Here is a 72,089-nt window from a genome sequence, read left to right as displayed (position 1 = left end):
CAGGATGCTTGGGTTCGATTGCTGCTAGGACCTTGACATATATGCTTTGCTTTTAGTTCGGTCAACGCTGCCGATGTCAGGTTTTTCTTAACGTTCACGCGTTAAAATTACCCGCGTGTGTTCTCGTCGTTCGTGCGTATAGACATTCTCATTCACTTGTGGCACATACCAGTGCCACATACCCGCCCTCGGGTATGTGCTACTGTCTGGCGTAATTTGTTTGATGACGTACGGGATGGGATATTGACATCATTCGTGTCTTGACTAGTGCGTCATATTCGTCAGACCATCTCGCCATCTTATCCCATTTTGGCTCATGCGAAGTTCAGAGGATGATCGGGAGAGTACTCAGACGTAAGTGGATAGATAGATAGATAGATAGATAGATAGATAGATAGATAGATAGGCCAATACGCAGATAGACCCCAAAAGATCTTCCAGTACGCAGAGGAATGCTTCTCACTTAAGCGCTCATTCTAAACTAACCGCCTCTTGCGTCGACTCACTCGGAGTCTCAGATTGAGCCGTTCGTCTGAGTGAGTCCAGGAGAGTTATATTTTTGTGTGTTTAAGCCCGAGTGAGTTTGGTTGAAGCAAATTTCTGTGAGTGTGAGTCCGGCTCAATAAAATTTTGTGACTCGGAGACCGAGTGAGCACTAACCGCAAAATATTTCGTGGGTGAGCTCGCCAATTTTTCCCTACCTATGCGACAGCTGATCATCCTAAATTTGGTGCGGTGGCCATTTGGAGTCGGACATGCAAAATTGAACGTGACGTAGGCAAATTAGCACCTTAAAACACTGGTGCTACTACATGGCGACTACAATGACATCAACGCAGCCTAATCACTGATGCCCAAAACTTCCTTCCATATGATCAGGAAGTAGCTAGACAGTAATTCACATCTACGCCAGAATAAGTTATGAATGCACTTGTGCGTTCCATGTACTGAAAACTAGGGACTCAGTAAATTACTTAGGAGTGGGAGGGAGGGTCATACACTCTTCATGTGTAGTCACAGCTGCGAATTTTTGTGCCAAATTCACAATACGATTATGAGGCGTGCCTTAGCGGAGAGCTTCAGAAATTTAGACCACGTGGTGTTGTTAAACAGTGCACTTTCATTGCATGTAACCCGGGTCTCTAGCATGCTGCCTCCACCGAAATGCGACCGCCGCGGGCGAGGTCGAGCCTGCGGCCTTCATTCAAGTCAGCAGCCGGGCACTGCGACCTATACGTCACTGCGCCGGACTTCATATATATTCGTTCGTGTGGTTGTTTGTAAGCGAATACGCAAAATGACCGCACGCCTGTAAAATACAAGAGAGGGGTTTTGTGTTATCTACGGATATTTGTAATATAGAACTCAATCAACAGGCCTTTCATTTGGCAAACAACCAGAGGTTTGCAGGGAGGTTAATAATTTTTGCAATGCAGTGGCGATACATCTCACGTGTCGTGGCCCGTTCGAAATTCTGGTGTAATAATTACATATATTATTACATAAACAATTGGCAGATCACACGTACAGTGAGAATCCATATTATGCGAAGCACGAATGAGGATGATTGATATATCGCTTTCAAATAAGCACAACGTTACGAGGAAGACGTAAATTATGCCGTACATCACTTCCGTGTCATGGTTTTTATGTTTGGACATGTCATTTACCTTGGTCGTCTACTCACGTCATGCGATACCAAATTTGGTATTTGTGGAGCTAGCGAAACGGCCGCGAGCACGATATGAGCGTAGCATGTAATCATGCTATGCTTGATACGCATTTCATGATTATCATGTTTGGACGTCCCATTTACCTTCGTCGTCTATTTACGTCACGCCAAACCAAACTTGGTATTGGGATATGATTTAGACTCCAACCAAAATTTTTGAAGGAACCCGACGTTTCGAAACTGAATTGGTTCCTTTTGTTAGGGCTGACTGCTGGACTACGTAGCAGTGGCGTCTACGTAGTCCCGCAGTCAACCCTGAGGAAGGTACCAAGTCGGTTTCGAAACGTCGGGTTTCTTCGAAACTTCGTGGGTTGGAGTCTGAATCATCTCCCAGTTTCATACCCAACCGGACAGACTTCTGTCGAATGTTCACATTCAAGTCGAATTTGGTATATGTGGAGCTCGCCGAGGCGCTGCCACTCGCCAGCTATGGCAAACCACAGTTCGTCAGCACTGGCGTCTCCAAGATTCATGCGAGACATGGTTTGCTTCAATTTTCCCCACACGTTTTCGAATATGTTAAAGTCAGCGCCTTTTGAAGGCCAGGTAAGTGTGAGAACAGCACGTTCCTCCAGGAGATTCCGAACAGCTCTGGTAGTTCGAACTGGGCTGAGGACTTGTTGAAACCAGGACCACCCGTCTTTAAATAGCCCATCCAGAGCATACGGAAGCAGATGAATGTCGAGGATTTCTCAGTAGGCCCCAGCTGTGAAAGATCGTGGCAGCCGCACTACGGGGCCGAGGCCATCTTTGCTTACTGCTCCCCAGACGGTTACAGCACACCAGCCGCTGCTGTGGACCTCAGAAATATAGCCAGGGTCGTATCTGCAAAAATAAAGAAAAAAACACGTGTGCCTCTACGTAGGAAACACCTGGAATAAATATGGCCACACAATCAAAAGACACACACCTGCAATTGTATGGCCTTCAAACGTGGAGCTCCTGGTCCCACCTTGAACAAAATGTGCTCTCATCTGAGAAGATCACCTCCTTCCAATCTTCCACTCTCCAATGCTCATGCACTCTAGCAAATTCAAGGCGCCCACGTCTTTGCCGCTCCGCCAAGTGTGGTTTTTGGGCGGCGATAAACCCGTGAAGTCCGGCTTCTCGCAGGTGCCTTATTGTTTCTACGCCTACCTGAAGGTCGAGAGCGGTCTTAATTTGCTGGGCGCTTTGAAAAGGGTCCGCAACTGCTGCAGCAACGATGAGGCGGTCGGACTCTTCCGATGTGCATCGGCTGCGTCATGGTCGAGCAGCATCTTTCAGTCGGCCATCTTCAGACCTATAGGCCTGAATAATTCTGTAGACGGCACTGATGGACCTCCGTGTGGGGTGGCATATCTCGCGTTGAGAAACACCTTGAATGGATAGGTGAACTATTCTTCTCGGCTCGTGGATTGGCACTCTTTTCGGCATGCTGCCTCGACAGGAAAAGGGCTTAATTTCGCGACAGTTCAATGGTTTTTATATCTTCACATCTTCTTATCAATTGGGCGCGCAAACTGCTCACAAATACGTGCGATGAAAGTGCACCTTTGCTACGCTACACACAGGTACGCATGGGAAATTTATAGTAACGTATCATGCAGGCGTATCTGAAGAGACAGACGTGCCATCGTAAAAAAGAACAAAAGAAAAAAACCTATATATGCCCTTTTATCCATTCTCAAAACGACTTTGACGACAAGAACGTTACGCGTCAATGTCATTCTGTTTCCAATTGCTTCATTCTGGTTAATATGTTGTGACTATTGATTGACCGTCATATCGTTGAATTTACGGACTCGCTGTTGCAGAGCCTGGAATTGATTGTAATTAGTAGAACTCGTGATATGTTTTAATATGGCGTGGCCAGTATTAGCACACAGTATAAAATTTATGCTTCATTCTTTGTATTATCGTGCAGGTGTCAAGAACATTTATTATTTACATTTACTTGCCTAGTAAAACATATCAGCTAGCTGTAATAAACGTATCGTGTGGGGTCTGTGTTGTGGTCTTCCTAATTACCCAAATTACTTAACACTAGCCTTAAGAATTTTGAATTACTCGAAGGTACTTGGTGCTTAATACACTTTTACGTGCTTTATTGAATGGTTGAGGTGCAGTATGCTGCTTTCTGATTTTCACTACCGCAGGTGTTGTCGAAAATTACCGGCGGAATGGTCACATTCCGCAACTATTGAGGCAGCTGAACTATTGACTTTCAAAAGCACTGATGCCCATTAACACGCATGCACGCACACGTGTGCTCCATGGCATGCTACGTGCGCACAGAGCGTTGAGACCGCTTTTCCATCCGCGCCCCGCCACGGTGGTCTAGTGGCTAAGGTACTCGGCTGCTGACCCGCAGGACGCGGGTTCGAATCCCGGCTGCGGCGGCTGCATTTCCGATGGAGGCGGAAATGTTGTAGGCCCATGTGCTCAGATTTGGGTGCACGTTAAAGAACCCCAGGTGGTCTAAATTTCCGGAACCCTCCACTACAGCGTCTCTCATAATCATATAGTGGTTTTGGGACGTTAAACCCCACATATCAATCAATCAATTTCTATCAACAAAACGCCAAAAGCAACCAGTTCTATTCTTCTGGAGCAAAGCAACACCTATTTAGATGCTTTGGGGAACGAGGTGTCCTTGAAACCACGCATGCGCAGGCACCGGCACTACTTTTCCTCCGGCGCGCTCCGCAAACGAGCGGCCACCACTCTGGCGCCCCAAATTATTTTAGGAGCACCTGTACACGACAGCGTACTTGCATTTAAAGTGGCGTTGTTCTCAGTATCAGTATTGGACGCATCGGAGTAACTGCTGGCAGTGGTTTTTGTTTTCTTTTTTTTTCTGGGCGCGTGCTTAAGGTAGTATCCAGTTTAGCAAAATATTTCGAATACGCTCGCTCGAGAATACCGCCGCAGCTGTTGCATTTTCTTGTGTGTAGTTGCTGATTTGTTATTATGTTATTTAGCTTCATGCTTTGGTGAATAATTTCGGCGCTCTGTTTCACTAGAAAAAGAAGTTAAAGGCAGTTGCAGAAACTGTAACTGATTTCAGACATTGTCTACGTGCAACATCATAGCAACTGTGGTGTGACGCTTTTTACATAGCCACCTGATGAGTAAATTTTTCCCACGGTTGATTATTTTAGAACAGCATCAATCTGTATATGAACATGACGTGCGAGACCAATCGTTGCTTCACTGATAATATCCAGCTTTTCCGGACACATAACAGCCAGTGCCCTTAGCGGTCCCGGCTCGAAGCTAGCGCGTTTTCAATGAGATCAGTGAGTTTTCCTGCAATAATTAATTAAAGAGGGTAAATTTTGAAAAGCGCAGACAACAGAGTCCCTCTGGGAACCTAAACGAACGAGAAGGCTGCAGTGATCATGTTGGGGTAAGCTTCAATTTTGTTCCCAGAGCAGTTACAAATCGTACAATGGGAGTCTATGGTAACGGAAAAAAAAGTAACCTGTTTTTTGAGACAAAAACGATCACTGCAGTAAAAATAAGCAGGTTCTATTATTGGTAAGTTCACCGTATGTAGTCCTGACACACAGCTATCGTTTGAAGCAATTTTCAACGTGCCGAAAGTGACATAACATTGTTCCCTAACGCGTTTTTTTGTGACGCAGTCCTTGAAAAGCTTGTGGCATATTGATAAACTTTTACTGATCGCCAACGCTCAGTGGTATTCGTGGTCGAGTGCGTTAATCGCATAGTTGGGGGCGCAACATCAGCGCGCCGTCATAAGTTCGATGCCGTTGCGTCGGAGCCTTTATTTTTCACCCCGTGAATTAGTTTTACAGAATCCCACAAAATGTCACCATCGAAACAAATGAAACAAGTTTCTGTTTCCGTTTTGATTTGTCACTGTGATCTCAAGGAGTCTTGTTTTTCAGCATTTTATTACTTTTAGTGTATTTTCAAATACTTCACGCATATCACAGTCTTAAGATGTACATTTGTAGTTCTTACTTTATTCTTTTACACAACCTAAGGAATTAACGCTCGATCAAGCTAGGTGAACACAGCTTCATTTTTTTCCTGCGCTTTTTTATAGTAATAATTAGGTGAAAAAGCTACTTCGTTTTTTTTCTATACGTATTATTGTGTAAACTTTCTTTCCGTTTTCATAATTTCATTATGCTTTTCTCAGGCCCCTACAATTCACCGATGGAAAAAACAAGAACTAAAGGTACAGAAACAAGGCATAGTAAATGGGAAATTATGTGTTTTGCCATTGCTTTTTGAATGCGAAGCGCTTCTTTGCGTAGTATCTATCTATCTATCTATCTATCTATCTATCTATCTATCTATCTATCTATCTATCTATCTATCTATCTATCTATCTATCTATCTATCTATCTATCTATCTATCTATCTATCTATCTATCTATCTATCTATCTATCTATCTATCTATCTATCTATCTATCTATCTATCTATCTATCTATCTATCTATCTATCTATCTATCTATCTATCTATCTATCTATCTATCTATCTATCTATCTATCTATCTATCTATCTATCTATCTATCTATCTATCTATCTATCTATCTAGCCACCCACATGTGTATATATCACCGTGTATCCGATACTAATATTTGTCTGCTAGGTTAAGAGGCGATACACGTAGTATATATCGCCGTTTATCATATATCCCAATATATACTACGTTTATGGCCCGCTTATCTTGGGGTAAACTAGAATTTGTATTCAAGAGTAAGAAAGCTTGTCGCATAAGTTTGATGGGTCGTGACATTATTAACTTGCAAATCCCGTCGCGTACCTACGTCGAGAAACCTTTTGCTCCACAGATTTGTGGCACATGCCTACATGCCCCTTGTGGCGGTATGCTGGTATACGACATAGGGGACTGACAGTTTGTGGACCCTGGAGCGGTGGGAACAGACATTTGTAATTTAAGTGCAATAGTGTCAAGAGAAACTGAAACTAGGAGACCGATGAATGCAAAAGGTAATTATTAGGGTCCCAGCAGGAATTTAAACCAAGCATTCTGCGCGGTATTCATGTGCAGTACCACAATGCCACGTTAGGTCTCAAAACTGCTTTTGAAAACACCATATTGCTTCGATTGATTGATTGATATGTGGGGCCTAACGTCCCGAAACCGCCATATAATTATGAGAGACGCCGTAGTGGAGGGCTCCGGAAATTTTGGCCCTCTGGGGTTCTTTAACGTGCACCGAAATCTGAGCATATGGGCCTACAGCATTTTCACCTCCATCGAAAATGCAGCCGCCGCAGCCGAGATTTGACCATGCGACCTGCGGGTGAGCCGCTGAGTACCTTAGCCACAAGACCATGGTGGTGTGGCAACGCCATATTGCTGGCGAAATGGCAATAGTGGTTGCGTTGCTGGCTGCTGGCCTTTGAAATTCATAAACATTACATATGTGCTCCTATGACACGAGATTCACGTCGACTCAGCGTTAGTTATGCACTTCATCGACATCCGCTGAAGTTGGTCTAAGCACCACTAACCAGAGTTACTATCCTCGCAAGCACAAGCGTTACACATCCGCTTACTTCTTCAATGTTGGTAAGAACCAATTTGCTGTTGGCATCGTGGCTCAACTGTAAACATCTGGTTACATAAAGCATGCACTACTGTGTAACATATGTCTGTGCGACTAGATTTGTACATGTATTTAGTATAATTTTCCAATGTTTGGCTTTAGTAAAAACTACAACAAGGTCATACTCCTTGCGAATGCTTCGCATTACATTGATCCCCGTGTAATGTGGGATCTTCCAACCAATATGACGAAATGTTACTCCTGTCTATGGGATCGGAACATATGTTAATCTCTTGGGCTTCTTCGGAGAGGCTAAAAATAGCATTCCTGTAAAGCTATAATTTCGTGTTTTATCTCAACTGTATGTTATGGCGATATCAACCATATGGACACTATCGATAGGTTCTCGCCATCAACGTTGCCATCGCTATTATGTTCCTTAAAAAGTCCCCATTGACGTCATTCCCCTGTGTACCATATGTGATGAAGTGCGCGGAATTGAAAGTGGCTGGAGAGCGCGGAACTTGAAACGGATTGAGTGAGCAGAATTTGAAGTGCCCGCTGTGACACGAATTGGCACTCGTCAACGAGGAAGAAGCTGGCATGGATGTGTACCAACAAACGATAAATCTCACGTTCTCTTGACTGGTTCTTCTCGGTTAGACTTCCATTGATTACACACCAATATTCATAGCTGAATTATTTGCCAGTGTACTGGCACTACGGAAACTTCCTTTGGGCGAATCAGAAGCAGTCGTGATTACGGATTATTTTTCAGTATGTGCTGCTCTTTCTTTGGGAGCCAACTTAACACTTATGCATATTTTTCGACAACTCATGTCTACTAACTTGCAAACTTCAGCTGTTATGGGTACCAGGCCATCATGGCATATATCTCAATGAGACAGCGGATGCACTAGTCACAGTATCGCTTAGCGGGCCCGTTATCCCGATTTTGCATACGGTTTACGCGACAGCAATAGGGTTGAAAAACCTCCGTTTCGACAAATTCAACTCCTCCTCATTGAATAAATTTCGAGATTTCGCACATTGAAGGTGCTAATGGAATAGACAGTGGTGTCCGTTTACTGCGCAAGTTTTTCCGACACCGCTGCACTCCTCTCGCCATCTCATCGTGTTTTAACCAGAAAAGGCTTGCTGGTTTCTTTCGCGACCGTGCAAGTCACTCACAGCAGCTCCACTAACCGCTATTTTTATTCTGAACTCGTCTCCGTACAGTGTTATGTTGGTATGAGGGAAAGGTCGCGGCAGCGTGGAATCCATCGAAGATGCACAAGTCATAGATCAACGCGATGACATGCACTGCCCAAGTTCCGGTACGCTTAGTGCTGTTTCTACATCTGCTTCATCATCCGCTGATGTATTCGGTCCCTCCATTCCTGACAACCTCACGCCGGTCCAGCGTTCCCAGCTTCTGGGCCTGTCGGAAGAATTCCACTCTTCTTTCGATGTCGCTCAACCCTCTCTCAGCCGTACATCCACTGTTACACATCGCATCGACATTCGAAACTTCGCGACTGTTATATCGCCGCTGACAAAGCTCCTCGGAAGTAACGGGCCTCTCCATTCGTGGTCATCCACAGTGCGACGACGCTTTCACAATGCTCTGTCATTTGTTGATGGCGCCTCGCATACTCCGCCACTATAATCCTGCGGCCCCTACAGAGGTACACACGGACGGCAGTGGTGTCGGCCTCGGCGCTGTCCTTGCGAAATACAAACCAGGGTTTCCGGAAAATGTCGTGGCGTATGCAAGCCGTACGCTTACTAAAACCAAGATTGATTACACTGTCACTGAGAAAGAATGTCTGGCAATCATCTGGGCCCTTACAAAGTTCCGACCTTATTTGTATGGTCGCCCATTGGATGTCGTCACCAACCATCACGCACTATGCTGGTTGTCGTCATTGAAAGATCCCTCACGTTGTCTCGCCGGTGGGCGCTTCACCTGCAAGATTACGGCATCCGCATGCTGTACCGCATCGGAAGGCAGCACGCTGACGCCGACGCCCTGTCGCGCTCTCCATTGCCTGTCGACAATGCCCACAACTCAGCGTCTCACCTTGCCATTTCTTCCATTAGCATTCATGCCGTTGCTACTGAACAGCGCAAGGATCAATATATTGCCTCACTGATAGACTTGCTGACTGATGCATCCACTCCACCCACTCACGCGTTGTATCGTCAAGCCCACCAATTCGCCGTTCACGAAGACCTCCTCCACCAACACAATTACAACGGTGACGGCCGCCAGTGGCTAGTAGTCATACCCCGCAATCTGCGCTCTGACATATGTGAATTCTTTCATTTTGATCCGCAATGTGCGCACTCCGGGGTATCGAAGATTTACCACCGCGTTTGCCAACAGTACTTTTGGCGCGGCATGTACCGCTACGTGATATTCGTTCGCTCCTGCATAGATTGTCAGGGCCACAAAACTTCAACGCACTAGTCGCTGGTAGTTCTGCAACCTATTATTTGCCTTGCCAGGCCGTTTTGGCGCGTTGGCATCGATTTGTATGGGCCACTTCTACTAACGTCGGCTGGTAACCGCTTAGCCATTGTCGCTGTCGACCACCTTACGAGATACGCCGAAACTGCCGCTCTCCCCACGGCTACAGCGAGCGATGTGGCCTCCTTCCTGCTGCAACGATTCATGCTGCGACGCGGTCCTCCTCAGGAACTGCTCAGTTATCGAGGCCGCGTCTTCCTGTATGAAGTAGTCGAAGCCATTCTCATAGAGTGCAACGTTGTTCACCGCAAAACTGCTGCTTACCACCCGCAGACGAATGATCTCACCGGACGCTTCAACCGTACGCTTGGTGACATGCTCTCTAAGTACGTCGCCGCCGATCACACAAACTGGGATGCCACTCTACCCTTCGTCACCTACTCGTCAAATACCGCCCCTCAGAGCACTGCTGGCTGTTCACCTTTCTTTTTATTATATGGAGGCACTCGTCGCACACCATCGACACGATGCTTCCGTACAAGCCAGATCCGTCCGAGTGGGTGCCTATTTCTGCTACAGCCAAGCTTGCTGGAGAGTGTCGAGAGCTTGCAAAGACCTTTACTGCGCATTATCAAGAGCAATAAAAAGCATTCGCGCGGACACCAGAACTTCCGCGCCCACGTTCCTCCTTGGAGCACTCATCTGGCTCTCGATTCCTACCACTGCAACTGGCCTATCTTCAAAACGATTGCCCAAATACGAAGGTTCTACAATGTCGTCGAATGCACTTCCCCTGTAAACTACTTGATGGAACCCATCGAACCTTCTTCGGACATGTGCTGTCGAGGGCACGACATTTTCAACGTGGAGCACCTCAAGGCCTACTACGACCCGCTCATAGTAACCAACTGTTAGGTCGCAAGGCGGCTCCATTTTCGTACCCGGGGTAGTTGTGGGCAAGTCTTCGAACAGCGGATCGTCCTCTCTAGCGCCTTCTAGTGGGTCACCCTTTTCGTAAAAAGAAGAGCAGCTCGTGGAGATAGTCGGTCCCAGCATTGACTGTCGCTGTCGTGCGTCATCGCCGAGTGTCCACCAATAAACGTCTTAATAAAGGAAACAATACGCCGCATTAGTTTGGTCATAGGAATGTCCGCTGGATGGCGGTACTTCTATATAATGAATATATGATGAAAAGATGCGAGATAGTGGTACTTGGAGTGTTCACTAGATGGACGGACGGAGAGACTGACAGATGCATGGATGAACGAGCCCACGAATGGATGAATGGACGGTATCATGAATGAACGGATGCACGGAAGGACGGAAGAATGGACAGAAGGAGGGATGTACGGACGGATGGATGCGTGGACGGAGTGACGCACGGACGGATGCTCGAACGGACGGGCGGATGGTCGCACAGTTGGATGCACGGATGAACAGAAGCAAGAACGAACAGATGGACGGCAGCGCAGACGGACTGGCGGATGCTTTGCCCCACTCATCATCATGCACTCCATGGAAATGCTGTGTTTCTTTTTTAATCGAGAGGCGACCCTCACTCCCGCCATAGGGGGCGACAATGGTGGGTGGCAGTCCTTGTCCTTGCACAGAGCTAAACGGAGCACAATATACACATTAGACCAGCATAGAGCTTTTGAAGTTATTCCTTATCCAAAATATTATTACCACGCCCAATAGCAACCTTTCTTCTACGCATGCCGTTTTCGGCACAATGTACATGCGCTGTTATGCCACCTATTTGAAATTCTATACCCCACCTTTGCTGCGATTGCCTCATTGCTAACAAAGCCGCTGTAAGACAGTATATACCTCCGCTGCTTTATATATTTTTTATTTGCCTGGCATCTCTGTTTACGTGTGACAGTGAACGTTCTCGTTCAGACCATTTCTCATCGAAGCTGAGGTTTCATGGCACGGTTGTCGAAACGCGAATTTTATGTACGAGACTCACCATCTACTGAAGAAGAAGTTGGACGTGCGTTTTGATCTGCATGTGCTCAACATGTGCTCGTTAAATTCATCGTTAAAAATATCAAAATCAAGCATAGTCTATAAAAAATTAACATTAGAAATTATGAACACTTCCTTTTAAATAGCCAGAAACCGATCGTTTCATGCCCGATCCCCCTTGGTGGGTTGCCCCAGGATAAAAAAAAGGGACAAACAAACAAACAATCGTTCAGAAAATGGACACCACCATGGTAAGGCACCGTTTCTTTCTGTTAAAGCTCGTCTGGGCTATGGTTTTTCTTAACTTCACTGCTCATTCATGAAGTGTTCTATGTCTGGCAACCTTCCATCAAGCGGTCACTCATATTGAAACATGTCGAGGACCCTAAACCATCCAGTTTAATTATGAAACGGTTTATGAGACTTAGTGTCTTCAGATACTAGTTCCCTTTCTGACCAGTTAACCAGGACCCATGGGAGTCCCAGCTGGTATTAGTGGTGAGGTAATATTTGAACGCTTTCAAGCAGGCGGTTTGGTTTTGTGGTATCTGACAATGAGACGAACAGCGTTGAGAAGATGCAGTACGTGGATGCACAGCCTGTGCGCACCAATGTGCTTTTTTTGCATGTAACCCAGTTCACAGTATGGCATGACTTCTTTCTAAAATGTTGATGTATGCTTCAGTTTGTATCAATGCAGGATGTATTAAAGAGTGTAGATGATGCATTTCTGCACCTAGCTGCTGAATAGAAGGTACAGAATTATCACAGCAGCAAAAGCAACAAAGAGGTATGTGTTTATTTGGGACTAACAATTCGGTTTCTTTCTGTCATTGTTTCAACCTGACTTGATAATTTGTGGATCAACGAAGAATATCTTGAGTACTCAGACAGTGTACTCTCTTAATGAATTTGTGATACTTTCTTTCCTGCTTATAAAAAAGGGGTAATGGTTTATTATGTGCCGCTTTTAGGCATGTGGTTATGAACATGGCTATCAACAATGGTAAACTAAATGAGTTCAGTGGCATCACGCTTTAGAACTCCTTTTAACCTTTTAGAACTTCTTGTCCATTACCAGTGATATAATGAAGATCTTGCAGCCTTTCGAAATCACTGTCAACCAGAGCTTTATATTTATTCAGCCATTCTTCAGAGAGGCCTGTATATTGGATAGGGACTACACCCTTCTGGGCATATACAAAAAAACTTCAATTGGCAAAGTGGCTAAGAGAATTACAAGCTTACACTGTGATTTTTATATCTACATACCTACCTACTAAATCTTGAAGACTTAGACCATTTCATACGATTGTACAGTTGGCAAGAGATACTTGCGGCAAAATTTCAGTGCGTTATCTGGCCAGATTATTTGAAGTCGAACCTAACCTAGTCCAAGCTTCTTGCAAACCCATCGGGCATGCAGGGGTGCAACAGCGTCGCCATTTGCGCCATTGTGCACCAAACGCATTATTATTATTAGACCAGTTACTACCTCACTAGTTACCACCGCTGGTAACGCACTCCCTCACCAGACAAGGATTGGCCACTCTGGCGCAGTATCTGGCCACTACCTCCCACATGCATGCGTTCATCAACTCACGGCTCTCAGTCCCCAGCGGCTGCGAAACAACTGACCATGGCGATGGTGAGATGTGCAACGTAGCAGAGGGTGCCAAGAATCTCTGGGTCCGGACAGGTCGCCATTTAAACCAGAACTTGGCAACGTTTACCGATAGAAGCTTATGCACTCAGGCAAGTCTAGCAGTACTATTCGGGGAGCTAGAGGGTGTTAAATGGAATGTAGTAGAGCTCAGTGAGGTAAGAAGGACAAATGAGGCCTATGCACTGCCACAGAATGGGCACGTCCTTGGCTATGGTGGGCTGGCTGACAGAAGAAAACTGGGTGTGGGGTTCCTTATCCACAGAAATATAGCCGAAAACATAAAGGAATACTATAGAATTAATGAAAGGGTGGTAGGTATCGTAATCAAACTCAATAAGAGATACAAGATAAAAGTGGTACAGGCTTACACGCCTACATCTTGCCATTATGACGCGTAAGTTCAGAGCTTCTGTGAATACGTGAAATCGGCAATGAATAAAATAAAAACAGAGTATACTATAGTGTTCGGTGACTTCAGTGTGAAGGTAGGGAAGAAGTAGGGTGGATGGATACCAGGCAGTAGGAATTTCTGGCATCGGTACTGGAAATTCTAGAGGGGAGCTAGTAGTGGAATTCGCAAAACATAATAATTTACTGGTCTTGAATACTTTTTACCGAAAACGAGGGAACCGTAAGTGGACATGAAGGAGCTCTAATGTCGAAAGTAAGAATGAAATAGACTCTATACTGAGTGCACACTAAGGCAACGTGCAGCATGTGGAAGTGTTTGGCAAGATACGGTGCGGTGATCACAGAATTTTACGGTCTCAAATTTGACTAGACTACATGAAGAAACGAGAGCAACTGATATGCAAGAAGCTAATCAATGAGATAGTACTGAGAGGGAAAGTACAAGAATTGAGAGTCTCGCTATAGAACAGGTACTCGGCTCTATCGAGGACACTAGCTATGATTATCATTCATAGCGTTGACGCAATGAATGATAATATGACGTGTATTATTACGGAGTGTCCAGCGAAAGTTGGAAGTCCAATAGTTAAACAAGACACAGGTAAGCTGTCCCAGGAGACGAACAACCTCATTAAGAAGCGTCAAAGCATGAAAACCTCAAATGCAACAGACAAAATAGAATCCGCAGGGCTTACGAAGTTGACTAATAAACGCAAGGTATCTGATGTAAGAAGGTATAAAATATAAAAAAAAAATTGAACACACTCTGAAGAACGGAGGACGCGTCAAAGCAGTGAAGATGAAACACAGGATAGGCAAAAACCACATGTATGCACTAAGAGACAAGGTAGGCAAAGTAACCACCTATATAGATAGGGTAGTTAAATAGCGGAGGAGTCTGTACAGTAGCCGGCACAACCACGGCCTTAATATAAGAACTAGCAGCATTCCTGATGGCATCCCACCAGTAATGATAAAAGAAGTCAGGAAAGCTTTGGAGGGAGTGCAAAGAGGCAAAGCTTCTGGTGAGGACGAGGAAACATCAGATCTTCTGAAAGACGGAAGACAGATTGTGCTAGAAAAACTAGCCACCCTGTTTATGAAGTGTCTCCTGACGGTTAGGGTACCATAATATAGGAAGAATGCTAACATCATCTTATTACATAAAAAATGAGATGACAAGGATTTGAAGAATTACAGGCTTATCAGCTTACTCGCCGTCGTATAGAAGGTATTTACAAAAGTATTCGCAGACAGAATTAAGGCAACGTTACAAATCAATCAACACACGAAGCAAGCAGGATTTTGAGCAGACTACTCAACAATCGAGCACATTTATAGTATCAATCAGGTAATGAAAAAAATTCTCAGAATATAGCCAAGCACTATACATAGCCTTCATAGATTACGAGAAGCCGTTTGATTCAGCAAAAATATCAGCATTCATGCAGCCGCTGTGGAACCAGGCATTGACGAAGCATATATAGACGTCCTGGAATAAATCTACAGGGGACCAACTGCCACCATTGTGCTCCATAAGGAAAGCAACAAATTACCAATGAAGAAGGGTGTAAGGCAGGGGGACACAATCTAGCCAGTGCTATTTACCGTGTGCTAACAGGAGGTTTTGAGAGGCGTGGAGTGGGAAGAGTTAGAAATAAGAGTTAATGAAGAGTACCTTTGTAACCTGCGCTTTGCCGGTGACAATGCATTGCTGAGTAACTCAGGGGACGAATTGCAACTGATGATTACGGAGTTAGACAAGAAGAGAAGAAAAGTAGGTCTCAAAATTAATCAGCCGAAAACGAAAGCAATGTGCAACAACCACGGAAGGAAACTGCGCTTCAACATAGGTAATAGTGCACTTTAAGTTGTAGAAGGCAACTTCTAATTAGGACATGTAATAATCGTGGAGCCGAAGCACGAGATTGAAGTAACTAGAAGAACTATAATTGGGTGGATCACACTTGGCAAGCACTCTAGAAACATGACTGGTAGATTGCCACTATCCATCAAGAGGAAGCTGCTTCTTCCCGGTACCTATAGCTATAGAGCAGAAACACAGAGACTTACAAAGAGCGTTCAGCTTAAATTGAGGATGACGCAGCAAGCGATGGAATGGTGATTGATATGTGTAATCTTAAGAAATGAGAAGAAAGTAGTGTGGATCAGGGAACAAACCAGGATTAAGGATATCATAGTCGGAATCAAGAAAAAGAAATGGACATGGGCCGGGAGTGTAGCACGTAGATAGGATAATCACTGGACATTACGGATAACTAACTGGATTCCCAGAGATGGCAAGCAGGTAAGACAAGACAGAAAGTAAGGTGGGCTGAGGAGATTAGGAATTTCGCGGGTTTAAAGTGGTAGCAGCAAGCACAGGACCGAGTTGACTGGCGCAACATGTGAGGTGCCTTTGTCCTGCAGTGGACGTAATCAGGCTGCTGCTGCTGCTGCTGATGATGATAATGATGACCTTTTGATGAAAGCACTATGTTGGAAGAGTCGCTTGATATGCCACTTTCCATGAGACACAGAACAAGAGCTTGATCTGGGCAAGCTTGTGCATCATCGTTATATATTGCCACATGGTTTTGCTTGGCTGAGATCGAAGAGTGAAAGAGGACAAAGACGATCTTTCTGAGCCGCTGCTTGACTAGTCGACTCAACGAGCCCATTACATCAAGTTGTCGTGAGAAACGTGACAAGACTGGTGGAGTTGCTGGGTACAACGTCTCACGATCGACCCGATGCCCAAGACCCCGTCCAGCAGCCGGAACACAAGCCCTGCACCCGTGGACACCCCTGTTTATAGAGTAAGCCGCCGCCAACGAGTCCTACTGCCTGAGACACCAACCACTGACGCAGCGACTATGATTTCAACAGAAGATCCCGTGCAAGCTCCGACACCTTCCACGCCGATCTACTGCACCGTCCAGAACCCGCTCATGCCTAGCCCCTTTCACGGAGAGCAGTATAAAGATGTTGACGACTGGCTGAGTGAGTTCGAACGTGTCGCAGCGATCAATTACTGGGATGATGCCGCGAAGCTCCGGAACGTGTACACTTGTCTAAAAGACGGTGCCAAGACGTGGTTTTTGAACAGGGTTGATGTTCTGACATCTTGGCGCGAGTTCCAGCGTCGCCTCCTGGAGACCTACAGGAGTCCCGACCGCCACAAACGGGTGGAGCGTGCACTGCAATCACGCATCCAGATGCCCAACGAGACCGTCTCGATGTACGTCGAGGACATGACACGGCTTTTCAAGCGAGCGGATCCTGCTATGGCAAAAGAAAAAAAGTTGCGCCACCTCATGCGATGTGTGAAGGAACAACTTTTTGCTGGTTTGGTGCGTAGTCCCCCCAAAAGCGTTGCTGAGTTCCTTACTGAAGCGGCAACAATGGAGCAAGTACTGCACCAACGGTCTGCCCTGTTTGACCTTCAAGTGAATGCTGCCTCAACTCCCGAAACTTTTGCCACCCCTGGGAGCAAGAGCCCCGAATGGATTCGCGAGATCATCCGATCTGTCGTCCGGGAAGAAATTGAAAAGATGTACGCGACAAGGCAAATCGATGTTTGTTCTATCACCAGTGTTATCCGTGACGAGGTCCAGCAGGTGCTGCACGCCCATCGTTTTTCGCCCACGTCGGTTGATCCGGAAACGGCTCCTGTGTCTACTGACAGTTGTCGTCGTACGTACGCGGAAGCCTTGCGATCTGCCACTCCTCTTTCTGGTCAAGTAGTTCCGACCCAGCCAGTGACGCACGTCCTGATCCAGACAGTGCCGCACGTCCCGATCCAGACAATGCCATACGTCCCGACCCAGACAATCATGCCGTCAGTCGCGATTCAGTCAGCGCACGCTGATTTGGACATCGATAGTCGTCGTGCACCGACGCTCAAGTCTGATCTCTGGCGTACGCCAGACAGACGACCCCACTGCTATCATTGCGGTGAGGCTGGTCACATTTACCGCGAATGCCCATACCGGCAACTTGGACTGCGCGGATTTTCCGTCAGTTCCCCTCGTCCCCGAATAGGTCAAAGGCCAAGGGATATCGAAGAGTATCTCGCGCAACAGCGTGCACCTTTTACACGACGGCAATCGCGGTCACCATCTCCGAGGAGACCCGCAGCCACTGGGCCACGTTTCGGGGTGACAACACGGGAACGCTCCCCGAGCCCTCGTCGGCAAAACTGAAGGCAGCGGCCTTCGGGGGCAAGGTCGCTGGGACTCAAAGTGCGGCAGATATCCCATCGACGCTTGCACGCAATGCCGAAGGCATTTCGTCAGAGAATCGCAGTACCGAAGAAACGCCGACACCCACATTTGAACCTAGTGACCGCGTGTCACTCGACATACCTGTGCTGATTGACGGTCTTCAGGTCAGTGCATTGGTAGACACTGGTGCAGACTATTCGATCATCAGCGGGAGGCTAGCGAAAGATCTCAGGAAAGTGATCAGACCGTGGAATGGAACGCGAATTCCAACAGCTGGAGGGCACGTTGTAACACCGCTGGGTCGCTGTACCGCAAGAGTGAAAATTCGTGCGTCAACGTTTGTGCTCAGCTGCCTCGTTCTTTGCGACTGTTTGCGTCAGCTGATTATCGGCATGGACTTCCTTCCGGAATACGGTGCCGTCATAAATCTCCGTGAGCGCATCGTGACCTTCTCGACTCAGGGAGCAACATATCGAGACGCTGACAACTGCCGTAGACCTGCGCTGCGTGTTGCTGACGACAGTGTGACGCTGCCACCTCGAGCAACTGTTCCCATCGAAGTCACTTGTGAAGACTTCCAAGACGGCGACGTGGTGGCTGAAAGCAACCTATCACTTCTGCTGCTCCAAGGTGTATGCGCCACCCGAAGTGTTGTGCGCGTCTATGAGAGACAGTCAACGATACTAGTTACGAACTTCAATTACGAGCACCGGCATCTTTTTCGCGGTACCACCCTAGCTTATGGAGACCCCGTTGCCGACGTCACGGAGTGTTTCGCGTCCGAGGAAACGCATGAGGATGAGGAATTTCTAGACCGCATCGACATTAATTCGACGCTGTCAGACGAGAGAAAGGCTGCACTTCATGACCTTTTAAGGGATTTTCGATGTTGCTTCGCCTCTTCTTCTAAAGTCCGTCAAACACACCTCACAAAGCATCGAATTATTACCGACGATGACGTCCGCCCCATCCGGCAGCAGCCTTATCGCGTTTCTGCCAAAGAACTCGAGGCTATTCAGACACAAGTAAAAGAGATGCACAATGACGGGGTTATTCAACCATCCAGCAGCGCTTGGTCCTCGCCAGTCGTTCTAGTAAAGAAAAAAGACGGAACGCTGCGATTCTGTATCGACTACAGGAAGCTTAATAGCGTCACAAAAAAGGACGTCTACCCGCTTCCACGGGTCGACGACTCCCTCGACAGGTTACGACGCGCGAAGTATTTTTCGTCCATCGATCTAAAGAATGGCTATTGGCAAATTGAAGTGGATGAACGAGACCGAGAAAAAAACTGCGTTTGTGACTCCAGGTGGACTTTACGAATTCCGAGTTCTTCCCTTGGGCCTCTGTTCTGCACCAGCTACTTTTCAGAGGATGATGGACACAGTTCTCGCTGGCTTGAAGTGGCAAAGTTGCCTTGTCTACCTCGATGATGTGGTCATTTTTTCCAAGAGCTTCGAAGAACATCTGAAGCATCTGAGAAGGGTTCTGGAAGCCATTCGCACAGCTGAACTCACACTGAAACCTCAGAAATGCCATTTCGGCTATGAAGAGCTCAAATTTCTGGGACATGTCATTAGTGCGGATGGAGTGCGAACTGATCCAGACAAAACTGCTGCTGTCGCCGCCTTCCCTGTTCCATCAGATAAAAGAGCAGTACGCCTTTTCCTCGGCTTGTGCGCGTATTATCGCCGATTTATCGCCAACTTCTCGAAGATAGCTTAACCTCTTACGCGGCTGACCCGAGATGACGTGCCCTTTACTTGGGGTGCAGAACAAGATACAGCGTTCACAGAGTTACGGCAGAGAATGCAAACAGCCGCTGTTCTTGCCCATTTTGATGAGGACGCTGCTACAGAAATTCCTACAGATTCCAGCAACGTCGGACTTGGCGCTATCCTTGTACAACGACACGGCGGCGTTGAGCATGTGATAGCTTACGCCAGTCGTACTCTTTCTCGAGCCGAGACCAACTATTCTACGTCAGAAAAAGAATGTCTCGCAGTCGTGTGGGCGACGACCAAATTTCGGCCTTACCTCTACGGTCGTCCCTTCAATGTGGTGACTGACCACCACTCGCTCTGCTGGCTGGCAAATCTCAGAGATCCATCCGGCCGTCTCGCACGGTGGAGTTCGCGTTTGCAGGAGTTCGATATTACGATTGTGTACAGGTCAGGGCGCAAACACGAAGACGCCGACGCGCTTTCTCAAGCACCTGTGGGGAACGCTGTCAGGGGCTCCGAAGATGAAGATGCCTTTCTCGCCACCTATTCTACGTCAGAAAAAGAATGCCTCGCAGTCGTGTGGGCGACGACCAAATTTCGGCCTTACCTCTACGGTCGTCCCTTCAATGTGGTGACTGACCACCACTCGCTCTGCTGGCTGGCAAATCTCAGAGATCCATCCGGCCGTCTCGCACGGTGGAGTTTGCGTTTGCAGGAGTTCGATATTACGATTGTTTACAGGTCAGGGCGCAAACACGAAGACGCCGACGCGCTTTCTCGAGCACCTGTGGGGAACGCTGTCAGGGGCTCCGAAGATGAAGATGCCTTTCTCGGAGCAGTTAGCCACTCCGAATTTATGTCAAAGCAGCGGGCAGACGACGAATTACGCCCAGTCATTGATTTCCTGGAAGGCCGCACCTCTCAGGTCCCTCAACACATTGCTCGCGAACTGTCCTCTTTGTGTCTAAGAAGAGGCATTCTTTACAAGAAAAATTGCCCGCAGCTTCCCTCGGGGGAACACTGAGGAGGATGCGGAGCATATAATTGGTTAACGGGGTGTTAAAGTGCGACTTAGTTGGGTCGATGGCTAAATTGGTTAACGTGGTTGTGAAATGGGGTGTTAAATTGCGACTTACTTGGGTCGATGGCTAAATTGGTTAACGTGGTTGTAGGAGGGGGTGTTAAATGAGTGAACACGTACACACGTATGCGAAAGGGCGGCGCTGGTCGAAGGGACGTCGATCATTGTGTTTGTGGATTCGTTGGAATTCATTTCACCGCGACCTTGGACGTCGACGCGCCGTACAAACCAACCGACGAGCGGCAACTGAGCGAGCGAGCGCCGACCTTGAGTATATATACAGCGCGACGGTGCATGCACTTTCAGCTGTTGAATGTTCTCGAAGCGCGACGCCACATGCGCGTCCACTGGAGAATCAGGAGAATTGTAGATGTCGAACGCGGTGTGTAGAGGAGGAAGGGTGCACAGATGGTGGAGGAGTGAAGCGCGCGCGGTGTGTAGAGGAGGAAGGGATGCACAGATGGTGGAAGAGTGGGCGACGGCGCGACGGCGCATGCGCGCGCGTCAGCTGTCGAATGTTTGAGAAGTGGTGCGGACGGCGCGGACGGCGCACTACAAGGCGCGAGTATAAGATGCTTCCGCATCTAAAACGCCCGTGGTAGCGACAAAGCCTTCCTACTCGTTGTTCCTACCAACATGCGGGATGAGATCCTCCTTGCGTGCCACGACGAGCCCACGTCAGGACATTTGGGCTATTCGCGAACTCTCGCCAGAGTACGCCAACAGTACTACTGGCCGCGACTATCAACTAGTGTACATCGATATGTGAAAGGCTGCCGTGAGTGCCAGCGCCGCAAGACTCCGCCTGGGGGACCCGCGGGCCTGCTCCAGCCGATCGCACCACCACGGACACCGTTTGACCTCGTGGGAATGGACCTTCTTGGGCCCTTCCCTTTGTCGTCCTCTGGGAACTAATGGATTATAGTTGCGACGGATTATCTTACTCGCTATGCTGAAACAAAAGCGTTACCCCGTGGCACGGCCTCTGAAGTCGCGCAGTTCTTCGTGCACAAAATCGTCCTACGGCATGGTGCCCCGTCATGCGTGATTACGGACAGAGGGACGTCGTTTACAGCACGAATGATGGAGGACATTTTAAAACTGGGCTGCACAAGTCATCGAAAAACAACGGCTTATCACCCGCAATCCAGTGGACTGACAGAGAGGCTTAACAAGACCATAGCGGACATGCTGTCAATGTACGTGGACGTACAACACAAAACCTGGGACGAGATTCTTCCATACATCACGTTTGCTTACAATACGGCAACGCAAGAAACAACGCGATTTCCGCCTTTCCGACTTGTTTACGGACGCAACGTGCGAACCATGCTCGATGCTATGCTTCCGTGCGACCAAAGCAATGAACTTGCTCAAGACGCTGAGCAAACACTAAATACGCCGAAGAAGCTCGTCAGCTAGCTCGCATAAACACCGGTCACCAACAAGATGCAGACGCACGACGTTACAACCTCCGCCATCGAAATGTCACCTACCACTCTGGGGACCAAGTGTGGGTGTGGATCCCTGTCCGGCGACCAAGCTTATTCGAAAAACTATTAAGCCGTTATTTTGGACCGTACAAGGTTCTTAGACGAGTCACAGATGTCACCTACGAGGTATTTCCGGACGGCGCAGCGTCTTCTTGTCGACAGCTTCGGCCCGAAAGCGCGCATGTCGTTCGGCTGAAGCCATACTTCACACAGTAGCCCTTGTGGTTTCACGTGCTACGACATGCCGTGACTCTGCGTTGCTGCGGCTGTTTGTGTCCTCCTGTGTTTTTATGCCTTTTCTTTTTGCACTTGGCGCAAGCGTTGACGAAACTTCCTCATTCGCGCTGCGACTACTTGCACTCTCCCTCTTTTGGTTCTCTATACCTGCGTGTGTATACCTCTATTTTTTTATTTAAGAGCATCGAGTCGATGCTTTCAAAAGGGGGGGGGGGAGGGACTATTGCCACATGGTTTTGCTTGGCTGAGATCGAAGAGTGAAAGAGGAGAAAGACGATATCTCTGAGCCGCTGCTTGGCTAGTTGACTCAACAAGCTCATTACATCAAGTTGTCGTGAGAAACGTGACAATATATTGTAGCTGAAGCCCGACAATAGTATGACGAAACAATATGAACAGGATAGGTGCTGACACTCAATTGAGTTGATAGAAGACACTCCCACCACCTTTTTTAGGGCGGGGAATATGAATGCGCACGCACGGCAACACGTGTGTAACTTTGCGTAACTTTAACTCAAAAATAAAAGCCATTTCTCGCAGAATTGCAGTGATGGTGCACTGATGCATCGATCAGTGGCCTTCCCGATAAAAGTTGCTGATGTAATCTTTCATTCTTCGTTCTCACTTTATTCATATAAGTGGAGCCATCCGTTCTGCCAAACAAGGTCTTAAACAATAGGGTGACATATGTTTTCATGCGAAGTAAATGCTGGTTGGAACAAAATGTTTAGATAAGACTGTAACCTCATATGCACTTATTCAGCAAAAATTATGGTGATACTCTTTGTTTTTGAAAAAGTACTTTTATTTTGTACGTTACCTATAAGCTGTGTTGTCAGATTTCAAGAAAGTAAGGAAAGTGGCAGTGAGAAAAATTTTGACGATTGTACACATTAAGCAAAAGTTGAGTATTTGCACAATCTTTCTGGCACCAACTATAACCGCTTTCTACATCGCGTCATTTCCTCACAATATCACCGTGATTTTTGCACATCCTGTCAATGAGTAATGAGTACTATATTAGCGAGAAATGGCATTCTTGATTGAAATGGTACAAAAACTGGCATTAAAAAAAAAATTAAAAAAAGCACGAGCAAGTCATGCGATGGTCATGTTTATCTGGCAGAAATGCTTCCTCAGGTACTTTATCGTGAGATTCTAAAATTTAAGACGAAGCACCTAGAGATCGAAATTAAGATTCTTATTTAGTTCGAAACATTTCGCTATAACATATGAAATATATGTTCATATTTTTGCGGGAATGAAATTGTCACTCAGTGTGCAGAAATAACACCTTACCGGAGACGGCAACGTTGGCGCTGTTGGGCGCAGTCTGGAACCCATGTAAAACAGTAACCGAAGTGGTTAATTTACTCTAACATCAGTTGTCTGAGAATGTCTTCCGACTTATCTACTGTTGGCTATCCACTAATGGAGAATCATCCTCATCATTCACTATCCAATACAAAGCATGTTTTTTTTTACGGAATTGACCTTATTTTATTTTCCTGCAATGCACTCACAACAGTTGCCTTGTGTACAGGCTCTCCCCGTGGTACGCGCTGATTTCTCCAGTCACCATCTTAATTCGTCGAGGCTGCCCTCGTCGCCTTCACCTCGTTCGCGCCGCGAGAAGTTCGTGGGCCGTGAAGACGCCGGGTATCTGACCACTCGTCGACGCCGATGCCGAGGACGAAAACGTCCAGGCCTGTCACAGTATCTTCGAGATCACCCTGGGCGCCAGACCAACAGGGCCTGGCAGGTGCTGCAGCTGGCACGTTGAAGAATTTTACATGTACACTACATACTTTATTTTTCAAAATATTTTGTTTCTTGGGTACTTTAGTGCTTTAAAAATTAGTATTTGACAATCAAATAGATGTTCTATTGAAATGAACTGCAGTGTTTTACTATCAACCGCAGCGTTAGAACTCATTTTAAACTAAAATAATTGCTCTTGGCTTGCAAGTGTCATGTACTTGAGGAATTCAACTCTCGCACACGTTCTATGAAGCCTTACATGCATATATTCTTTCACGCATGGGCGTACATCATGACAGCAAAAGCAAAGAACTAGTATACTGATAGATTTAGCAGAAGACTTCAGCCGTTACCAGCCTGCGGGGACTTGGTCCTGCTGTAACTACGTGGTAAAAAAACATAGATGGCAAGTCAATACGCCGAAAAATCTGTACTTCGCAGAATGGTGAGGCACCCATTGAGAAGCGAAGCCGGGTAGCGAAATATACTCAGACATTCTATCCGCTCATTTTGCTTTGTGTTGCAAGGTTGGTCTTCAGGTGCAACACGTAAATGTTCCTATCCAAGTATGCAGCATACTCGAATAAGAAGTTCGAATCGGCGCCATATCTGATAACCGTAATCAAACCCCATGTTTCATCTGATGACCGTATTGCCGAGCCCCACCCTCTTCGTAAACCGTTTTTTTGTCTTTCGGGAAGCCTTCATTCTTCCGAGTTCGTTCAATAAACCTCAGTTGATAGTTTGCGCTTGTACTGTCCACTTCTTTTTCGTCCTTTCCCTAACCTCGTTTTCCGCAGCAATTGCAGCCCGATTTTGTGAGTCATGAAGAAGCAACTAGCCCAACCCCTCTCTTTGCTAAGGAAATTGATATGTCACGCCAAGCAGTCAATGAATAGTAGCCAGCCTATGCGAATTTTGTTTGCTTTGAGCCAAGTGGTACGAGGTAGTTAAACGTCATCGTGTAAATTGAGTTGTCGTGGGCGTATAGTTCACTCATTCGGTAAGACGGCTGCATGCGCCAATAGAGCGTACTTCATTCTAGGAATTCACTCGAGTTACTTCAGTGTGATCGCCACGAAAAGCACGGTACGGGACGATGATGCGCATAACGTATACGTAGCGGTCGTAACAGTGTTACGTACGAGTTTCCTTTGGGGAATAATATGTATTGTTTATTCCTTTGAAGTAATAGTTGATGACTCGCACTATTACCACAATCGCTGTTGCCCTCATATGACGCTTTTGTTGGATCTTTTTTCCGGAAGAGGTCAGAGCCCTAGGGTGGCTTTGAGCTAGAAATGGTACCATGACAAATGCTTGGGTTCTGTTCCGGGAGCCGGAATTTTATTATTGTTTGCTGCCATTGCAGCATTTATTGAATCGGCAACGCCACCGACAAAGACACCCATCTTTCACTCAGTCTCCTTGGCACTCTGGAGTCTGTCAGCCGTAGTGCAAACCACCACGGTCACCACGGTAGTCTAGTGGCTAAGGCACTCGGCTGGTGACCCACAGGTCACGGGATGGCAACCCGGCCGCGAGGGACTCTTCAGGGCGCCTGTGACATAGCCGGAAATCAAAAAAAAAGAAAGCTTGGCAAGGGTGCACGTACAGAGTATGCCGACCCGGTGGACTCGTTCATCGAGGTTGACTCGCACAGAAAGTGGACAGAGGTGAGTCCAGTAAATATAGTCAACGCGAGACCGACTATCGAAGCCTTACAGTCTATGTTTAGTAGATATGGCCTGCCCGAATGGTGTTTTCCGATAATGGAACAAAGTTCACTAGTGCGCTGGTTCCGTCGTCCGTGAATGAAACCTGAATACGACACTTTCACATTACGCCTTGTCATCCGCATTTCTACGGTAAAGCAGAAAGAGAAATGTGAATGACTTAACTGGGACTGCGCAAGAACGCTAGTGGCACACCGAAAAAGCGATAAGACTGAATTCAGTTGCAGTATCACCACACACAACTGCCAAGCAGGAAAACACCTTTCAGGCTCCTTGATTTACATTCTCGTTGCAATAGATGCTGTCTTTTTACGTCGTTCATTTTCTGACAGAGATACCGAACAACTGGGATATTCTAATACAGTAACTACAAGACAGAATTCAGGTGTATGGCTTGCGCTATACAGCTGCTTGACGGCCACCGTATGCTAACCATCAAGGCCACAGACGCGATCATCATCGTTGGCAAGTGGTAACTTGCTGAGAGCAAGGAAAACATACAGTGCGGGACTTCCTGCTGTTGAAGCAGACGTCAAGCAAGCGCCGGGCGCTAATGCACCACAGACGGAAGCTGGCGAGACCGGGGCACTAGTGGCCTTAAGAGAGTGACCCCAGAACCAACGAGGTAATTGTTGGGGTTTAATGTCCGAAACTCTCTTGATGTTGAGAGACGCCGTTGAGGAGGACGTCGAGAATTTGATCCACCGGGGGTACTTCAACACGCCCCTACATCGAACTACATGGACCTCAGGACGTTTTGTTTTATCGAAAATGCGACAGCCGGCACCGGGATTCTCAATGACGACCAGAGGGTCAGAGGCCCCGCACCACACACATAAGACTACCGTAGTGGGTTACAAGGTTTTGCTAATCGAAACTATTGACACCACCCTCTACAGCAATGTTGGTAGCCTTCAGAGTATAATAAGTTGCCCTGTTACCGCCATCGATTAAACTTTTATACCACACTTCTATTGCATTGTTTCATTGTGAAACACCGCCGTAGGAGTCGAAACCTTCGCTATTTCATATGTTTCTTTTAATATTTGGCCTGTATCTCTGCGTAACTTATACCATGAATATTCCCGAATAGACAAGTTTTCACCGAGCTCAAGATTTTAAGACAAGGTCGTCGAAACGTGCGTTTCACCCGCGCGAATCACAATCGACTGAAGAAGTTGCACGTGCGTTGCACTCCTCGCGATCTGCTCATTCTAGAAAAGCGCGCTACTGCCATTCTCTTTTACGGATCGTGTCAACATTTCCCTGATGTATCGTACCGAGCTCTTTCCCCAGGTCGATTTCCTGAAATACCTAGGCATCGTATATAATAGGGCGCTAAATTGGGAAAGCCATATAGACGAGGTTGGCTGTAAAGCGTCACGTGACTTGTGGTGGTTACGCAAATTGGGAAACAGAAAAATAGGATTGCGTAGGAGTTCATTGATAATGATTTACAAGATGTATGTACGGCCTATCATGGAATTTGGGTGTGTATCATTTTCAGGCAGCGCGGCTTACAAGATGAGACAATTAATATTATTAGAAAGAGAAGCGTTGCGCTTGTGTCTTGGACTCCCAAAATTTGTGGCAAATAATGTTTTGTGTGTTTTGTTAACTCGGCATAGAATACTTACAGTTCAAACTTTCTTAAAAATATACAATTCGCCTCTGCGACAAGCTTCATACGTTTTTATTCAAGAACCAACCACATTCTTTGGAACACAATGGTCTAGACTACACTCCCCTCAGATTAAGTTCGTGCAAGCATTGCTAGAGCCTCTAAATGTAAATATTTATCAGATTTACATAACGAAGACACCTAATTCAAACTTAAAATTAAATTTGATGACATTTTTCCCTCTAATGCAAAACCACTGCCCCTTCAATATTTAAATATTTGGTTAAAAGATTACTTGACTCATCTGTCCATAAACAACATTATTGCGACGGATGCATCCGTATTGAACGAAAAGGCTGGAATAGGCATCTTCTGTACTTCTCTCAACTGGTTTTTCTCAGTTCGATTACCAGATTACACGCCTATATTCATCGCTGAATTATTTGCTATAATTCTACCACTTTGTAAACTTCCTGCAAGCGAATCAGAAGCGGTCATACTTACCGATTCTCTCTCAGTATGCACTGCACTATCTACAGCAAAAAATTTGACATTATTGAGTATGATTAGCAGTTTATTACCAGAAAACCTGAAAAAATTTCACTTGCTATGGATACCCGGCCACTGCGGGATTTATCCAAATGAGATGGCCGACTCGTTAGCCAAAGCATCTTTAAGCGGACCAATCTTACCTATTTTACCTGATTTTGCCTACGTAACAGCACTCAGATATAGAAAGGCTTGTTTGCACAAATAAATGGAAAAAATATCATTGGATAAAGTCAGAGACTTCGTACATCTAAGATATTGCTGGAACAAACAGTGGTGTGTATCTCGGCAGTTAGAAACTACAATCACCAGATTACTATGCAGAATTCCGCATCTGAATTACTACCTACATAAAGCTGGACTAACAGCATCTCAGTTGTGTCTCTTTTGCAAGGAATCGGAATCAATAGATCATTTCTTCTTATTCTGTAAACGTTATGCTTATCAAAGGAAAAGATACCTGGTCGAACCAATTGAGAAGCTAGGTTTAAAAATAAACGTGGAACTAATTTTATCCTTCGGAGGGATTACATTTGGTTATAGCCACAGGGAGGATTTCTCTGCTGTGTGCGAGTACATAAGGGCAACAAAGAGATTACCCGGTTAGCCTGTTGTTACTATTTACGGCTACGAGACTACCTGAATGCCTGACTGAACACACTTGATGATCCTGCCACCCGGTTCTTGGCCGATCCCCCTTTGTGGGCGAGTGCCAGCAAAGCCGAAGGTTCATCATCATCATCATCATCATCATCATCATCATCATCATCATCATCATCATCATCATCATCATCATCATCATCATCAACAACAACGTTGGACACCGCCATGGTAAGACGCCGTTTTCTAGTCTCCTGTTTGAGCTAGTCGACGCTGTTGGTTTCTCATTTAACTGCTCATTCACGAAGCATTCAATGTCTCGCAAAATCCCCTGAGTAGTCACACTCACCTTGAAACATATCGAGGCCAGAAATATCCAGTTTAAACATAAAAAGTGTCATCATGTGTTTACAACAGTAGTCGCGTTTCTAACCTGTTCATCAGAGTCCACAGGAGTTCCAGTGTTTATGAGTAGCGAGGGCGTGCATTGAAAAAAAAAATGTCGACTGTTTATGCGCTTTTTCAAACGGGTAGTTTGTGTTGAATCTACCACTGTAAATCGCAGTGTGTGGATTCGCAGCCTTTGTGAACCACATGCTTTTCTAGCACCTTTAGATCGAAGACAACGCCTGGAGCAATCGCAGCGATAAATAAATAACGTTTTATTATACACTAGCAACATTTCTGTACATAGTTTCATGTCGTTTCGGTCACTATGAACCACGGTGTCCTACACCGTGCTATGAACATAGCATCCTCCATGATTTTTTTTGCCACTACCTGTCTGTTTGCGTACTTTTGCACATTATAGTGTGGACGGCCAAATAGCTCCCAAAACCACTCAATTAGTTGACAAGCAATAGCAGCACCCACGTGATGCCTTGCATATTGGTTTGACCACTTAAGCATGAAATTCTTGACGGTTTCTTTTGCTCCTAATTGTAGATTTATGCTTACCATTGCACATTCTACTGTGGACGGGAAGTAGCTTTCAAAACGACTCAATGAGTTGACGTGGTCGCTATTTTTAAAAGTCACGAAGCTTCTTAACATTCGCGGCCTTCAGTATAGGCGCACAATGTGTATATCTTTCTTATTTTGATGGTTGGGCTCATAATGTGGCATTGCACAACACGAGGGCAGAATGCGAATTCCTCATAACAGCAGATTCATTTAGATGGGTAGTCTTTCAGCGCCTCACCTCTGCGTGCCTCGTATCGTGCCTGTCATTCACAACAACCAATAAATTTGCCTTCTTTCTCTTTTATAGCACCCCGTTTTTAAGTCATGAAGATGTTACAAGCATGTTTCGATAGACGAATTCCAGCGTTCGTTTGTATACGTTTCGCAGAGCAAGGCCCAGTTCTTCTCTCGTGCTGGTTACCGCCTAACACTCGGCCGTCCACGCAATATCCTGTCTTCCCTACATCAGCAGCACACCAGGAGTTCAGCCCCGATCGACAGAGATGGTCTGGACTCCTCTATCCGAAGCCTTCCACGCAGCGTGGTGCTACGGTCGACTCGACTTAACAGCGACGACGCAGTACGCACGTGCGGACAGCAATTGGCGACTCGGGCGTTTGCGCCGCCTTCCCGATGCATGACCTGCCTGTGGTACAACGCCTGGAGGCGCCAAGACTCAAGTACACTTGGAAGACGGCTCTGGTGGGTTCATATTTATACACAAATATGCTGCTTCGTAGCACCGGACGAGCTACTCGACGTGGTTTATAGGCTGTTGGCTTATACAGTATAACACGTGGCTAATTTCTCTCTTTAGGAATTTTCATAACAAGAAAGGGAAGCTTGTCTTCACAAAGGCAGTTGAGCGTTTATTGTGCATTGTTTTGCCACAAAGGCGAAGGAATAAATGCTACAGATAGAAATTGAAAATTCAAGCTAAGAACGACAACTACCTCGAAACTTTCAGCGCGCACCTCAAGCCGAAAGGACGCATGAACCGAGGATGCACAACTCGTGTGCGGGCTGATGACTGTTACAGATCGACTTTTGAAGCGTCCTGCTCAATCATAAAAAAAGATGCACCATACAAACGCACAAGTATAGACCGGACAAGCGCGAACAGTGACATTCCTCACTTCTTCGTGTGTGAGAGGCGTGCTTAGTTTTCAAGCGCGGCCGCGCTCTGTGGAGGCGGTACTTAAAGAAACGCTAGAGGCGACGACCTTGAGAGCGCGCCCAACGCGATGCAATCGCACCAACTCGCTACTGATGACAATAGCGCGATGAAGTCAGAGCTCTGAGGACCGACATATGTTGTGTATAAATGGCTTGTCATTGGCATGTTTGGCAACGTACGTTTCGTGGCCTAGTAAATAGCAGCGCGCGTTGCAGATAGATAGTTCGATGAATCGACCCATCACGACGTAAACTTTTTGCTTGTTTCTTTTTTATGGAATCTGCTAGATTATGTTTTGCAACGTTTTTCTTTTACCGGACAGAAATACGTCAGCGGGGCCTAAATCAACCCCAACATAAAACACTTTTGTGTTGAAAAAGAAAAAAAGAACGCTGTCTTTCTGTCCCAGCGTAATATTCAGTGTCTATCTTGCTTGTGTTGCATTACCGACGCGTGCCTCGAAGTTTCTAGTAACAAATGGCATGTGCGTTATCTGGATTTGGGACGTTAAATCCCACATATAAATCATGCGCATTATCAAGGTGACAATAGTATCTATGATAGGAAAGGTATGCCTAGTTTTCAAAATGCTAGCAAGCCAGATGACTACTATTATTTTAGTAATGTAATCATATCTGGGCACATTTGGGTACACGTTAAAGTGCTACAGGTGGTCTAAATTTCCGGAGACGTGCACTGCGGCGTCTCTCATAATCATATGGTGGTTTTGGGACGTTATACCCCACGTATCATTTATTACAATGGCCTTATAACAATAATATCTGAAGCTTTGATACTTCCTGAAATCATTACACGACTATAATAAACGCAGTAGTGAAGGGCTCCAGAAATTCTGCCCATACGGTGTTCTTTTTTGCGTTTTGACATCGCACAGTACACAGGCCCCTGGCACCTCTCTTCCACAAAAATACAGCTACAATGGCCGGTTTTGAATCCACGACCTACGGGTCAGCAGCCAGATAATGAATGTTGTAGGTTAAAAAAGGCGCTTCGGACCCAACCACATCTTAGAGTTTATTGCGATATATGCGTATCTTGAGAAATGAAACTTAGCGCGAAAAAATTGCTTTCGCTAGGATCTCTGTGGGACAAAGTGCCAATCCGCGCTGTTTGCTTATGCGTTGAAACGCCCTTCGCGCTCCTTTTCGTTAAATAAATTCAGGAATAAATGGTAAGTATGCGCTTGTTTTTCAACTCTTCCTTGTGAACGTCATTTTTTTTGCGCACCTTTTAGTGTCGAGACGACTTTTTGGAATATACGAAGTGTGCTACTAAAAGCCTTTTGCATTTTTCACGCAAGTATTAACGTCACGAATATTGGATATAAAAGCGAGACAGGCCTTCGATAGAACACAGGATCTGCCTTCGTGTCAAAGGTTCGTTGGGAAATGAAACGTTTTTAGAAGGGCCAGACGCATAAGCAGCTCGGCAGCGCTTTCCTAGACTATTCCGTTTCCTCTCACTCTTATATTTATTTTTTTGTGTGTGCCGCTATAATCTTGAATCAGGTGTCGGTGTCAGTGTCCTTGAGTTACCGAAAGTTTGCGCCAGTTGGTTAAGACGCCATTACATATGATAAAAAATGAAAGATGAATGCCTAAAGCTGTTTAATGACCGCTTGTTTTCAAACTAGCGAATTTTGTAAATACGTTATTAGTTTTCTTGCGCGCGTTGGTTCTCGCTAACATGCAATGCAATTTCATTCCTTCTCCCGAGTGTTTTAAAAAGAAATCATGAAGGAGCTCGTTTCCCAGACATTCTGACATCGGCTTCGTTGGTTGTCAGCGGAAAATCTTCGCATGCCTGACAGAAAAAATGCAGAACAATGCAAATAAATTGTATGATGAAAAAAATCCTACATCAGAGAGGACTCGAACGCGGGTCGTTAGCGTGGCGTGTGGATGTTCGAAGCTTCGGCCATGCGTGTGCTTAGAAATACGGTGAAAGGAACTTACTCTGCTTGGGAATGCAGTGTAAGTAATTTGATTATCTTAAAACACACGCGTTCTGTATATATGCTTCACAATGCGACATTAATTATTGCAATAATGAAGCACCCATTACCAGCGTGTGTCTTAACATTGATCCTAATGGCTTCGTGGTTTAAAGCTGGTCACCCACTAGAAGTGCATACACGCAACTGCGCCTATTTCCTTAAGGCCACATGGGGGGTGCATAGCAAGTTCGGAAAGGTTTCGTGCGCTACCTATATGAAGTATGCGCACTAGAAACTGAATACTGCAATAGCGCTCAACTCTTAAAGGCGATACTTCGGAGCGCCCTCCTTTTTTGTTCTTGTTGTTCGCAGTGCCGGTTACTTTGCCTTCCATCATTGTGCTCACTATGGGTCGGCAGAAAAAATTGGAGTCCACTTAAGCTACTCATGATTTCTTTATTGTGCAATTAGGTTTTCGATCATGATGCCCGTGTGCTATAACGCCATAACTTGATTGATTGATTGATATGTTAAGATTTGATTGCTATGTGGGGTTTAACGTTCCAAAACCACCATATGATTGTGAGAGACGCCGTAGTGGAGGGCTCCAGAAATTTCTACCACCTGGGGTTCTTTAACGTGCACCCAAATCTGAGCACACGGGCCTACAACATTTCCGCCTTCATCGGAAATGCAGCCGCCGCAGCCGGGATTCGAACCAGCGACCTGTGGGTCAGCAGCCGAGTACCTTAGCCACTAGACCACCGCGGCGGGGCTTGATATGTGAAGTTTAACGTCCCAAAATGGGAGACGCCGTAGTGGAGGACTCCGGAAATTTCGACCTCCTGGGGTTTTTTAACGCGCACCCGAATCTGAGCACATGGACCTTTAACGTTTCCACCTCCACCAGAAATGCAGCCGCCGCAGCCGGGATTTGATCCCGCGACCTGCGGTTCAGCAGCCAAGTTCCTTAGCCACTAGATCAACGCGGAGGGGCAACGCCATAGCTAGCGGTTAAATTTATTGCGGTAAAAAGACAAGAAACTCGCCCTCCCTACATTGCTTACGCCTCGCGTCAATTATTGTCCCGGTGGCATATCTGTGTGAGTAGCCCTGATTATAAACATGAATTGTCATAAGGCAAGTATTAATGCTGAATATAAGTATATACGACCAAGGGTCGGCAGAAGACGCGGAGATGAGTTATACTTATTAAATAAATGTATTTTCTGTTTCAGGCTCACTCGCATGTACACTCGCACAAATTTTTCTCAACTGCGCTCACTAAGACTTTGATTCACAATTTTTCCTCAAATGGACTCACTCTCTCACCGACATTCCTTTATAAGTGGACTTATTCACTTTTAAACTAACCAAAATATTCCTTCAGAGACTCTCTGAGATTAGGATTCACGTTCAGATATGAGTCGGAGTCAGTCGACTCGCTAGTCTGCCGTCTTACAATGCTCACCATGGCGGCGTTTCGCGCAGGGCCACGTTCTGGCTCGCGCATCGCCGACGCTGTATGCCCTGCACGTGCTGGCCGCGCAGCTCGCCGTACCACCCGATATGACTTGGGCGCAAAGAGCGGTCACGGGGTGAGACGACGTGGGCGGCGTCTCGCACGACGACGACGACGGGGATTACGAAGGCGCTGAAGTCTGTGCGACAGTCCACCGATGCCAGCTGCCGGCCGGTGCCTTTGGCGGTGTCCTAATGTTTTGCTATTCATTATACCTTAACGTTTGTTTGATTTTGTTTCTATCAACTGCATTGCAGAAACGTTTTTGCACGACAGAAATAAAAAAATTGTATGTGAACTGTGTTTCGCTGTGTTTTTTTCGATGGTTTGATTGTGGGAGTTTCGTTAAACATGGGCAGAATGACCCTTAATAGCGAATTGGAGATATGAAGCTCAGAGTAATTAAAAATAGCATATTCTTTTGTGAATTTTGCTTCGAATGTGGGAACTTCATTATATTTCTGTAAAAATAGTGTAGTGAAGTGCTGGAGAAAATTGTCATCGAAAAGTCACACACCATGCCATAATAAAAATATCATCGTCTGATTATGAAATTAAAAAAGCAAAAGCGACACTATGGGTGTCGGTAAAGTCTCTTTAGAAACACTAGCGGTTGCTTCGTAAGTTCGCTAAACGAAAGCGTATTTTTTTACAATCAGTTAGAAATGAACGATTTACAGTGACGCAGAATTGAGCATATAGATGTGAAAAGCGATAAAAGTTTCACGCCGTTTCTGACGCATTATTTGCCATAAGTGACTCGAAGGTGCAAGAGTTTCGGTGAGGGTCTATTGTTATAATGATCACCATTAACGCTGCAGCATAAGAGCTATGTTGATGCTGTGGGTATACCGACGATTGTCATATAATGCCACGTTCCATTTCTCAAGTTCTGTTATCACCCCACAACACTACACCATTCTCTGAGCAAAACGCGCGTGCAGTTTTCGAGAAGCTTCCGGACTTTAGTAGATCATTTCAATAAGATCACGCCCACTCTGCGAACTGTACAGATTATTCTGGAACCTACGCCACCGCCAACGATAACGCTAGAACATTCGATGGCAAGAGTATAAACGCCGACGCACTTCGCCGCTTGTCAGTAGTTGATCGACGGCCAATGCTCCGTTCGCCGCTATCAGTCCAAGACTGCTACTGTAATCAGACTTTCCGTTTACCGGGCACAGGTTCGCCCAAATAAACACGTAAATTCCAACGCAAAGTCTCCTGTCTTTAGCCACGTCACGACCCCGTGACATCTGGTGGAGGCGCTGCTTCTTTGATGTTCCGGACGTCCCTTCAAGCCGCGACCCCAGCCCGAGCGGCGAAGAAGACACGGACGCTAGCCCTGAACAGCGGACAAGCCGCAGGTAGAGGGGACTACAACCAGAGTACGGGCCCCTTCCTGAAGCAGCCAGGCAGACCCGGATCCCGACATCAACTACTGCAACCATGACCGCCCCCGTGCGGCCTGCACCACCCCTGGTCCAGCAACCCAAAGAGCCGTCAACATTCCGCGGTTCGCCACTGGAAGACCCGGAAAGCTGGACCAAAAGGTTCGACTGCGTCGCCGCCTTCAATGGCTGGACAGACGATGACAAGCTCCGGCATGTGTATTTCGCCTTAGAAGATGCTGCTCGGAGCTGGTTCGAGAATCAAGAGTGAAGCCTTGCAACGTGGGACGTCCTTTGCGCCAGGTTCCTTGCTACTTTCGCAAGTGTGGTGCGCAAGGAGAAGGCCGCAGCTCTTCTCGAAACCCACATGCGGATGCAAAACGAAAACGTGGCGCTATTCACGGAAGATATGATTAAACTCTTCCGCCACGCTGACTCCGACATGTCCGAGGAGAAGAAGGTCCGTCTGCTCTTGCAAGAAGTAAAGCAGGAACTCTTTGCCGGGCTGATCAGAAACCCACCAAAGACGGTCGCCGAATTCATTTCAGAAGCATCTACGATAGAGAAGACGCTCGAGATGCGCACGCGGCGATACAACCGTAGCTTCTCGTCTACAAGCTACGCCGGCATTCAAGTGCTTGGAACCACTGACTTGCGTGAGACGATCCGAGCAATCGTGCAAGAAGGGCTGCGAATATTACTTCCTTCCGCGCAGCCTCACGTGGAATCCATCGCGGACGTCGTACGCCAGGAGATCCAGCAATCGCTGGGCGTTTCTCAGCCTCAAAAGCCTCAGCTGCAAGCCATGAGCTATGCTGCTGCAGCCCACCGTCAAGCCCCTCCTTTACGCGCACGCCAATACACTGCCCCATCGCACTTCCGTCGACAGATACCACCCCCAACGAGGTCCTACCGTTCGCCAGTGGCCCAGCGCAGTGCGCCGAGGAAGACTGACGTCTGGCGCACCCCTGACCAGCGCCCGCTCTGCTACCACTTCAGCGAGGCCGGACACACATACCACCGTTGCCAGTACCGACAGATGGGACTGCGTGGCTTCGCCGTCAGTGCACCGCGTCCACAGCCAGGAGAACAGCCATGTGACATCACCGACTACCTGACAGGAACTCAGTGGACACCACGAAGCCCTTCCTGTTCGGCATCGCCCAGCCGCCGCATGTCACCGAACCCCCGGCAGTACTCTGGCGGGGCCGGTCTCCTAGCCCGTATGTCTCCGACGCGGGGCCGGTCTCCTAGCCCATATCCGGGAAACTAAGGGCAGCAACCGGTTGAGGTGCGGTTGCTGTGCGACGAACTACCGAAGATCCTGCTCCGACGACGACGCCGCGACGGAGCTTTCCGAACACAACACCAACCAGGCAAAGCCCTGATGGCGAAAGCTCACTTACCGAAGGTGGCCTGACGAGGCAACATGGAAGCAGCGTAACAAGCCGACGCAGTCGTGACCCGACGCCACGCCCTAACTGTAATTCGAGACGGCAAACGAGCGACCTCGACGTTCTCATCGACGGCCACAGTGTGACCACTCTCGTCGATACTGGAGCCGACTATTCCGTCATCAGTGGGTCGCTCGCTGCGAAGTTAAAGAAAGTTATGAGAGCTTGGGAAGGCCCTGAAATCCGCACAGCCAGAGGTCATCTCGTAACGCCTGCAGGAATCTGCCCAGCGAATTTCACGAATTTCACGAATTTCAGCAATGAGTACAAACATGTGAACCAAGGAACAACGGTTGCATACACTGAAGAAATTGTGGACGCTACCAGTGCTTTCGCCCTCGCGGATTCTGCGGAACCTGCTCAGAGGAACCAAGCCCCTCCCACAGCTTTCGACGTCAACCCCAGACTTCCGAACCATAAGAAAGAATAGCTCAAGGCCCTGCTCCTGCAATACGAAGATTGCTTTTCATCGTCATCAAAAATTCTGCAAACCCCAATCACGAAACATCGCATCATAACCGAAGAAAATGCCAGACCACTCCATCAGAGTCCGTACAGGGTTTCGACGCGAGAACGTGAAGCCATGAAGAGACAAGTTGATGAAATGCTGCGGGACGACATTATCCAGCCGTCAAACAGTCCATAGGCATCCCCCGTGGTGTTAGTGAAGAAAAAAGATGGGACCCCACGTTTCTGCGTCGATTATCGCCGCCTGAACAAAATCACAAGAAAGGACGTGTATCCTCTCCCACGAATAGACGACGCACTTGATCGGCTCCATAACGCCAAGTACTTTTCGTCAATGGACCTCAAGACTGGCTATAGGCAAACCGAGGTCGACGAAAGAGACCGAGTGAAGACGGCGTTTATAACACCGGACAGCCTCATCGAGTTTAAGGTGATGCCCTTCGGCCTTTGCTCAGCGCCTTCAACTTTTCAACGCGTTATGGATACAGTACTGGCAGGATTGAAGTGGCAGACTTGCCTTGTGTACTTGGACGACGTCGTCGTGTTTTCCTCGAGTTTCGACGAGCGTCTTCGGCGCCTTGAAGCTGTACTTCAAGCCGTCAAGACGTCTGGACTCACACTGAAGCAAGGAAAGTGCAGATTTGCGTACGAAGAGCTCTTGTTTCTGAGGCACGTGGTTACCAATTCTGAAGTTCGTCCCGATCCACGGAAAACAGCCGCCATCGCCGACTTCCCGCCGCCCACTGACAAGAAGGCGGTGCGCTGATTTCTGGGCCTGTGCGCCTATTATAGGCGATTTATGAAAAACTTCGCCCACATCGCTGATCCACTTACTAACCTTACCAAGGCTGACGTCAAGTTCAAGTGGGAAACGCCGCCGGAACACGCTTTCCAGGAGCTTAAACATCGCCTCCAGACGCCTCCGTTACTTGCTCATTTCGACCGATTCGCCGAAACAGAAATACACACTGACGCAAGCAGCGTAGGTCTTGGCACCGTTCTTGTGCAGAGGGCTGACGGACTTGAAAGGGTTATTAGTTACGCCAGCCGATCGCCATCCAAAGCAGAAGCCAATTAATCAACAACAGAAAAGGAGTGCCTCGTCATCATCTGGGCTACGTCGAAATTTCGCCCCTACCTCTACGGCAGGCGCTTGAAAGTTGTGAGTGACCACTACGCCTTGTGTTGGATAGCCACCTTGAAGGACCCTTCAGGTCGCCTCGCACGATGGTGCCTGAGACTTCAAGAATATGACATTATCGTCGTTTACAAGTCCGGCAAGAAACACTCCGAGGCCGACTGTCCCTCTCGTGCGCCTGTCGACCAAACATCACCCGACGACCCGGATGACGACTACTTCTTGGGAATGATAACTACCGACGACTTCGCTGAACGACAGCGGGTTGACCCGGAACTTAAGGCCCTAATAGAATACCTCGAAGGCAAGACCACCGAAGTCCCGAGGGTATTCAAGCGCGCACTTGCGTCGTTCTTCCTGCGAAACGGTCTTCTCCAAAAGAAAAACTTTTCACCGCTTCGAGCCAAGTACTTCCTTGTGGTTCCTTCAGCTCTGCGACCAGAACTCCTGCAGGCCCTGCACGGCGATCCGATGGCAGGGCACCTCGGTGTTTCCGGCACGCTCGCGAGGATACAAGAAAGGTACTACTGGCCACGTCTTACCACCGACGTCACTCGTTATGTGAGGACATGCTGGGACTGTCAGCGACGCAAGACACCACCGACAAGGCCGGCGGGACTTCTGCAGCCAATTGAACCACCTCGCCGACCTTTCCAGCAGATTGGTATGGACCTACTGGGGCTGTTACCGACGTCGGCTTTCGGAAACAAATGGATCGTGGTAGCTACCGACTACTTCACCCGCTACGCCGAGACAAAAGCCCTGCCAAAAGGCAGTGCATCCGAGGTAGCTAAGTTCTTCGTCGAAAATATCGTCCTACGTCACGGCGCCCCGGAGGTCCTTATCACCGACAGAAGAACGGCATTTACTGCTGACTTAACTCAAGCGATCTTGGCGTACAGCCAGACAAACCACCGCCGGACGACAGCGTACCACCCACAGACCAACGGCCTCATCAAGCGGCTAAACAAGACGATCGCCGACATGCTGGCAATGTACGTCGATGTCGAACACAAGGCGTGGGACGCCATTCTTCCGTACGTGACCTTCGCATACAACACGGCGGTGGAGGAGACGACCGCAGATATCTCCATACAAATTGGTCTACGGAAGGAGGCAGGCAACGACGCTGGATGCTATGTTACCCAACGTCACCGACGAAGAAAACCTCGATGTGAGTGAGTACCTTCAATACGCCGAAGAAGCCCGACAACTCGCGCGTCTCCGTATCAAGAATCAACAGACGACCGACAGCCGCCGTTACAATCTTCGACGACGCTTCGTGAAATACCAGCCCGGTGAACGTGTTTAGGTATGGACGCCGATACGCCGACGTGGACTAAGTAAAAAGCTTCTGCGATGGTACTTCGGATCGTACAGGGTGGTTCGACGTCTCAGCCCACTTGATTACAAGGTTGTCCCCGACGGCATCACGAACTCTCAACGACGCCGATCGCGACCTGAAGTCGTCCATGTCGCGCGCCTCAAGCCGTTTCATGCGCGTTAACAAACTGAAACAGTGTTTTTGTATTATTATTGTATCGTAATTTATTCATTGTACTTTCTTGCATTATTGTTGTACCTTCATCTTTAGTTCAAGCATCGGGACGATGCCTTTTTCAGAGGAGGGCAATGCCACGTTCCATTTCTCAAGTTTTGTAATCGCCCCAAAACACTACACAATTCTCAGCGCAAAACGCGCGTGCAGTTTTCGAGAAGCTTCCGGACTTTAGTAGATCATTTCGATAAGATCACGCCCATTCTGCGAACTGTACAGATTATTCTGGAACCTACGGCACCGCCAGCGATAACGCTAGAACGTTCGATGGCAAGAGTATAGATGCCGACGCACTTCGCCGCTTGTCAGTAGTTGATCGACGGCCGACGCTCCGTTCGCCGCTATCAGTCCAAGATACTGCTACTTTAATCAGACTTTCCGTTTACCGGGCGCAGGTTTGCCCAAAAAACCGTTAAGTTCCAACGCAAAGTTTCCTGTCTTCAGCCACGTCATGACCCCGTGACAATATTATAGCTCGGCCCTCTGCAGTAAGTTCGTGGCTTTCTACGGTGCTCAAGTTTCGGAGTCACATGGCGTAACGGCTGGTGCGATTCTATGCTTTCGTCACGCTATAATAATTGCTGAACATCTACTTGCGTAGTGTAAGCACTTTTGGTTTCTATTTGCGTATCTATATATTTCTAGCCCCCGACATCTGAGTGCTCTCGTGATCACCCCCTTAACTTGGCGTGAACTAATATTAGTATGGGAGGGTAAGATTGCATGACGAAGTTCACGCACTGGTCGACACATGAAACTTGTCACATTCCCGTTGTGTACGTCAATAAACATCGAAGAGGAGGACAAGATATATGGTGCGCATGCGTGCATATCATAAGCAGCCTTCATTGGCGTACTGCGGGGACTTGAAACGCATGACTATAGCTTGCAGAGTCATGTGGGTAATTCTTGCATTGTCAAAAATCAAGCTCTCAGACACGCGTGCACCAATGTACACACGAACACATCAGCTCGCTTGCTAAATGTGATGCCTTTTTTACGTTTACTACAGAAGGTGAAACACGAGGGTGAAAGTTGTTATGCCAAGTTCATTTCTTGAAATGCACCAGACCGGAAAGGGTTGTCACGGTTTCAGCTACTCGTCCATCTTCCTGTCGCAAATTCATTCCGCAAGCTCTTCGGTAGGTTCATGTAACTTCAACATTTCACTGCCTAGATGCACACGTATTGTGTGGGTGGTGCGCTTGGATCACTGACTAGGTAACATGGCGATGGAAGAATTCGGAGGACACACCAGATATTGGTGAAAGAAGAAAACAAGGTGAGTCCCTTGCGCTTCGTTGTTAACACTGTTGAGGGGTGGGGGCTTCGCATCATTGCCTTGAATTCATGCCTCGAGCTGCCATACTCTTAGGACTGTATTGACTTCATTCACAGAATGTTGTCAAAAATGAAATGATTAGGTGGTTAGGCCTTACGGGCTGTTAAGCATGAAACCGACTGTTCTGTCCCTCACCGGAACGTGTTTGGCACTCAGACTTTTAACGTTCGCTGTGTTGGTAACATTCGTGTATTCAAGGTTAAGCACTTTCACATAATGACTGAATTTTGGGTGCACTCTCACCATTTATGCATGTAGCATAATTTTCTGTTTTGAAGAAAAGTGCCTACTTAAGTAGCATTTCTGAGCGATTACGCACAATAAATAAGCTACCACGGAACAGCTTCATGCCATTTTGGAAGTGTTCGCTTCAAAAGATCAGTGGCTATGGTGTTTGGTTGTTGATCAGAAGGTCGCTGGTTCAATTGTGGTTTCTAAGATCAAATCTTGGTGAAGGCGAAATCGTAGCAGTCCGGGTAATGTGTGAGATCAGTGCATGTTTAAGAATACCAGAAGGTTTAAAATTACCGAAGCCCTTCACTGCGGCGTTCCTAATAATTATATCGTATTCTGACACGTAATATCCTAGAAATAAATATTTTGGTATTGCACAAGTAATGCATAGAAAAACGAGAATACCGGCAGATTTTTGAGTGGCACGTGTGTGTAACAGGCTCTGCCGCACATTCGCCCAATACAACTTCTCGAGCGAGAAATGAGCCAATATCAAAAGTTGAGTGGCAATTGAAAGTATTGCTGACGCATGAGCAATGACACACCACATTGCATGAAACTTTGAAATGCCAAAAAATTGTGCTTTATTCAGCGTATTGTTGCTCTTTGACTCCATTGCAGGTTTATTAGTGGAGACTTTTCTGAGACATGCTTGCAAAGAGCCTCAATTTGGTGCGTAGAACACAAAACACTGAATAGAATCTGAAAGACAAGGTTCGATTTTTTTATTTACCGATAACTTTCTGTACAAGATAATTGTGTTGTTCATTCGCTGTGCGGTGACGTGCTCTGGTTGGCACTTATGCGGATGATGACGTTTGCTGAGCGATGACGGCACCATTATCTTTGACGGAGATGTGTTCTGCAAGCTCGTTAGGAATGCTCTGCTTGTGCCGGTGATTTTCTTGGCGTTTGACGCTTAACCTTCAGTAAGGCACGCATGAGCTCCTAAGACAATTCATAGGCCAACGACTTGTTCTGACACAAAGGCATGGCTAGCGATGTCGAGAGAACCCTACACCAGCGCGATAACGAACAGAACATAAGCTTTGCGTTGGTTACTGCCACTACCAAGATAGTGCGCTGCAAGAAAAGCTGCCTGCCAATTGTGTTATCATTTAAAAGTTTGTAATAAAAGTTTAATTGCACTCACTTTTTATCAAAACAAACATACAAGCCAAACACTCTTTTTAATGTTACATACGCCAAGTGAGGAGAGCAACGGTAGCCAACCCTTGTACGCGAAAAGCTTCGTGAATTTTCGTTCGACACCTCTCCTTGAAAAATTATTTTTAAAGAGGTTGTCATCGTGAGCACAAACACTTTTTAAATAAGCAAGAATTCAGCCAGAATCTTCAATGGCGTAATTACAACGTTGATGTATTTACGGTCGTTTCCAGAAGTATAATAATTGACCTACCTATGTAATCAGCGACATCTTCACTCTTGTTTTCTTTATTTTAGGCACGGATTTTATTCGCTGAGTCTCATTCACACTATTTTAGGGGCGAAGCTCCTTGAGCCGTGGGTCGTGCGTCTGCGATGTATGTAATAGTAGCAGTTGTCGTCGTCGTCGTCATGGTAGTGGTAGTAGTGGGTGGGTGGGTGGGAGGGTAGGTGGTGGGTAGGTAGGTAGGTGGGTAGGTAGGTAGGTGGGTAGGTAGGGACCTCCACGGCCGGACTAGAGGAGCGGCACGCGTGCACCCTTTTCAATTGAGGAGGGAACCCGCACATGTGAATCATAAATAAAAAGATAGTTGTTTCCGATGAAATAATTTACAGGGAGGGTAGGTAGGTAGGTTGGGACCTCCACGGCCGGACTAGAGGAGCGGCACGCCTGCACCATTTTAATTGAGGAGGAAACCCGCACATGTGAATCATAAATAAAAAGATAGTTGTTTCTGATGAAATAACTTACAGTGAAAATTATCAGTGACTTAATCTCCAATAAACTTTGCCTTGAAATTGATGCTTACTAAAAATTTAAAGGACGGGTTTCGAGCACTATCTCCCCAGAAAAGGTTGGCACGTTGAACTCACTGAGCGTAACTTCCTTGGTTTTAGCAAGGTTTAGCGAGGATTGGGCCACAGTGCCATGAACAAGTGGCGGTGAAAGGCGGGAACTAGACACGCAGCGCAGGCCACAATAAAGTTAGCGAATGCCACTCACCCTAGTCCAGCCGTGCCACCTCTCGTTTAGTCTTTGGAAGGTCCACTCTATTGAGGTACCTGTATATGATGAATATATGATGACAATATGCGAGATGGCAGTACTTGGAGTGTTCACTAGATAAACGAACGGATGGACAGGCGCACGATCAGTAAGAGAGACAGTTGCACAGACGAAGGAATGGACGGACGCATGAACGAATGGATGGACTGATCTATTGATGAACGAATGCACGGACGGACAGTCGCATGGAACGATAGATGCACGGACAGATGGATGCGCGGACGGACGGACGCACGGACGGACGCACGAATGGATGGACGGATGGTCACACAGTTGGACGCACGAACGGACAGAACCAAGAATGAATGGACGGATGGCAGTGCAGACGGACTGGCGGATGCTTCGCCCCACTCATCATCATGCACTCCATGGAAATGCTGTAATTTTTTTTAATCTCGAGATGACGCTCATTCCCCTCTTAGGGGGTGACGATGGCGGTCGGTAGTCTTTGTCCGTGCACAGAGATAACTGGAGCACCATACATATTAGACCAGCATAGCGGTTTCGAAGTTGTTCTTCATCCAAAATATTGTATACTACGCCGAACAGTATCCTTTCTTCTACGCATGCTATTTTGTTGCACAATGTGCATGCGCTGTAGTGCCATATATTTAAAATGCTATACCCAACTTCTACTGACATTGCCTCATTGCAAACAAGGCCACTGTACGACAGATTAATCCTCCATGGCTTTATAATTTTTTTTATTTGGTTAGCTCCTCTGTTTACGTTTGACCGTGAATGATTTTGATTAGAACATTTTTCATCGAAGCTGAGATTTCACGGCAAGGTTGTCAAAACGCGCATTTTATGTTCGTGGTTCACATTCACCTGAAGAATAAAAGAATAAGTTGCACGCGCGTTGCACTTTACATGTCCTCAAGATCTGCTCGTTCAGAACACGGTCACCGCCACGTTAAGGTGCCATTGCCTTCTCCTGTTAGAGCTCGTCAGGGCTATTGATTCTCTTTACTTCACTGCCCATTCATGAAGTGTTCAATGTCTCGCAATCTTCGATCAAGCGGTCACTCATATTGAAACATGTCGAAAGCCCTAAATCATCTAGTTTAAATATGAAATGGTTCATAAAACTTCGTGTCTTCTGACACTAGTTCCGTTTCTGACATTTTGACCAGAATTCACGGTTGTCGCAGCTGTTATGAGTAGTGAGGACGTGGATGCGATAAAAATGTAAGATGTTTGTGCGCTTTCAAGCAGACGGTTTGGTTTTGTAGAATCTTGCGATGGAACGAAGCCTTGAAAACGTGCAGTGCGCGGTTTCACAGCCTGTGAGCACCAACGTATTTTTTTTGCACGTTTATATTGAACTGTGCAAGCAGCGAAATAACTGCGATAAATGAATTACATTTTACTTATGTGGTAGCAGAATTTACATGGTGACTCGCACATTGGTTCGGCCAAATAACACATGAAATCTTTGTTGGGTGTTTTATGTCGCTACATGTCGATCGTAGCTTACAAATTTCTTTTCTACTGAAAAAGTCCAAGTAGCTTCGAAGACTACTAAATGAGTTGACGTGCTCGCTAGTTTTATAAGTCGAGAACCTTTCACTTTCGCGGTTTTCAGTCGGTGCGAGGGTGGTATACTCCTTATATCACAGTTAGGACTTCCAGTGTGACATTGCGCAACACGACCACAAGTTGTGGGAATGGAATCGTGTCCTTGTGTTGCACAATTCCACTCCGAAATCCTCTCAACAGCAGATACATTTAGATAAGTAATTTTCTAGCTGCGCAACACTGCACGCCTCGTTAAGTGCCTTTGCTTCATAACACCCATAAACTTGTCTTTCGGCTCTTTCAAAGCACGTCTTTTTCAAGACACTCTGATGCCATAAGCATGTTTCTCCAGCTTTATTCCGGCCTCTGATTATATACGTTTTGCAGGGCATGACCAAGTTCTTCTCTCAGACAGGTTTGCGCCTAACAATCGGCCGGCGGTGCAAGATCGCGGCCTCCCCACATCAGCAGCGCACCCGGAGTTCAGCACCGGCTCAACGAGGCGGCCTGGACTCCGCTATTCGGTGCCTTCCACGCAGTGCGCTGCCACGGATTACTCGAGCCGACAGCGATGACACAGGACCGCAGGCGCGGACAGCACGGGGCGACTCGGTCGTTTGCAACGCCTTCCCGATGCATGATGCGGCTTTAGTACGACGCCTGAAAGCGCCTGCATTCGTCAACGCTGGAGACCCCGACGCTGGTGGGTGCATATTTATTCACATATGTTGCAGCTTCATTCTTTGTAACAGGCCTAGGACTAATTGTTGCCCGACGACACTAAAAAAAGAGTAATAAACATGAGTAAAAAGGGCGCGTTTGTATTCTACCCTAATAGTCAGCATTTATAGCTCACTTGCGTAGCATTGCCGCTGCGTGTCCGAAATTTTCTAGTCACGAACGGCATGCACGTTGTCGGAGTGACAATAGTATCCTTGATGGGAAAGAGGCGAGCTTCGAATTTGCAAAACGGAAGCACGCCAGATGGCGATTGATAATGCATTACTATACCATGTGTTTAGGTACATCCTCAAACCATATCGTGCTTTTGAGAAACGCTGTAGTGGAGGGCTCCTATTATTGCAACCAAAGGTCTTTATTGCGCGCTGACATCGTATACAGTGCACAGACCTCTGACAATTCTTCTCGACTGAAATTCTATTGTCATGGCCGGTTTCGAACTTGTGCCTCGTGGGTGAGCAGCCAGATGATTAAAGTTCTGGGTTAAAAAGAGGCATTTTCGCTCAGCCGTTTTTATTGTGGTCACATTTGCTTATCTTTCGAAAGTAGCACGAAAAAATGTGAGTTTCACCGTTTTGTTGAAACGATGATTGCGTTAGCAAAAAAATTTGAATAGCACGCGAAAAAGACGCATGCAGCTAGATACCTTCTACACACCACTGAAGCACAAAAAAAAATGCACACCACTTTCCAAAAGGGAGCAGCATGGCGCACGTACGGGTGGCGTCACGGGTTCAAGGGCGCTAATGCGGGCGATGCGTTGAGCGTTAAAAAAATCGTGAGCGGCGGTCGCGGTAGCGGCAAGTGTTGCCGCTTTGGCCGCTCAGGTGCGGAACGTGCTTCAAATGTCTCCGATGCAGAGGGCTATGCTGTTTTATTTTAAATGTGAAGCATCTCTTAGCGAACTTCCGCGACTATCGATCATATATGTCTATCAATGTAGCCGCCTACAACATTTAGCTCTCCTGGAAGTTTGCATTCTGGTAGCTATGCCAAAGTTGCTGCTGCATAAAATAATTGTATGACGACCATAAGTGATTTGCCATTACATGAAAATCATTACATGTATGTTATGAATGTCATGATTTAAATGCCATTGTCTTGCTGCGATTGCTGTGGTTTTGTTCAATGGCATATGTAAAACTGCTATAGAATGACATGGCTGCAAGGCGAACGTAAGTGGTAGGCCTTACCTAATGTGGGAATCATGACATACATGTCATGTAAGTCATGACTGCTCGCCGCGCACTTGGTGCGCTCGCGGGCATTTTGCTAGCTTCACATATACCAATTTTGTATTACGCGACATGAATGGAGGACGAAGGTATATGACTGGTGCAAACATGATAATCCTGGCATGTGTGTCACGTAAGAACATGACTACATCTCACGCTCATGATGCGCTCGTGGCCGTTTTGCTAGCTTCACATAAACAGAATTTGATATAACTTGACGTGAAACGACGACGAAGGTAGACACGTCCAAACATGATAATCATGATAAGTGTGCTATGTAAAACTGACTACATGCTACGCTGATAGCACGCCCGCGGCCTTTTCACTAGCTTCAATTATACTATATTTGGCATTATGTGACGCAAACGGACGAGAAAGGTGAATGACGTCCAAACATGACAATCATGGCGTGCATATCATGTAAAACACGACTACATGCTGCGCTCATAGTGCGCTCGCGGCCGTCTCGCTTGCTTCATATATAGCACATTCGGCATAACTAAACGTGAATGGACAACGAACACAAATGGCTGGCGCAAAATTGATAATCATGACACGTAAGTCGTTTACGGCGTAGTTCACATTCCTACGAGAGCTGGGGCTGGTTTTGCAAACGTTAGTGGTGCCGTCGTTACACGACAATAAACAGCGTACTTGCACCTTATTTACAGTTATCTGGGTGCGCATAACATTTCTACTTGTGTTTTCTGTTAGCTTCTCGTCTGCCTCGTAACGTTAGTTAGATTTGGGAGCGACATATTAACCCACCTCATTCGTGCTTCGCATATCATCTAATCCCTATGTACGTGGGATCTGCGTATTTTTAACGCTTTGTACATATTTGTGCGGATTTTTATTCATTGCTTCATTCGACTAGTGTCCCATTAAGAGCAAAGTAGCTTTCGATGAATGAAACATGCTACGTTACACATGATTTATGATCTAACTTCACTTTCCACTTGACTGCTCACGCGTAGGTTGCGGGATCGAATTCCTAATGGGAGGCGCCATTCTTGATGGAGGCTAAAATGTTTGAGGCTGGTTTACTTATATTTAGGTGCACGTCAAAGAGCCCCAGGTGGGCGAAATTTCAGAAACCCTCCACTACGGCGTGTGTGAAATCGATGTGGTTTTGGGTTGTTGAACCTCATATATCAATAGTATAACTTTGATTTGCAGTATACTGTTGCTGCTATAGGCACTACTATGTTGGTGAAGTCGTTAGACGTGCCAATTTCCGCGAGTCATGGAACAAGAGCTTGATCTGGGCGAGTTGATTTATCGGTGTTATATATCGTAGCTGAAGCCTGACAACGGTATGACGAAACAATATGAACGTGATAAGAGCTGACTTTCAAGTGAAATGATTGAAGACACTCCCACAACTTTTTTATAGCGGGAAAGATGAATGCGCTTGCGCGGCAACACGTGTGTAACTTCGCATTACGTTGACTAAAAAAATAAATACCGTTTCTAGGATAGGTCCAGAGATGGCGCTCGAGGTTCGAGCCGATTCTTCAGTCAATATTGCCGCGAACAATGCATTGGGTTTGTTTATTTGTGTTTTGTTTTTTCGGCCTGGCTGCGCCGCCGGCCTGTGCTATCACTGTTTTCACAGCGTTTCGAACAAACGCTATCACAGCGTTTTGAACAAACGCTATCGAACAACGCTTCGAGCGTTCCGAACAAACAGCGTTTCGAACAAACGCTATCACAGCGTTCTCGATACAATTCGACTATTCGAGAAACCCTCGCGCCGAGGGATATAAATTCCCGCACAGCCGATGCCGCGACATTCGATCGCCGACGCTTACTAGCGTGCACGTCGTTTTGCCGACTGCTGCTTCGCCGCCTGTGTATTCTTTCAGTTGTTAGGGGAGCACAAGTTCGCTCCAATAAACTTGTTTTCCTTATAGACAACTGCGTCGTCCTTTACTGCGTGACATCTAGTGGAGGTGTGGGGTACATGAACCCTAAGCCATTGCCAAGCCGACAAGCAAGCCCAACACGACAAGCACACCCAACCGTCACCTCCGGAAGCTTTTCAGGCCTGCGCGTCACGTGACGTGACGTCGACGACGTCACATCGCGCCGGCCGGCCGGCCGCCCTTCGCTGGGTGGCTGCGCCAGCCGCGAGCGCTTGCCGCGAGCGCCCTTCACGCCTACCGACTCGGGCGAGGTTCCTTGACACCATGTCCGCACGATTTATCAAGGTATCCATTGATTGTATGGTTTAACGCGCCGACGCAACGCAGGCGATGAAGCGCGCCGTAGGGGAGGGCTCAGGATCAAGTTTTACTACCTGGGAATCTTTATTGTGTGCCGAAATCTCATACACACGGGCGTTTTTGCTTTTCGCCTCCATCAGAAATGCGGCCGCCGCAGCCGGGTATCGAAACTGCGCCCTAGTGCTCAGCAGCGCTACGCCTTAGCCACTGAGCCACCGTTGCGGGGGAACTTATCAAGGTATCAAGAAATAATGAATATCGTGAATGGAATAATGCGTATTTATTTATCACAGCCAGACGTCGTCTGTACAAATATCACAGTGCACATTGTTCTCGGTCCAGGCAGACGACAGGCAACACAAGATGTTGCCCTTAATGCTGAAAATATGCCAAAAGTACAAAACACAATATCTTGCCACATAAAACTCAGAAAACAAAACAGATTGTAACAGCAAAAACATCCCCGAGCTTTGGAACAGAAAAAGCACACTTTCATTTAAATTGTAGGTTAGAGGAAAACATACCATTCGTTTATCATAGTAGCAGTAGCAACACAAGGTATCAGGTTCAAACACTTGCCAAAAAATACAATACATAAGAACACTGGTGACTAAATTGTGGTCCACAGCATGATAAATGACAGAAAGAAAAGCAATTGTACTGCCACAGGTAGGTGCATGTCCTAGGGAAAAAATCAAACAAAAATCTAAGAAAAAACAAATCACAGTGCACAACATGTCTGTACACAGAGTGCACAAGGAAAGTGTACACAGCTTAGGTACCAAAACGGACTGTACAACTGCTACAGTGGGCACCGAGGCAGTTCGAGTTAAAAAAAAAGAAAAAAGTACAGCACCTTTAAAAGCTAACAACTTGTAAAGAGATACAAAACTGGAAACAAGGCTCAAACAAGGGAATGTATTGCTTGAGCCAGGTGGCAATAAGTGCAGCGCTCCTCAGACAGCATCGACAGGTTGTTCAAAATTTCCAACAAGGAACTTACTTTTTGAACTGAGTCTGGTACAACAGCGCTACCAAGGTTCTTGATTGGTGAACCTTGATAGCAGGCAAAAACTTCAAGGTTTGCAAACACGGTCAATGACGCATTCAAACAAGGTTCACGATAGTCGATAATGTTCAAAAACATGGAGCACTCTTCTTTATGAATCACAGTCCACTTCGGAGACACTGACACCCCTTGCAGGCGAGCCCTTAGTTCTTCGAGGGACGAAAACCGGTCTCGTTCTTGCTCCGCTTCATATGACGCCAGCGACTCTTCTACAGCACGGGCGAGTTGGGAGGCTTCTTGTCGGCTCCTCTTGGCGTCAGGGGTTTCTCTCGTGCTCTGGTCTCGTACTGATAGGTAGGACGGACAGCCGGGAAATACCGTTGGGACAGATCCAGGACGCAACCGTGGTACTGGGAGTGCAACTTCAATAACTCTCCCTGTCCTTGGATCCGTCTACGATGTCGTCTTCTCAATGCATGAAGCGTCGAAATGATCCGCGCACACCTGCACAAACGTTTCAAGAACGTCTGAGACGCCACTTCTCAAAAGAAAAAAATGCGCTCCCGTTTGCATGACCGTGTTTACAGTCCGTGTAGCTAAAACAAAGTCTACCTACGTTTCGCAAGCATCTAAATAAAAGCGCTGCGCTAAGCGGTACAAGCAACATGAAAGGAAACACGGGAGCGTGATGTCACCGCACTCCACGAAGCGCTTCCACCGAGAGCTTGCAAGAATGGACGACACCACGGCACTGTTAGTGAACAAAGCGCAGCTGACCATCCTTGCTGCGAACGCTGCTGGCGTCAGCGCTTCGCGAGGCCCGGCGGCCACACGCTCAAGTATTTCCCATCATAGGTGATTTCTACCCGAACAAGCAACGACAAGCTAAGAACAGGAGCATCTCAAATTCTTACCTTAGTGCACGAAGTCGGCACGAAGTCCTTCCTAGGAATGGCGCGTAGCCATTGTTTGAGAGCGTCGGCGTCTTTAAGGAAGGAAAACACTTGTATCTTCTTTCCTGTTTTGTAGTTGCCGGTGCATCCGGGTACACAACACTTATTCGGCATTGTCGCATCACTCCAGCATCACGCACGGAAACGAAATTGCCGCAAAACAACAACGGAAAGCAACAAACGTGAAACACCGTCAACACCACGCCGCCGAACCGTCACCACCGCCGCTCGCGCTGCGCTCGCTGCCGCTGCGGCTTCCCCGAGAGTCGGCCGGCCGGAAATGACGTCAGATTGCTGGGCGCAGGCCTGAAAAGATTTTCCGGGGGTGACGGCCCAACTCGAGTCAGCCGCCGACAGCAAGGCCTTCAGCCACAGTTTGGACTGCTCCCGGATGAAAGGAGGAAAGAAGACGTAAAAACGACGATGATCAACGCAGGCACCATGACAGCGCTACCAACCCTCCCATCGTTCTGCAACAACCGTGAGCCCCCATCATTCCGAGGATCTCCTGGTGAAGACCAGGAAGAGTGGCTGGAGAAGCTGGAGCGCATCCACATCTTTAACAGGTGGGATGACGAAGAAACGTTTCGTCATGTCTTCTTCTATTTGGAGGATGCAGCTAGAACGTGGTTTGAGAACCATGAAGGCTCCCTAACCGACTGGACTGTCTTTAAGAGCGAATTCCTCAAAACATTCGCTACGGTTGTGCGGAAAGAACGAGCCGCCCTTTTGTTGGAGACGCGAATGCAACACCCTAACGAAGGTGTTGTACTGTTTACTGAGGAGATGAAGATGCTGTTCCGGAGAGCTGACCCCGAAATGGCAGAAGAGAAGAAGGTGCGCTTTCTGATGCGAGGAGTTAAACAAGAGCTCTTCGCTGGACTCATCCGCAACCCCCCTAAGACCGTCGCTGAGTTCGTCACCGAGGCTTCGATGATCGAGAGGACCTTGGATATGCGTTCGCGGCAATACGATAGGCCACTCAACACCCTTTCGGTGAACCCAGTAAACGCCCCTGGATTGGCGACGGAAGGCTTGCGGGAGACCATCCGCGCCGTCGTTCGTGAGGAACTGAGGGAATTGTTCCCAGCAACGCCGCAGCCCCAAGTCGCCTCCCTCACTGACGTCGTCCGCGAGGAGGTTCAGCAAGCACTGGGGAATTTTACGCCGTCGGAAGCATCTTACGAACCACAAGCGATGACCTACTCCGCTGCTGCTCGTCGACCCCGACCCGTCCCAACCCGTTATCAAGAGGCCCCGCCGTACCGCCGCCCAATGTCGCCCGCCCGACCGACCCCCTGTAAACCGAAACCAGGCGCCCAGGAAGACCGAGGTGTGGCGAACGCCAGATAATCGTCCGCTGTGCTACCACTGCGGAGAGGCCGACCACGTCTACCGCCGCTGCCCGTACAAGAGGCTGGGTTTGCGTGGGTTCTCCGTCGACGCACCCCACCCGCGAGCCGGCCAGTGCCCATTTGAGATCGAAGAATACCTGTCGAACACCAGCCGTGGACCATCCCGTTTCAACCGTTCGCCGTCGCCCTACCCGTACCAATCCCCCAACCGTCGCAGCAATGCTGACTTCGCCCGTGGAAGGTCCCCCCCAGTCCACGAGGGGGAAACTAAAAGCAGCAACTTCTGGAGGTGAAGTTGCACAACAACGAAAAAATTAAAACCCTCCAACGACGCAAGACCGTGATTCACGACATGCCCTCATCCCGACGACCCGACGACACCCTGACGAAACCCCCGAAAACGACGAGAGCTACGCTGCGCGACGCGTACCCGAAATGACGAAGCTTGCCGCTGAGAGGACGACGATGACGACGCATAGTGCCCGACCATCAACACGCGCAAGCCGCGATACGACGCCCCGACGCACCCGAAATTCGAGAAAAGTGGCATCCGACGTCCAGTTGTGCATCGACGGCCTTGACGTAGTCGCCCTTATCGACACGGGAGGCGACTACTCGGTCATGAACGGGTCATTCGCGTCCAAGCTAAAGAAAGTTACGACCAGATGGGACGGTCCGCACTTACGCACAGCAGGAGGCCACCTCGTGACCCCAAGTGAAATGTGCACATCGCGCATCATGATAGACGGCACTACGTACCCTGCGGAGTTCGTCATTTTGCCTAACTGCTCCCGCGACGTAAATCTCGAAATGGACTTTTTGACGGACAATGGCGCAATAATTAATCTGCAGACCAGGTCGATAACGTTTTCTTCCGATCACTCCACGACGCCGCAGCCGAACCTCGGACACCGTGCTGCTGTAAGGATCGCCGACGATCACGTCACCCTGCCACCCCACGCAAGCTTGATGATCGCCGTCTATTGTGAAGGTGCTGCTCCTGACGTCGACGCTATCGTGGAGACTGACCAAAGGTTGCTTCTAGACCGCGGTGTGTCTGTCACAAGAGGCATTGCGCGGTTTAAGCAACGCAGATTCCACGTTTTGGTCACCAATTTCACCGAGGAGTACCAGCATCTAAACAAGGGCGCAGCAATTGCGTACCTCGAAGAAACGCAAGAAGCGAGTCAAGTGATCGCGGTCGCCACCGTTGAACGCGCACGCGCAGATGCTTCCAGGCTGCGACATCCTTTCGACGTGAACCAGGCGCTGTCGCAAGAAAATTGGGACAAATTACTGGAGTTGCTCCGTCGCTACAGTGAGTGTTTTTCCTCGAAGTCGAAGTTACGTCAGACACCTTTGGCGAAGCACCGGATAATAACCGAAGATGCAGCCCGACCTACCAGACAGTCACCGTACCGCGTTTCTTCACACGAGCGCGAAGCCATCCGGACTCAAGTAGATGACATGCTCACCGACGACATAATACAGCCATCGAAAAGTCCGTGGGCTGCGCCGGTTGTACTCGTGAAGAAAAAAGATGGCACTTTGAGATTCTGTGTTGACTACCGGAGACTAAAGAAAATCCCCAAAAAGGACGTGTACCCCCTGCCACGAATCGACGACGCCCTCGACTACCTCTGCCACGCGAAGTACTTCTCATCCATGGATGTGAAGACCGGCTACTGGCAAATTGAAGTGCACGAGAGAGACCGAGAGAAGACTGCATTTATAACCCCGGACGGTCTATACGAGTTCAAGGTGATGCCGTTTGGGCTGTGCACGGCGCCCGCAATGTTTCAGAGAGTCATGGACACTGTGCTCGCAGGCCTGAAGTGGCACACTTGCCTCGTATTCCTCGACGACGTTGTCGTATTCACCCGGACTTTCGACGAACATCTCACAAGGTTGGAATCTGTACTCGAGGCCATTCGTACGTCGGGGTTAATGCTGAAGCCTGAAAAGGGCCGTTTCGCGTACGAGGAACTCAAGTTCTTGGGTCATGTCGTGGACGCCGCGGGAGTCTTACCTGACCCGGAAAAAACATCATCCATTGCGAACTTCCCAAGGCCGAAAGATAAGAAGGGTGTGCGAAGGTTTTTCGGACTGTGCGCCTACTACCGGCGCTTCGTCGCAAACTTCGCACGCATTGCAGAGCCACTAACGCGCCTGACGAAAGAAAGCACCCCTTTCAGCTGGGAAAATGACCAAGAAAAGGCATTCTGCGAGCTGCAACAACGCCTGCAAAACCCGCCCGTGCTCGCTCACTTCGACGAAAACGCCGAAACGGAAATGCACACGGACGCCAGTGATATCGGTTTGGGTGCCGTCCTAGTCCAAAAGCAAAGCGGTTACGAAAAGGTAATCGCATATGCAAGCCATGGTCTGTCGAAGGAGGAGAGAAACTACTCTGCCTCCGAGAAAGAGTGCCTGCCTATCATATGGGCCATTTCAAAATTTCGCCCATACGTCTATGGTAGACCGTTCAAGGTTGTGACAGACCATCATGCGCTGTGTTGGCTCGCCAATTTGAAGGACCCCTCTGGCCGTCTTGGGCGGTGGAGCTTGCGCCTGCAAGAGTTCGACGTTACAATATTCTACAAATCCGGCAGGAAACACTCCGACGCCGACTGCCTGTCCCGCGCCCCCGTCGACCCACCAGCACAGGACTCCGATGAAGACAGCGCGTTCTTCGGAGTCGTGACAGAGAGCAACCTAGCCGCCCAGCAGCGTGCCGACCCTGACCTCTGCGTCATGATCGACTACCTCGAAGGACGCAACGTCGCCGTGCCTAGGGCGTTCAAGCACAACTTACCAGCGTTCAGCCTCAAAAACTCCATCCTAGTGAAGAAGACTTTCAACCCCGGAACGAGAATGAATTATCTACTTGTCATCCCCGCAGACCTTCGTGACGAACTTTTGGAAGCGTGCCACGACGACCCGTCTTCCGGACATCTCGGAACAGCTCGCACGATTACAAAAATTAAGGCGAAATACTTCTGGCCCCGCCTTACATCCGATGTCACCCACTATGTCCGGAGCTGCCGTGACTGCCAGCGACGAAAAACACCACCGAAGAGACCCGCCGGACTACTGCAACCGATCGCCGTCGCAACGACGCCCTTCCAACAGATCGTAATTGACTTTCTGGGCCCGTTCCCTACATCCCGATCCGCGAACAAATGGATTGTCGTAGCGACAGACTACATGACGCGCTACGCAGAGACCACCACTCTTCCGAGGGGAACTGCACAAGAAGTTGCAAAGTTCTTTATTAACCAAGTTGTGCTGTGACATGGAGCCCCTGAGGTCCTAATCACGGATCGCGGAACGGCCTTCACTGCGGAGCTCATGCAAGAAATCTTACGCTACAGCAACACGGATCATCGAAGAACGACGGCGTACCACCCCCAAACGAACGGGCTAACGGAACGGCTGAATAAGACAATCGCGGATATGCTGTGTATGTACGTCAACGTTGAACATAAGACGTGGGACGAAGTGCTCCCGTACGTCACGTTTGCGTACAACACGGCTACCCAAGAAACCACGCAGATGACACCGTTCGAGCTCGTCTACGGAAGACGGCCGACTACGATGCTCGACGCCATGCTTCCGCACGTAGAAGACGACGACCTCAACGCCGACGTCCAAGGATACCTCCAACGTGCGGAGGAGGCCCGCCAGCTCGCTCGAGTTCGTATAACGGACCAGCAACTGGTGGATGCCGGACGCTACAATCTCCGACGCCGAGACGCCGAGTACCATCCTGGAGATCGTGTGTGGGTTTGGACTCCCATTCGACGACGTGGACTCAGTGAGAAACTTTTACGACGCTTTTTCGGACCCTACCGGATTCTACGACGTGTTGGCGAACTAACGTACGAAGGGATCCCCGATGGTGACTCCCGTACATCACGACGACGCACGCGGCCCGAAGTCGTCCATGTGGTTCGCTTAAAACCTTTCTACGGACGATGACGAACTTTTATTTTAATTTGTTTGGACTGTCCCTTATGTTAGCATCAGGTTGATGCACTCTTAGAGGGGGGGTAATGCCGCGAACCATGCATTGGGTTTGTTTATTTGTGTTTTGTTTTGTCGGCCTGGCTGCGCCGGCCTGTGCTATCACTGTTTTCACAGCGTTTCGAACAAACGCTATCACAGCGTTTCGAACAAACGCTATCGAACAACGCTTCGAGCGTTCCGAACAATCAGCGTTTCGAACAAACGCTATCACAGCGTTCTCGATACAATTCGACCATTCGAGAAACCCTCGCGCCGAGGGATATAAATTCCCGCACAGCCGATGCCGCGACATTCGATCGCCGACGCTCACTAGAGTGCACGTCGTTTTGCCGACTGCTGCTTCGCCGCCTGTGTATTCTTTCAGTTGTTAGGGGAGCACAAGTTCGCTCCAATAAACTTGTTTTCCTTATAGACAACTGCGTCGTCCTTTGTTCCGTGACAATATCTTATCCGTCGTCGCTGCCCTCTTCGCCTTCACTAGTATGCGCCGCGAGAATCTCGTGGGCCGCGAAGAAGCCTACGATGCCGGGTTTCTGACGGGTCATCGATGCCGACGACGACGAGGTCCAGGGCTGTGACAGCATATAAGAGATCTCACTGGGCGCTAGACCGACAGTTCCTGGCTGGTGCCGCAGCTGGCACACTGGAAAATTTTACATGGACTCTACATACTAAATTGTGCAAATTATTTTGTTTCTCGCGCATTTTCGCACTTTAAGAGTTAGTTTTTAAAGATTAAATAAATGTTCGTTTGAAATGAACTGCAGTGTTTTAATGTCAAACGTAGCGTTAGAAGAACTCATTATAAACTAAAATAATGCTCATGTGCTTGCAAGTGCATGTACTTGAGGAATTCAACTCTCACACCTGTTCAATGAAGCCCTGCATGCATAGCTTCGTTCACGCATGGGCGCAAAATATGACAGCGAAAGGAAAGAGCTCTTATGCCAGAGGGCTCCATACTTTACCAGCCTACGTGGGTTTGGTCCTGCTGTAATTCCATGGTAAAAAAATGGCAGCATATCCACGGAGTGAATGATGGAGAGTGGGGCGAAGCATTCGTCCATCCATGCGTCCGTCTGTGTGACCGTCGATGCGTCTGTTTGTGCGCCCGTCCCTGCGTTCTTTCGTGCATCCGCCCCTGCGTCCGTTCATGCGTCCATCCATGCATCTGTTTGTGTGTCCGTTCGTTCATCTATTCAACACTCCAAGTCCCACCATCTCGCATCTTTTTATCATATATTCCCCATATAGATGCACCGCCATCCAGCGGACATTCCAAGGACTAAACGAGAGGTGGCACACGCACACTTTCTTACGGCCTGCGCTTTGGGTCCACTTCCCACCTTTAACCCCCTCGAGTTCATGGTATATTCTAGTTCACTGTATTCATGGCACTGCGACCAAACGCTCGCTAAACCTTTCGAAAACCAAGGAGGTTACGCCCAGCGCGTATAACGTAGCAACCTTTCCCTGTCAGATAGGGCTCAATTTACATGCCAATGGCTGCTAATGAGAAATGAGAGACAGGAGAATTCGGCTTTTACTTTCTTACGGCTTGCGCTTCGTATCTACTTCTCATTTTTAACCACCTTGAGTTCATTCATGGTATATACAAGTTCATTGTATTCATGGCACTGCGGCTCAACGCTCGCTAAACCTTTCTAAAGCTAAGGAGGTTACACCCAGCGAGTATAATGCAGCATCCCTTTCTTGTCCGATAGTGCTCAATGTACATGCCAATGGCTGCTAATGGGGATCGCAGCGTGCGCGTTGACTAAAATCCGAATGCTCATGTCTCTCATTCCCCATTAGCAGCCATTGGCATGAACATTGAGCACTATTTTTTATTGTTAAACAACGCACAGAAGAAATCTCTCACGGGCACCACCTTGGAGGTGAAGTGTTATACCTATTTCGGGTATGTGCCACTGGTGGTTACATACGAGGGACGCCCAAGCCACGCCATAAGGAGCTTCGCTCCTAAAACATCATACATGACAAGTGAATACGCCAGAAAATCTGTACTTCTCCGAATGGTGAGGCACCCACTGAGAAGCGAACACGTGTACCGAATACACAAATTTATACTTCTACATTCTTTCCGTTGATGTTGAGAGTCGCGTTACACGTGCGTGAAAAAGGCAGAATTTCTTAGCAGTTTTTCTTTATAATCATCATTAGTATTTCTCAGCTTCTATGCGTGCGATCTGCCAGATCCCACGCATAGTGGGTATTGATATGACTGGAAAACATTGCGATACAATTTCTCCAGAAAACGAAGTTAGGAAGAAGACAAAAAAAGTGGACTGTACAAGCGAAAATTATCAACTGAAGTTTATTCAACGAACTTGGAAGAATCAGGGATTCCTGAAAAGAGAAAAATCGGTTTACGAAGAAGATGGGAATCGGCAATCTTGCTACGGTTTTCATATGCTACACGTCAAATCTGGAATCCGAGTATGCAGAATACTCGGGTAAGAATTGTTATTCAGCACCCCATCTGGTAATCGTAATCACCCCACGCTTTGCATCTGAAGACCGTGGATCAAGATTTCGGGCCCAGCCCTCTTCGTAAAACAAATTTTCTCGTTCCGGGAAGCCATCATTCATCCAAGCTCGTTTCATAAACTTCAGTGTATAGTTTGCGCTTGTACTCTCCACTTATTTTTTGTCTTCTCCCTAACTTCGATTTCCGCAGCGAATGTAGCGCAATTGTTTCAAGCCATAAAAAACGTACTAGCCCAAACATTCACTGAGCTAAGGAAATAAATATTTCGCGCCAAGCAGTCAGCGAATATCAGCCAGCTTATGTAGATTTTTTTCGATTTGAGCCATGCGATACAAGATGGTTAAATGTCTCCGTGTATATTGAGCTGTAGAACGCGTATCGTTCACCGAACTGGTTAAGTAGCTGCATGCGCCAATAGAGGGTAGTTCAGTGCAGGATTTCCCTCACAATAATTCAGTTTCATCACCACGAAAAACGCGTTACGGGGCGATGATGCACATATCGTATACGTAGCGGTCATAGGAGTGAACGTACGAGTTTCCTATGAGGAATCATAGATATGTATTGTTTGTTTCTTTGAAATGATAGTTGATCACTCGCACTGCTACCACAACCACTGTTGTCTTGATATAACGCTTGTTCTGGGTCTTTTATGCGGAACAAGTAAGAGCCCTGTGGTGGCTTTGAGCTAGAAAAAAATACTATGATGAATGCTCAAGTTCAGTTCTGGGAGCTAGAATTTTATTATTGTTTCTCCCATCGCAGTATTTATTGAATCGGCAACGACACCAACAAAAACAACCCATTTCCTTTGACACAGTCTCCTTGTCAATCTGGAGTCTATCACCTGTGGGACAACCCGCCACAAGCGGCGAAGGCAGTCGGCTGGTGACCCGCAGGTCGCGGGGTGGAAACCCTGCCGCGCGGGACTTGCCAGGGAGCCTGTGACATAGCCGAAAATCAAAGAACACTTGGCAAGGGTGCACGTACAAAGTATGCCGACCCGGTTGACGGACATGTGTTGCTTATCGCGGTTTTCTCGCACAGAAAGTGGATAGAGGTGAGTCCAGTGAATATAGCCAATGCGGGACCGACTATCGAAGCCTTACAGTATATGTTTGATAGATTTTGCCTGCCCGAGCGGTGCTTTCCGATAATGGAACAACGTTCACTAGTGGGCAGCGTTCATAAATGAAAATAGAATACGCCACTTTCGCATTACGCCTTTCTACAGCTGAGCAGAAAGAGAAGTGTGAGCGACTGAATCGCGACAGCGCAAGAACGCTAGTGGCACACTGAAAGAGCGCTAAGACTGAATTCTATTGCAGCATCACCACATAACTGCCAAGCAGCAAAACACTCTTCACGCTGCTTGCTTTGCAACTTTACTTCCATAGCTGCCGTATTTTCACGTCATCCATTCTTTCACGCAGATACAGAAGAACTCGGATATTCGAATACCGTAACTACAAGACGAAACTCAGGTGTGAGGCTGGCATTGTACAGCCCCTTGACGGCCACCACATGTTAACAATCAAGGTCGCAGACGGCGATCATCATCGTCAGCAAGTGGGAACCAGCTGGGAGCAAGGAAAACAGACAGTGCGGAAGTTGCCACTGTTGAAGCAGACGCCTGGGCCTGATGCACCGCAGACGGAAGCTGGTGAGACCGGGGCACCAGTGGCCTTAAAATATTGACCCCTGAGCTGACGAGTTAATTTTTGGCGTTTAACGCCCCAAACACACATGATAATGAGAGACGCCGTTGGAGAGGCCGTTTAGAATTTGAACCACCGGGAGTTCTTTAACACGCACCTAAATCTAACTACACGGGCCTCAGGTATTTTTGTCTTCATCGAAAATTGGTAAGCCGGCACCATGATTTTCAATGACGACCAGCGGGTCAGCAGCCCAGCACCCTACACATAAGACCACCGTAGGTGGCTACAAGTGTTTGCTAATCGGAACTATTAGTACCACCCTCTACAGCAATTACTGTAGCCTTCAGAGTATAATAAGTTTCAATTGTTGGCGGCATCGATTTTAGCTTTTATACCACAATTCTACTGCAATGGCTCAATGTGAAACGCTGCCGTAAGTGTCGAAACCTTCCCTATTTTATATGTTTTTTTATATTTGATCAGTATCTCTGTGTAACTTAAACCATGGACATTTCCGAATAGACCACTTTTCACCGAAGTCATTATTTTAAAATAAGGTGGCCGAAACGTGCATTTCACGCGCGATAATCACAATCCACGAAAAAAGAAGTTGCATGTGCGTTGAACTCCTCATGATCTGCTCGCTCTAGAACAACGCTAGAACAATGTTATTCTTATCAGAAAAAAAGATTTTTAGTAACCCCATTACAAAAGCTAGAAGTACAAGTTAATATGCCAGTAATTTTATCATTTGGCGGAACTTCATTTGGTTACTGTCGCAGGGATATATGCTCCACTGTGTTTGATTACATCAACGCAACTAAAAGATTACTGTGCTAGTGAACTCCAACCTTTTCGGATCTTTAGAATATAATTCGTAGCTGTGTCTATCAAAAACAAGAGATGGTTTAACCGCTTGCTCAGCAAATAGCTTTGTTTTTTGGTAGTATTATTTTTAAACTACTTTTTCAGATTGGCTTCAGTTCCATTTTAGTTTCCATTAGGTATCCTGCCGCCCGGTTTTGGACCCATCACCCTCGTTGGGTAAGCGCCATCCATCAGAGGTCATCAGCATCAGCATCAACGCTGGACACCGCCATGGTAAGGCGCCATTTTCTAGTCTCCAGTTTGAGCTAGTCGACGCTGTTGTTTCTCATTTAACGGCTCATTTATGAAGCGTTCAATTTCTGGCAATTAACCCCTGAGTAGTCACACTCACCTTTCAGACATATCAGGACCAAAAACAATCCAGTTTAAACATAAAATGTGGCATCAGACTTCGTGTCTTCACAACGGTAGGCGCGTTTCTAACCTGTTCCTCAGAATCCACAGGAGTTTTGATGTAGACAGTCCGTGCAGTGAAAAAAAAAAAACGTCGGCTGTTTATGTGCTTTTTAAATTGGATGTTTTGGTTGTGTGGAATCCACCACTGCAAATCACAGTATGTGGATTCACAGCCTTTGTGAACCACATCCCTTTCTCGCGCCCTTAAATCGAGGACAACGCCTGGAGCAATAGCAGCGATTAATAAATAACGTTTTATTATACAGTAGCAGCATTTAGGTGGTGACTCTCATGCCTTTTTGGTCACTATGAACATAAAATCCTGGATAACATTTTTTTGCAGCTATCTGTATGTTAGCTTACTTTTGCACATTCTGTTGTGGACGGTGAATTAGATCCCCAAACCACTAAATAGTTGACATGGAGTAGCGGCATTTACTTGGTGATTCACATATCGGTTTACAAACCTAAGCATAAAATTCTTGATTGATTGATTTGGGGGTTTAAAGTCCCAAAACCACCATAAGATTATGAGAGACGCCGTAGTGGAGGGCTCCGGAAAGTTCGACCACCTGGGGTTCTTTAACGTGCACCCAAATCTGAGCACACGGGCCTACAACATTTCCGCCTCCATCGGAAATGCAGCCGCCGCAGCCGGGATTTGAACCCGCGACCTGCGGGTCAGCAGCCGAGTACCTTAGCCACTAGACCACCGTGGCGGGGCATAAAATTCTTGGTTTCTTTTGCTGCTAACTATCGATTTATGCTTACCTTAGCGTATTCCACTGTGGACGGCAAGTAGCTTTCAAAACACTACATGAGTTGACGATGTCACTATTTCCATGAGAAGCTTTTTACTTTTGGCTGCTTTCAGTATTGGCTAAAAATGTGTACACTATCCTTTCTTCATAATTGGGCTTATAATGTGGCTTTGCACAACACGAAGGCACGATGCGGATTCTTCTTAACGGCAGATGAATTTAGTTGAGTAGTTTTGCAGCCCCTCACAACTGCATGCCTCGTATCGTGCCTGTCATTTATAACAACCATTAAATTTGCCTTCTTTCTCTTTTAAAGCACCCAATTTTTAAGTCACAAAGAAGTTACAAGCATGTTTCGATAGGCGAATTCCAGTGTCCGTTTATATACGTTTCACAGGGCAAAGCCCAATTCCTCTCTCGGGCTGGTTACGGCCTAACACTCAGCCGCCGACGCAATGTCCTGGCTTATCTACATCAGCAGCACACCAGGAGTTCAGTGCCGATCGACAAAGGTGGTCTGTACTCCTCTTTCTGGAGTCTTCCACGCAGCCTGGTGCTATGGTCGACTCGACCCAACAGCGACGATGGAGAACCACACGAGTGGGCAGCAGTTGGCGACTCGGGCGTTAGCACCACTTTCCCGATGCATGATGCACCTGTGGTACAGCACCTGGAGGCGTCAACGCTCGGCTTCACAAGAAAGACGGCGCTTGTGGGTGCATTTTATACACATATACGCTGCTTCGTAGCACACGACGAACTACTAGACGTGGTCGAATAGGCTGTTGGCTTATACAGTAAAAAAACGTGACTGATTCCTCTTTTTGGAAATTGTTATAACGAGAAAGTGAAGCCTGTATTCACAAAGACAGTTGTGCGTTTATTGTGCATTGTTTTGCCACAAAGGCGATGGAATGAATGCTAATGCTACAAATTTCAATTTCAAACTAAAAACGACAACGCCTTCGAAGCCTTCAGCATACACCTCAAGCAGAAAGCACGCACAAAATGAGCATTCACAACACATGCGTGCACTAAGTACTGTCACAGCTTGACACTTCAAGCACGCTGTCCCATCAGTAATAAAAAACACTATACAAACGCAAAAGTATACACCGGACAAGCATGAACAATCGCAGTCCTTATTTATTCGTGTGTGAGAAGCGTGCTCTTTTTCTAAACGTGGCCGCAGAAGCGAGCAAAGTGACCTTGGTCCTCTTTCGAACCATGAGTGCGATAAGCGGGCACGCAGAAGAGACTGCGCCCTGTGGAGGAGACGGTTATCGAAAAGGTAGCAACAACCTTAAAAGCGTGCCCAAAGTGAAGTGATCGCACCATCTCGCTACTGATAACAATAGCGCGATGAAAATACAGCTTTTAAGACAGCCAAAAGGTATATGCTCTTTGTATATGGCTTGCCGTTAACAACGTTGGCAACGTGCGTTTCGTGGACTTCTGGTTAGTGCCGCACATGGCGGATTGAGATGTCACTACATCGACGCCCCAAGGCAAATACAATCCGTCTTGTTTCTTTCCTTTGAAATCTGTTAGATTATATTTTGCAACGCTTTTTCCCTGACGGAAATACGTCAGTGGAGCCTTAATGAACCCCGGCATGAAACAAGTTTTTGTTAAAAAAGAAAAAAATACTGTGTTTCTTTCCCGGCGTATTAAGGGGCATATCTTGCTTGCGTTGCACAGCCACCATTTGCCTCAAATTTCCTAGTCATTAATGACATGCGCATTATCGATGTAAATCCTTGATAGCAAAGGGGCGTCTAGTTTTCAAAACGCAAGCGAGCCAGATGACGAATAATAATGTAGTAAAGCAATATTATCTGGGCCTTTACATACTTCTTTAAACCAAGATATGGTCATTATAAACACGGTTGTTGAGAAACACGGTTGTTGAGAAACACGGTTGTGGAGGTTGTTGGTTACGACTGAAGGACCACTTTGTGCGTGACCGAGAAATGGAAAATGATGCAAATCAAATAAATAATAAAAATACTGCGTCAGAGGGGGGATCGAATGAAGGCGGTTTGCAAGGTGCGCGGATGTTTTACCAAACGCCCATGCGTTTACTTGTTAATATATCGAAGTTAATTTCCTCTGCTTGGGATTGCAGTTAAAGTAACTTCCATGCTTTACAAACACACCCGTCCTGTAGACTTGCTTCACAATGCAACACGAAATGTTTTCGTAATGATGTGTGGTACAAGTGGCCTTTGGCAGAGGGCGTCAGAACATGCGATTATCATAATGACCTCCTGGTTTAAAGCTGGTCGCCCACTACAAAAGCCACACACGCATTTCCGTCTATTCTCTTAAGTCAACGTAGTGGGTGCATAGCAAGTTCGAAAAGGTTTCGTGCGCTGAGTATTTAAGGTACGCACTAGGAAATATAACGCTATACTACAAAAGACAAAGGTTTGGGGTATTCTTATTTTTTGCCTTTTTTGTTCGCAGTGCTGGTTATTTTCACTTTGATGATCTTGCTCAGTATGGGTCGGCAGAAAAAATTGGAGCCTACCTAAGCTCATTCATCAAAATTTTTCTAAGCTAGACTTGTACAGTCTCACGGCTCAAGTGATTCAAGCGACTCAAGAATACGTCAATGTGCAATTAGGAATTTGATCATGAGGCCCGTACGCTTTAACGCCAATAACTTGCCGTTATAGTGATTGTGACGAGAAGCCAAGGCACACGCCCTTAAAGGGCTCGTTCTGGCAGAGACTCCTGTGGCAACGTCGGCGTCGTTGGTTAGGATCGAAATAATATTTTATGCGTCACTGAGAAATCGATAACAATGCAAATAAAATAAATAATAAAAATACTGGGTCAGAGTAGAGATTGAATCCTGGCCGGCTGCATGGCTTATGCATGTTCTACCACACGGCCATGCGTTTCCTTGTGAAAACAGTGAAAAGAACTTCCTCTGCTTGGAAATGCATTGAAAGTAACTTTCATGCTTTAGGAACCCACGCGTCCTTTATACCTGCTTCGAGATGCAACATGAATATTGCAGCAACGATGCGTGGTACAAGCGCCCATTGACAGCGGGTGCCAGAACAAGCAACTATCATAATGGCTTCATGGTTTAAAGCCGGTACCACACTACAAGAGGCACACACGCACCGCGCCTCTTCCCTTAAGGCCATGTAAAGTATAGCAAGTTCAAAAAGATTTCTTGCGCTAAGTATTTCAAGCAGGCACTATAGGAATTATCTCACTAAACTGCAAAAGGCGAAGGTTTGGGGTGTTCTTATTCTTTTTTCTTTTTTGTTCGCATTACCAGTTAGTTTCACTTTTATTTCACTGGGTCAGCAAAAAAGTTGGAGCACACTTAACCTTATTTATTGACAGTTTACTGGACTTGTTCGGTCTCACGGCTAGATATAGTCAAGCAACCCATGAGTTTGTAATGCGTAATCAGGTTCTCAATCATAATGTTCGTGCGCTTTAATGCCAATAACTTGCCATTGATCAGATTGCGGCTAGAAGTAGAGGCACTCGCCATTCCTCATACTCTATTGCTCACGCCTCGCGTCACTACATATCCCGCTGGCGTACGTGCGTTGAAACACGTGCGAGTAGACTGATTATTAATATAAATTGTCATGAGCCAAATGGAAAGACTGAATATGAGTAGATACGGCCATAGGTTGGCAGAAGACGCGGTCATCAGTTATACCTAATAACGAAATATATTTTCTGTTTAGAGCTCACTCGCCCTCAGAATCGCACAATTTCTTTTTTCAACTGGGCTCATCAGATTCCGATTCGTATTTTTTTTCTCAATCGTACTCTCTTGCCAAATTTTTTAAAAGCCGGACGCACTCGCGTTTACACCTCGCCGAAATATTCCTTAAGAAACTCTCTCAAGACAGGAATTACGTTCTCTTGTCAGTCCGAGCAAGTCAACTCACGAGCTTAGCTCTCATTATGGCGGCGTTACGCGCAGGACCACGTTCTGCTTCGCGCATCGCCGTCGCTGTAAGCCCTGCAACTGGTGGCTGCGCCTCTTGCCGTAACACGCGACCTGTCGGAGACACGTAAAGTGGCCATGGTGTGAGACGACGTCGGTGGCGTCACGAACGACAACGACGACGGCGATGACGGTGACGCTGGAGGCGTCGCGACAATCCACCGAGGTTAGCCACAGGCGAGCGCCTTGGCCGACGTGTTAAAGTTTTCTGATTGATTATACGACAATGCTTGCACAATTTGCTTCTCAAGAATTGTAGAGCAAGACATGTTTTGTGCGACTTAAATAAAGAATTTGTATACAAACTGTGTCACACTGTTGTTGTTGCTCTGGTTGTATTGTGGGCGCTTCGTTAAACATGGTCAGAATGACTTTTTAGTAGCGAATTGTGGATGTGATGCGCAGAGAAAACAAAAACTGGATAATGGGCTTTTCAGAATTTAGCTTTGAGTGCGGAAATTTTATGATCGCTCAATAAAACTAGTGCAGTTGAGCGCTAGAGAAAATTGTCAGAAAGCGGCAGAGCATGCAGTAACAAAAATGTAATCGTCCGATTATTACCCTAAGAGGTCAAGAGCGCCAATTTAGACGTGTGCAGATTCATCTAACAAGCACAGGTCTTTACATTGCAAGTTTGCTAACTGCGATTATAAAATAATTTTCATGGGCGAGCGAAAACGTCTAAAACTAAAAGTTACAAATGAACGGTTTAGAGTGACGCAGAATTGACCAGTTTAGACGCAAAAAACTGTAATAAAAATTGACGCAGTTCCTTACGCAAATTTCGCAAAAAGCAACTCGAAGGGGAAAGAATTTTGGTGTGGGTCTTTTGTTGTTGTAGTCACCATTGACAGCGCAGCGTAAGAGCTTTTTTTACACTTTCGGTGTAGAGACAATTGCAACGACTTATAGCTAAGCCCTCCGCACTAGGGTCGTAGCTTTCAATCGCGCTCACGTTGTGCATTCACATAGCGTGACGCCTGGTATGATTCTATGGTTTCACCAGGCAATCTATCTATCTATCTATCTATCTATCTATCTATCTATCTATCTATCTATCTATCTATCTATCTATCTATCTATCTATCTATCTATCTATCTATCTATCTATCTATCTATCTGTCTATCTGTCTATCTATCTATCTATCTATCTATCTATCTATCTATCTATCTATCTATCTATCTATCTATCTATCTATCTATCTATCTATCTATCTATCTGTCTATCTGTCTGTCTGTCTGTCTGTCTGTCTGTCTGTCTATCTATCTATCTATCTATCTATCTATCTATCTATCTATCTATCTATCTATCTATCTATCTATCTATCTATCTATCTATCTATCTATCTATCTATCTATCTATCTATCTATCTATCTATCTATCTATCTATCTATCTATCTATCTATCTATCTATCTATCTATCTATCTATCTATCTATCTGTCTGTCTGTCTGTCTGTCTGTCTGTCTGTCTATCTGTCTGTCTATCTGTCTATCTATCTATCTATCTATCTATCTATCTATCTATCTATCTATCTATCTATCTATCTATCTATCTATCTATCTATCTATCTATCTATCTATCTGTCTATCTATCTGTCTGTCTGTCTGTCTGTCTGTCTGTCTGTCTGTCTGTCTGTCTGTCTGTCTGTCTGTCTGTCTGTCTGTCTGTCTGTCTATCTATCTATCTATCTATCTATCTATCTATCTATCTATCTATCTATCTATCTATCTATCTATCTGTCTATCTATCTGTCTGTCTGTCTGTCTGTCTGTCTGTCTGTCTGTCTGTCTGTCTGTCTGTCTGTCTGTCTGTCTGTCTGTCTGTCTGTCTGTCTGTTATGGCGTTTATTAGCCGGCACACAGAGAGCTTACACAACGGCGACAGTAACGTCCAAGCACGGACCTTGAACGCGAGCGGCGTCCTTTTTGGGTAGTCCCACTAGAAAGCACTTGAGCGTTCAACCCATTTCAGTGTTCGGAGGCTTCTCTACAATTACCTCGGGGTCGAAGAGGAAGCCGCCTGGCGACCTAAGAGCTTGTCACTATGAGCGCGTCATAGTAAGCCTTCAGGCGCTCCACGTTGACTATGTCGTGCCCGCGACGGCGCATGTCCAAAGATTGTTCAATTGGTTCGATAAAATAGTTGACATGAGATGTGCGCTCGATGACACGGTAGGGACCTTCATATTTCGGGAGTAGTTTGGAAGAAAGGCCAGCTACAGAGGTCGGCATCGAGAGCCATACAAGAGAACCAGAAAGGAACGTGGGCTCAGAAATGTCGGAGCTACCACGAATGCTCTTCTGCCGCTCTTGCTCATGCGTCGCAAATGTCTTGGAAAGCTCGCGACACTCTTCAGCAAGCCTGGCCGTCTCGGAAATAGGTGTACACTCAGATAGATTCGGCGTTTACGGGAGTGTCGTGCCGATGGTGTGTGACGGGTGCCTTCCGTACAGCAAGAAGAAAGGTGAAAAACCCGTCTTGCTATGAGGGGCGGTGTTGTAGGCGTATGGCGAAGGGTAGTATAGTATCCCAATTCGTGTAGTTGGCGGTGACGTACATCGAATGCATGTCTCCGAGGGTGCGGTTAAAGCGTTCGGTGAGACCATTCGTGTACGGGTGGTAAGCAGTAGTTTTGCGGTGAACATAATGGCACTCAGTGAGAATGGCGTCGACGAATTCTGACAAGAAGACACGGCCTTGATTGCTCAGAAGCTCCTGGGGTGGACCGTGCCCCAGTATGAATCGATGCAGTAGGAAGGACGCAACATCACGCGCAGTAGCCGCAGGGAGAGCGGCGGTTTCGCCGTATCACGTTAAATTATCTAAGGCGCCGATGGCCCAGCGGTTGCCAGTGGACGTCAGAGAGAGTGGTCCATACAAATCGATGCCTATGCGGCCAAACGGACGACCAGGGCAAGGTGACGGTTGCAGACCGGCTGGTGACATGTGTGCTGACGGTTTGCGGCGTTGGCAAATGAGGCAGGAGCGAACGAACTGCTGCACGTAGCGGTCCATCCCGTGCCAGAAGTAGCGTTGTCGAATGCGATGGTAGGTTTTGAATACCCCAGAGGGCGCCATTGCGGATCAGAATAGAAGGATTCACATATCTCCGACCGCTGACTGCGGGGTATCACGAGTAACGACTGCCGGCCATCGGTGTCGTAATTACGTCGGTGTAGGAGGCCGTCACGAATGGCGAAATAGTGAGGTCGACGATGCAAGGCACGCGTGGATGGCGTTGAGGACGGATCAGAGAGCAGGTCGATCAGTGGGGCGATCCAATCATCATTTCGCTGTTAGGTAGTGATGATGTCAACATCAATGGCAGAAACAGCAACCGAGGATACTGAGCAGAGCACGTCAGCTTCAGGCAGAGGGAAGCGCGAGAGGGTGTCGGCGTCAGCATACTGGCCTCCGTTGCGGCAGAGCACGCGGATGTCGTAGTCTTGTGAGCGAACGGCCCAACGGGCGAGACGGCCTGAGGGATCCTTCAATGATGACAGCCAGCATAGTGCATGATGGTCGGTGAAGACATTGAATGGAGGACCATACAAATAAGGTCGAAACTTTGTAAGGGCGCCGACGATTGCCAGGCACTCGTTTTTTGTGACGGTGTAGTAACTACGCCAGGACAGCGCCGAGGCCTTCGCCGCTGGCGTCCGTGTGCACCTCCGTTGGGACCGTAGGGTCGTAGTGGCGTAGAATGGGAGGAGACGTAACAAAACGCGGAGCTTCGCGAACGCATCGTCGCACTCGGACGACCACAAATTGAGGGGCCCGTTACTTCCAGGGAGCTTCGTCAGCGGTGATAGGATCGTAGAAAAGCTTTGTATGAAGCGTCGGAAGTATGAGCACAGGCCCATGAAACTACGCAGTTCTTTGACGGACGCAGGTTTGGGGAATTCGGCCACAGCCCGAAGCTTGGCTAGGTCAGGAAAAATGTCATTCTTGGAAGAGACGTACCCTAGGATGGTGAGTTGGCGTGCTGCAAAGCAGCTTTTTTTCAGATTTAGTTGCAAGCCGGCATTGCTCACACGTGCGAAAACTTATTTCAGACATTAGAGATGCGTGTAGAAATCTAGAGCGAAGACAACAACGTTATTCAGGTAACACAAGCACGTGTGCCATTTCAAGTTGCGGAGAATGGTGTCCATCATGCACTCAAAGGTCACAGGTGCATTACACAGACCAAACGGCATGACATTGAATTCCCACAAGCCGTCGGGCGTGATGAAGGCAGTCTTCGGTCGAGCGTCATCAGCCAGTACCCTGAGCGCAGATCGAGAGAAGAAAAAAAAATTGTGCGCCGTGAAGGCTGTCAATTGCGTGATCGATGCGCTGCAGTGGGTAGACATCCTTTCGAGTGATCTTATTGAGCCGTTTGTAGTCCACACAGAACCGCGCAGAACTATCTTTCTTCGCAACAAGAACAACAGGAGACGCCCATGGACTGTTCATGACGTCGCGTCGGAGCATATCGTCAACCTGCCCGTTAATTTTCTGGCGTTCAGCAGGCGATACGCGGTATGGACGTTGCCGCAATGGTGGACG

The 72,089-nt window shown here is 47.3% G+C and overlaps 1 protein-coding gene across 4 annotated transcripts; it reads left to right on the top strand.

The window, feature by feature from the left end:
• The first annotated feature begins 41,378 nt into the window (after window positions 1-41,378).
• Window positions 41,379-67,801, top strand: LOC142768305 (uncharacterized). Of its 4 annotated transcripts, none has more exons than XM_075870273.1 (5): window positions 41,379-41,731; window positions 46,191-46,482; window positions 61,275-61,504; window positions 62,475-62,603; window positions 63,945-64,418. In XM_075870273.1, exons 3-5 carry the CDS (start codon window positions 61,484-61,486, stop codon window positions 64,326-64,328), a joined length of 534 nt encoding a protein of 177 aa, XP_075726388.1. In that variant the 5' UTR covers window positions 41,379-41,731; window positions 46,191-46,482; window positions 61,275-61,483; the 3' UTR covers window positions 64,329-64,418. The 4 variants fall into 4 exon arrangements, 3 of the variants coding, with proteins under 3 accessions (XP_075726388.1, XP_075726393.1, XP_075726386.1); XM_075870278.1 differs by lacking the exons at window positions 41,379-41,731; window positions 46,191-46,482 and adding exons at window positions 60,672-60,901; window positions 67,512-67,801 and having other exon boundaries at window positions 63,945-64,259; XR_012885262.1 differs by lacking the exons at window positions 41,379-41,731; window positions 46,191-46,482 and adding an exon at window positions 60,672-60,901 and having other exon boundaries at window positions 62,507-62,603.
• Window positions 67,802-72,089: the final 4,288 nt, after the last annotated feature.

This window comes from Rhipicephalus microplus, chromosome 1 (assembly GCF_043290135.1).
Source record: "Rhipicephalus microplus isolate Deutch F79 chromosome 1, USDA_Rmic, whole genome shotgun sequence".
Classification (NCBI taxonomy): domain Eukaryota; kingdom Metazoa; phylum Arthropoda; class Arachnida; order Ixodida; family Ixodidae; genus Rhipicephalus; species Rhipicephalus microplus.
Note: the sequence above shows the minus strand (reverse complement) of the source record. Positions and strands in the feature narration are given on the sequence as shown.

Excerpts from the sequence above, each read along its gene's own strand:
- LOC142768305 (XM_075870273.1), top strand. The coding sequence starts at position 61,484 with ATGCACCGCAGACGGAAGCTG. Across the intron at positions 61,505-62,474 it reads TGCACCGCAGACGGAAGCTG|ATTGGCTTCAGTTCCATTTT; the intron begins GTGAGACCGGGG and ends CTACTTTTTCAG. Across the intron at positions 62,604-63,944 it reads CAACGCTGGACACCGCCATG|GGCAAAGCCCAATTCCTCTC; the intron begins GTAAGGCGCCAT and ends TACGTTTCACAG.